Here is a 60,948-nt window from a genome sequence, read left to right on the forward strand (position 1 = left end):
TCAGGGCCAGGCTCGTACTCTTTTCCTGGATTTCCTCTCTAATGCACAGAGGGTGACTGCAGACTTCTTCACTGCAGCCTTTTCTGTTGCCAGCTTCCTGGCTTTATACTAGCCCAGCCCACATCTGCTCAACTGAGCTTCATCCCCTCCAGTCTAATCCCCTCATGTGGGGCAGATCAAACTAACTGGCCCTCTCTGAGCTTCCTTGTCCCTTTCAGGGTTGGGATGGGCTGAACATCTCATCATATGGGGAAATATGAAAGCACAGCACTGCATGGGAGGAATGAATGGAATGGTATGGGGGTAGAGTCAGGCGGTTGTGAACAGAATACTGGATGCATCCAATGAAGTGAACTGTAGCTCACGAAAGCTTATGCTCAAATAAATTTGTTAGTCTCTAAGGTGCCACAAGTACTCCTTTTCCTTTTACTGGAGAAATGTGGAAGTAATGTATGTGGAATTTTGAGTGAGTATTAATACCGGCAAAGTGATAGGAAGTGCTTACTTAGCCCTAAATGCTTTCAAAGGAAGATAAGGATGCCTGTTTCAGCAATTTTAGAGGGACTTGGCTTGAAGTGATTCTGAGTCCAGTTTTCCATTGTGATGAGCATCGTGTTTTCACTTATCTGCAAAGTGAGTGCAAAAGGGCATGAAACTCTACCAAATCAGAATTCCCTGCCCCCTTTCACTGTTGGTAGTGTATTATGTCTATTTCCTATGACTACACAATGTGCATCTCACTGGGGAATCAGGCTCATATAAATTTATATCTAGTAGTCTGGACCTAGAGCCTAGAGCTGCAGATCCTGTAGACTTCATATTAGTGATTCATGTTAGTGACTTCAGTAGGACATAGTGGCGCTTCACACCTCTCAGAATCTGGCCTTTGTTTGGGGATAAATTATGCAGATTTATTTATTTCCTGGGAGCCAATCCCTCAGAGCTTACTGATACAAGTGCTTCTTACTCATGTGAGTGGTCTTGTTGACTTCAATGTGAAGATGCAGGTGATTATGGACTTCTTTTGGGAGTTAGCATTTGTAGGACTGGGCCCTGACTGAATGAATAGTCAGGAGGAAAGAAAACAGAGTCTTTGAAGGTGTAGATGTATGTTGGAGGGTGCAGGACAGGCAGAGCAGAGGATGAAAAGATTCAAGACAGATTCTGATCTCAGGCATATCTAGCTAAAGTTAGAGTAGTTCAAATGAAGTCACTGGGCCAGATCCTCGCTGTAACTGGATTGACTCATTGCAGCTATGTTAATTTACACTCTGAGACAATCTGGCTCAGTAATGTATCTCAGTATCTCCTCTGAATTTACAAAGTAGTTTAATGACCTCCCTTTTCCCAGCATGGAAACAGCAGAGATAAAATCAGTCATTGTCAGAGGGTCATTCACTTTTCACCTCACTTTTACACCCATGCAATTCCATTGACTTAATGGCATAACTTCAGATTTATGCCATTGTAAGTGAGAGGAGAAGCTGGTACCTAATTTCTGGAATACGCATTGATTTGCAGGTAGCACTTTTTCAGAACAATCTGATTTATATTAGAAAATAGGTCTGAGATGCTAAATACAAGTCCAGATTTCAGTCGCTCCAAGCTTTAGGGTTGTTTTGGGTCTGGGCAATTATAGAGAGGCACCTAATGGCTAAATTTGACTCTGCGTCCGCATTTGGATTCCAAATGCTCCTATGTTTCTAGGGGGCTAGAATATGGGATTGCAATTTGGACTCACCTCTGGTTTGTAGCATAATTGGGTATTGTAGCTCAAAATATCTTTTTATTCCACATTTCCTGGGTCTCTTGTTTTGGAAGTAGGGCACTTACCATGTCTTAGTTAAGCAGTTACAAACCACTTTCTGTAGATTAAAACACTGCTGTCACATTAAAATAAAACTAAGTCTTCATTTGCCTGCACTGTGTATGTGTTGACAGGTGTTTGTTGCTGTAGCATATTAGAATTGGTTTAGAGCTGCATAATGATTGTTGACTGACTGATATTATTAGTTGATTACCAGGGAGAGTTTGTCTGTTATCGCCCCAGGACCCTGGGGCAAATCAAGATCCTGATTTAAAGTGCAGCCAATCCAGGGAGAGAGAGGTTTAGATAAACCAGAGTCAACAAAAGAAAAATAAAATTGTGATGGGTTAGAGTTACACTGAGTTCAGTGGTGAAATTGGGAATGGGACCACATGCACTGCATATTCCGTTAAGTGCAGTAAACCCATCCAACATGATAACCTAAACCCTTGCACATCTTTCCAAGTCCTGGTGCATATATTGTGGGATGGGCATCTGTGTTTTCTTACTGAGTAGCGATGATGGCCCTATGAGCTAGATTGGTACAAACTCTACTGAGGTGTACAAGGAAGTGAGAGACCTGAAAAGGCCTCTCCCAATTGCACCCCTGTGCAAGCTCTAGTTCCAATAACAGTCCTAACACTTCCTCTGCTGGACAAAAGATGGCTTTAACTCACCCTTCTGATTCCCCACAATCCCAGATACTGTCTGGAGCCTGTTCAACCCCTATGGCAACTTCGAGATGCCTCAGAGCTGCTCTAAGTGAGCCCAGTTGCAATGGCCCACAAGGGTCCTTTCTGGCAGCTAGGGATCTTCCAGAGTGCAGTGGCACTCTGGCCATTCACCTTTTCCCTGCCCATGCTCATGACATGTTCCCTATGCCAGGAATCACAAAGGTGTTGGCATGCAGCCTGCTAGGCCACCTCTATGCCATTCAGGGATTTGCCTGTACCAATGGGACTTAGGCTCCTAAGTGCCTAACTCACTTTTAAAAATGGGGCCTAATCCTTAGGTGCTTTAGAAAAATTTCACCCTGTGTGAGTAATTCAGGATGTCCAAAATATGCTGAGACTTGCAGTGAACTATGCGGTGTGGGAAACTCTGTTTGCAGTGAGGACACTAAAGAAATGAGATCATGTCTCTGCTCTGTAACTGAAACATAGACCTTACCGTACTGCAGACTATGCCTAGGAAGGGCACGTGAAGTCTTTGATTTTTGCATTCGTTCTAAGTCATAGGCAGATAATAGAGTCCTTCCTCTTTGTAGGGAGCCAGATGGAGTTTCTTCAGAGGCAGAGCCACACTTGGGAGGGGAAGAGCTCTACCAGTGCCTGGAGACAGTCGGTCTTTGTAAGACATAGTCCCTCAAAGGTTCTGGTAGGAGCTGGGGAGAAGAGATTCTTGGTAAGAGCCAGATTTTGTGGATTCTTTACTCCACTGAGCAGTACCTTACTCCACAGGGTGTTTCAATGAAATCGGTGTGAAGTAAGATAAAACTCAATGAGAGTGAGGGTAACAGAATCAAGGGGAATGTGTCTAGCCCCATTGAAATCAATGGCAGAACTCCCATTAACTTCAGTACAGCCAGGATTTCATCCTTAGGCCTTAAACTCCATGAAAAATGTGTAGCCTTCATCCCTACCTGTGCTATCCTGATGAGGCATGAGGGGTTGCAAGGCCATGTCACTCCCCCAACCCACAATCCCAGAGAGAGAGTACTAGGCTCTTCCCAGCTGCTCTCCTCAGCACCTGCAACCAAATTATTTTTTCCCCCTGTGTTGAAGTACTTGGAAGAAATTCTGTGCCCTCTCCCCTTGCATTGCTGACATAATTTGGCCTATAACAAAGGACATCAGTGAACAACGCAGGATCAATTAATGTCTTTGCTTTGTGTTTTTAAGATGTTTTCTAACAACCTCATTGTGTATTATGTGGTGGTTTTGTTTTTTTCTTCTGAGGAATCTAGTACTGGCCAGTGTTGGAGACAGGACCTGGGCCAGGAGGGACCATGGACCTGATCCAATATGACATTTTCTGAGTTCCTATGTCAAGCTAGCTATTTTGCACAAGAGATTATGCTCTCTGGAACTTTTTGGGGGAATGAGGATGTGGAGACAGTGGGAAAAGCTTTCAGCAGGTAGTTACTGGAAAAGATCCTGATCCTGAGCTCAGAATGACTTTACACCAGTGGTAAACATCAGTGGTGTGACTGTGAGTTCATAATCAGACCCCAAATTTTTACAATTTTACTTTTCATCTAATTAACATTACCCTGGTTTTCACAGTATTACTTACTCAGTAATGATCATTATCTGCAAGCAGCTGTTACAAAGATTTCAGTGGCAATCATTGCATGCAACAATGTTTTGGAAGTATCTCCGTTGACTTCAGCAGGAACAGAAGTAAGCCCCAAATTTTGAGAACACTGTTAAAAAAATGATTAACCCTCCCTCCCAGTTTCATACTACTGCTTGTCTCTTTATTTCATTGACATGGAAAAAGTAAAAGGTAGCTCTTATACTACGTATCGTCATTATTGTTTTCAAAATATAACTTGCAGCATTGTAGAACGTGTCTTGAGTTCATATAGAGTCTGATTTCCCTCCAATTTGCACCAGTGTAAATCCAAATAAAATCCACTGAAACCAGTGGAGTTACATGGCTGTCAAACTGATGGGAACAGAGGATCAAACCCTATGTATTCACTCACAGCTGAGATTTTTGGAAAGTAAAATTTTTAAGGGCCATATCCTTCCCTCACCTACACTGGTGTAAAACATTAATAATTCCACTCAAATTACTGAAGTTACTTTGGATTTGTCCCGGTGGAACAGAGATCAAAATCTGGCCCTGAGTGTCACACTCTGAGATCAGGACAAGCAGGGCAGAATGCGGGGCAATTTCCTCTGCTGAAAGTGAAGCAGAATGCCTAGTCAGAATTGTGCTGCCGAACTGTAACATAAGAAGAGCTCTAATGAGTCTGAAACACGTTTGGAGAGTATTAGTTTACGTGACTGGACAGAATCTGTAACTGATATAGAATAAAACTCAATCTCCAGCATCGAGTCTCTTGACTCGCATGGCAATGGTTGGGCTGAATAGACCTGCAAGGACCTTTTATCACCTCTCCTAACATGTGACCCTAATGCTACCGCTATTGTCAACAGCGGGTACATTTTCCATCACCTCCTTTTGGAGAGATCTGTCTGCTCGCCTTTCTTCTGCTTGCCATTCATGTTCTGATTTTCGTAAATGACACTAACAGTTCCCAGCTGGACTGGAAAAAGGAATGGGAAAACATGTAAATATTGTAGGCTGGATCATCCTGCATGTGCAGTAAACCCACACAGGAGATAGGAAATCTCATGAGCTTTGGCTTTTGAAGTTTCCTCTGAATCATTTAATTGGAAGGGACAGGATTTAAACACTCCACCTCCCTCGCCCCCGACACTCCAACCTACACAGAATGGGCAGGGGTTGCGCCTTCTACACCCACAGATCTCTGGAGAACCACAGTGATCTCAAAAAGAAAAGGAGTACTTGTGGGACCTTAGAGACTAACAAATTTATTTGAGCATAAGCTTTCGTGAGCTACAGCTCACTTGCATCCAATGAAGTGAGCTATAGCTCACAAAAGCTTATGCTCAAATAAATTTGTTAGTCTCTAAGGTGCCACAAGTACTCCCTTTCTTTTTGTGAATACAGACTAATACGGCGGCTACTCTGAACAGTGATCTCAGGGAATCCATGCAGGTTAGTCCCTTTGAACCACTGCTCCCTTGGTCCTGCAACAGAACAGCTCTTGGAAGAGTTGTGCTGCCATTGTCTAACTCCTCACACACAATACGTCCAGTGAGGGGTGACGGGGGGCACAGACATTAGTGCTGCTTGAGGTAGCATTAACTCATGACTGAATATCCATGGAATCCCCAGGTGTACCCATGATCAGCCTCCTCCCGCTCACACCCTGTCCTCCCTAAATCCAGAAGAGTCCCAAGCTCATGTAGTCTCTCTGCAGCGGTCTCTGCAGAAGTAAGGGAGAATGTGGTAGAATGTCTTGGATCCAGAACTCCCCTCCTACAGCTCCCTGAAGAACAGAGCTAGATCTATGCATAGGCGCTGACTCCATGGGTGCTTCAGGGCTGGAGCACCCATGGAAAAAAACAGTGGGTGCTCAGCACCCACTGGCAGCCCCATGGATCAGCTCCTCCCCTTCCCTCTGAGCACCTCCCACCTGCTGTGATCAGCTGTTCAGTGGCATGCAGGAAGCACTGCGGGGAGGGGAAGGAGTGGAACAGGAAGAGGTGGGGGAATGGGCAGAATGAGGTGGGGGCAGGAAGAGGCAGGGGTGGGGGCTTAGGGGGCGGGGCTGGAGCAGAGCAGGGGTCAAGCATCCTCCAGGAAGTCAGGAAATTGGCATCTCTGGATCTATGTCCATCCCGCTTGACAAAGCCAAGGGGATGAGCTACATTTGGACAAAAAATACAGCTTTGAAGTGGTAGGAATTGTTCCCCTCTAGATGTAGATTACTGTAAACATCCACTCTCAGCAAACAAGCAAACACATCTCTCAAATTACACAAAGACTGTTTCAATCCCACTTATCGTTGATGCCATCTAGTGAAAATCATAAAAGAAAAGGCACTGAGTGTTTGTTTGTTCTGTACAACTGCCAAGCAAAGGATGTGTAGAATAGAAATTCAAATTACACTGGCCTTGTGACAGACATGGTAATTTCCTGCCATGTCTCTGGGCGGTGTTATTGAATTGAGTTTAGGTATCTTTGCAGTCCACTGTATTACAGGAATGGTTTATATATTGTTGTGGTCCTGGATGATCAGAGTACTATATGGAATGGGGCAGACAAGGATGAACTTTAAGGACTATACATGTGAAGTGGGTTTCCTGGGAAATATCTAGGGAGAGGTGAATGAAGGTTTCCGCCCCCACCTCCGGTTATGCAAAAACCCAGCTCTTCGAAGCTGGGCCCTGAGGCAAGGGCAATGGTCTGCTGACTACCTGTTCCCAGGATCCCAAGATCAAAGATCCAGACTACAGAAAGGAGGGACACAGATTCATGGACTTTCTTGTTCTGACCAAAAGCTGTTATGAGCTGGTGACGACAGAAAAAACCCTTGGTGGGGTTTGAAGGACTGCTCACTGATCAGAGCCCCTATTGGAGTTTGGGGTGGTCTCTGATAAGCTTATTAACATGTGGGTTGGTTCTTTGATTGTTTTAATATGTTTCCTCTGTAAGGCTGACTTCAAAAGAGCTGTAGGGCCGCTTGTAACTGTGGGCAATTGGGCTGCTTAGAGCCTCTGAAGAGAAAGCAAAGCAGGCCTGCTGAAGCACTCTGACTTGCTGGGGAACAAACAGTGTATGCAGGGAACTTTGCAGCCTAGAAAACTCAGATCAGCAGGGAGAGAGCAGCGTGATATCTGAGGATCTAGGATCCTTCAGTGGGTGCCCTTGCTGAACGACGGAGGGAGAAGACAGATGCAGTCAGACAGATGAATCTTTGGCATTGGCACCATTCATGTCGGGCTACTCAGCTCACGTCCTGTCAGCAGCTCCCCTTATTGCTTTTTGTCAGGTGAAAGTCCACCATTTTCCTTCAAGCATTAATGCCTCTCCTGCTTTTAAGGGCTCTTAAGTGCTACAGTTTACTTCTGAAGCATCTTTCTCCCAATATTCCTTTCATAAAAATACTCTGCCAGTTCGTTCCCCTGAAGCATTCACAGTATGAACCAATTTCCCATAAGTAACTTAAGAATGAGCCATTCAGTTAAGTCAGGATGTGATGTAATGTTTTATTTGCAGCTAACATTCTTTCAAAAAGCAGGGTGAAAATGGCAGGTTCTCTTTAGTTGCATTGTCTAATTAAAATTGTCATCACAAGGGCTATTATCTCGTAAGCTATAAACAAGCTCAAGTGATGTGTGAGGGTCAGTGTGGCTCTGACTCTGAAGAATACATGTGTGCATCCATCATTCCTTAACACTATACACAATGCTGGCATCACCACTTACCGCCAATGCTGCAAGATGTAAGTACCAGTAATATCAAATGGCTGCTGGGAGTCTGCAATTTTGGAATGATCATTAACTCCATAGTGTTGGGACCACACTGCTTTATTTCATAGTGAGGCTTTGTACTGAGAAAAATTTTGGACCAACTGCTGATTTCTTGCATATTCTAGTGCTGCATGTTTTCTGATAAAAGATTACAGGCACAGTTCACCCATGCATCAGCCCTCTGCTTGGTGTGGAGGGGCAGGGGCACTTCAGAGAGCTGGTTATCATTCTGATCCTATGCTAGCCTGGCCCTGGCTTCTGTTAGAGCAGCCCTGGGGCAGCTGTAATTTATGCTGCTGACATAGTAACTAGTTTAATTAGCTTTCACCCAATGTTAGGTGTTAGCTAATTAAACGAGGGCTGCACTTACTTGTAATTGGGGACCAGCCCAGAACCTTCTTGGCCCCAGGATTGAGGGAGTTTGGTCATATGCTAACCACAGCTTGACCACACCAGAGAATCTAGCCAGGAGTTTAAAATTTTGCAAATTTCTCAGATTGTGTTTTTGAAGTTCACTGCCTTTTTGGAGGCTCAAAATTAGTTTGATTAACGAGTTCCTATTCTTATAACAAAGCTACTGAAACCCAATTCACTGTTATTGTATCTATTTTTTTCACCTCCACTGAAGCCAAAAACATTGTGGCCACTTATGCCCGTAGTGAATTTGGGCCCCCAAGTTTTATCAAGGTTGAGTCAAACATATGAGACTTCAGGGGTGTTTCAAGGGGATGCCTAACTGATTTGTGGAACTCGCATTGACCTTCAATGGGATTTGGAGTAAGATACCACTCCAAAGCAAGTAAGATTCTGACAAACTTCTGGAGTGCTTGGATGTGGGATTTTCACTTATGCCACAATCATAGGTGGGTCTATTTGCATGGTGTTTGCCCAGAAGATCTTTTTATTCCAGGGAAGAGAGGAAAATTATGTTTGCCCTTATTTGTTTTTAAAAATGTCCCCACATTTCCTGGATCTCTTGGTTTGGAAGTAGGGCACCCACTGTATCTGAATTACAAAGCACTCTTGGAGATTTAAACACTGCTATCACATTAAAATCATCTAAGGACCCAACTGTGTCAATATTGGCCTGCACAATACATTTATTAATAGAGAGAAATGGTTTCCCCTTGAAAGAAACTTTGGGCTGAATTTACCACTGATGTAAGTAGTCACATATGCATTGTCTTCAATGGATTTGCTCCCAGATACACCAGCAGTGAATTGGGCAGTCGTGAGCTTAAATTCTAGGGAAATGTGGCTTGGACCAATTGTTAAGCAGTGTATAATTTTGTGTGCACATTAAGTTGGTACGCTATGATCAGCACTGGCTGCTTGTTGGTTTCTGGGCTGACTTTAAGATGTTGGTTTCAACCTGTAAAGCACTAAGGCCTCAATCCACAAAGGCACTCTGGTGCCTAAAACCTAGACCCAGGCACCTAAATTTTAGGATTAGGCTCCACTGTGATGCACAAAATTCCTTGCTCTCATGAGAGTGTTTTAACCACTGAGCAATGGGATATGCTGGCATTCTTTTTCTCCCACTCTGGCCCAATGAGTGTTCCACTGTGGATAAATAGTCGGGGGGGGGGGGGGCGGGGGGAGAGTGAATGGCTTTGTAGCCTGGGGTTAGGACACTGAGGTGGGAGACCTAGGGTCTGGTTTTCAGAGGGAGCTGCCGGATTGCAGGAGAGGGGTTCCTGTTCATGGATCACTAGCAGAGATTGGCACTTCTCTGCAGCCTAGACTATCTCTGAGAGTGGGGTAGGGCTTCTTAGCATATCCCCTCTTGCTGGCATCTCCCATTAGTTAGCTTAGGTAGTTCCCCGCCTAGTGTGGGCTGGCTTTTGTAGATTGCATTGTAGGGTGCCTGTCACTGCCCGTTTATTGTATAGTGAGCTGAGGGATCTAACACAGGCTTTGTGGATTGCAGTGGTGTTCCTGTGATATTTCTAGACATCTAAAAGTTAGGCGCAGTGATGCCGAGTGTTGCAATGCTGAAGTCCCTTTGTGGATCAGGGTTTTTGCTCATAATTAGATATCAGAAGGTGCTTTCCCAACAAGAGAATATAAAAACAGATAATCCTGCTAACGAGCACTTTTTTAGATGGTCACTTGGCAGCGCATGTCTGAAAAGTCTTATGTGTAATCCTAAATTTGGAGGAATCCAAAGGATCAGGGCTATCTACTCACAGTATATTTAATTCTAGCTCTAGGGATGCAAAACTGACCAGGGTACCCTTATAATCTCACCAGACACCTGTTTGCCAGCTTGTCAGCCCTACATACAATATTAGGGGTAATGTGAATGTGCTCTATAGCTATGGGAGAATAATACGTAATCCTGGATTGGAAAACCTTCAAATAATTTTTCACACATGGGTGAGATTCACTTGTTTTCAGGGGACCAGCAGAGTGTCTATGGACCACTTCTATCCAGCTTTGAGGGCTGAGGGGAGATTTAAGGGATGCATAAACCCTGTACTCTGCATATAGGTGAATTTTATCTACATGTGTATATTGTTGTAATAATTGAATGAGTCCCCTGATCAACAGGTTCCAGAACATGATTTAATTTAAAAGGGACAGATTCTTAGTCGATGTAGATCAGCATAACTCCACTGAAGTCATAGCAGCTATTTTTATTTATGCCAGCTTAGGATCTGGCCCAGCATATTTTAAAAGCTATCTGTTAACAGCAATTTTTACGTTTCAGTTAAAATAGGGTTTGGCCCTGCAACACTTACTAATATGCATGGTCCCATATCAATAACACTATTTGTAAGAGTAAGGCTATGTCTATATTACAAGCACTACAGTGATGGAAGGGTTTTTTCTGTTGCTAGATAAGAAACATAAGAATGGCTATGCTGGGTCAGACCAATGGTCCATCTAGCCCAATATCCTGTCTTCACATGGTTGCCAATCCTGGATGCTTCAAGGGGAATGAACAGACCAGGGCAATTATCGAGTGAGCCATCCCCTGTCATGGGGTACCAGCATCTGGCAATAAGAGGTTTATCCATCTTGGCTAATAGCCGTTGATAGACCTATCCTCTATGAATGTACTTAGTTCTTTTTAAAACCAGTTTCGGCCTTCACAATATCCCCTGGGAACAAGCTCCATGGGTTGACTGCACTGTATGAAGAAGTGCTTCCTTTTGTTTCTTGTAAACCTGCTGCCTATTAATTTCATCAGGTGACCTCTGGTTCTTGTGTTATGTGAGGGAGTAAATAATCCCTCCTTGTTCACTTTCTCCACACCAGTCATGATTTTATAAACCTCTATCATATCCCCCTTTAGTCAGCCCTTTTCCAAACTGAACCGTCCCAGTCTTTGGAATCTCTCAAGCTGTTCCATACCCCTAATCATTTTTGTTGCTCTTCTCTGTACCTTTTCAATTTTAGTATATCCTTTTTGAGATGGGGCGACCAGAACTGCACACGCTGTTCAATGTGTGGGCAAACCATGGATTTATATAGTGGCATTATGATATATGCTGTCTTCTTATCTGTCCCTTTCCTAATGTAGCAAAAACACCCCCTCAAGAGGCAGTAGCTAGGTTGACAGTAGAATTCTTCCGTTGGCCTACCTGCATCTACAGTGGGGATTGGGTCAACCTAACACTCTAGCACAGGGTGCAAAATTTTTCATAGCCCTTGAGTGACAGCTATTTCAACCTAAACTTTTGGTGTAGACCAGGCCTAAGAGATGAAGTACTAAGCCAAATTCATCAGGAGAAAGGCAACATTAAGCTGGAAAAGCATCTATAACAATTTAGCTGATGGGTCTGAAATCTGTTTGGTTTGATGTGGAAATAAAGACTAAGGGCCTGATTCTCCCTTGCCTTGCCCCTGGTGTAGTCTCTTACACCTGTGCAGAGAGAATGCAAAATGTTGCCATTCCGATTTAGTAGTGTTTTACACTCATTTTTCACAGACGTAAATGGCTGCATAAACTGCAGGGCAATGTATAATCCCTCCCTAATGACCTAACTATGTTCTTTGGTAGACTGTTGTAATTTGGAGAAATTCCATTGAAGTCAGTGGAGTTACTCTTGATTGACACTGGTGCAATGGAGACCATACTTTGGCCCTGAATTGTAAGGTGTTATCAACCCCTCTCTCTATTACAGTACACTATTACTGTACTCTGTTACAGTACACTCCTGTGTATCCAAGTGGCCTGGGGGAACAGCCAAAACTTTTGCACAACTGGGCATTCAAATAAATGGAAATGCTATTTTGAGCTGCAGTTTCACTGATCTAGAAATACGGTGAACAAAGGGAGCAGTGCTGATGTTTGCTTAATACTTTTTCTTAGTGACGTTGTTCTGTCAAGCTGCTGTTGCTGCTGAAACAGGATCAGGTCTCACTAATTGTAAGTACCAGCTCAGAACCACTATAGGAATACAAAGCTGTTGGTCAACGGTAACAGATGCTATGAGGCTAATTGAGAAGTTATTAGCAGATGATTAACTGACATAGGGCTACACGGGGGATTTGGATAACTAGGATTTAATGTTTGGATAAAGGGCATTCAGATAAACAGGAGTGTACTGTATTTGAAAATAAGGGGCATGACATTCCTCTTCATTACACCAATTTTACACTGGCATAACTCCATTGAAGTGAATGAGTAAAATCCTGCCCTATGATACTGCTCCCTTTGAGCCATCTGACAATGCAAAGGGGTCATAGTACTGGCTTTGACAGCCATCTGGGGCTTCTCTTGGTGTTGGAGATACACTCAATGACACAGAGCCACTGCAGCTGGCCCTTCACCAGCTGTAGTTCTTGCTGGAGGGAGGCCTGCTGAACTTGTATAAGGGGAAGGAGTAGGCATGAGGAGAGGGTTGTGTTTGGAGTGCAGTGCTTTAGGCCTGCTCTGTATTGTGCTGGGGACTGACAAGGGTGGGGGCAGGGGCAGAGGCAGAATGGTGGTGAAAGCCCCCAGTTGTGATAAACCATGCTCCAGCATTCTGGAGAACTCAGCCCAATGGGTTCATATCAGCACAAAACTGGTGTCAAGGGGAAAAGAATCAGGTCCAAGGTTTTGCCACAAGTGGAAAGGGAAAAAAAACCCAAACCAAAACAAAAAAAAAAGCAAACTGTTTGCAGAGTTTACTGCAGATTAGTGTTCCAGGGATCTATTGTTGGCAAAGGTTTGACAGACTTATGTTGAGAGACACCACTTGGAAGTGTTACTTCTTCTAGCTTAGCCTTAAGGAGCCTCTTCACTAGAGTAATAACTGGCTGCATATTTCATAATTCATTCTTAAAAAGTGGCATTAATGTGTAGTTATGTTAGATAGCAAGGAAAGCAGATGGAACAAGGAACACAGTGAATGGTGTGGAATCTGTTCAAGAATTTTTCGTACGAAGTCTGTTTCAGATATCAGATTATGATCAACCCAAGTTACTGTATAAATGCCTGTTGCAGTGTCCCCTGTTTGACATTTAGGGAAACAGTTTAAGGTACTGGTTCATTATTTATGTGTTTGGTGGGATTTTCAAAGGAGCATAGGGGAATTAAGCACCCAACAATCACTGAATGTTAATGAGATTTGCAGGCCTGGACTCAGATCTTTTCAGTAATTATCAGGAACTCTAGGTGCTTTTCAAATATTAAAACCAATAACACTGTAAGATCATGAACATGCATCCTGAGCTGCTTATTCATCCATAGTGAAACAAAATCACCATATCAGAAAACCAACCACCAAACCCACTATGACTCCAGTCCACCAATCAGCCTCCTTTCCAGATGCCTGAAATAAGAGATGGGCTTTGCAGGGTGTTCATAAGTATAACAAATGTGGCTTGACAAAGGAGGATAATGAAGTGTAAAGTTGAGGGTCCCTCATGGAAAAAGCCAACTTCCTATCTCCTCCTAATGTCCCAGGTGGGAACTGCTAACTAGGTCTAGGTTAGCAGGGTCTGCTTTGAAGTCTTGCAGCTCCCGTGGACTAGGCCTTGGCTGCTCAACTTTGGAGTCATAGACAGGTCCAGGGCTATGTGACCTCCCTTACATTCTTGAGATAGGTTGTGATGGGGGTGTACACCCTTTACAAGGCCTGAGTGGGTTAATGTGGACCAGAATGAGCCAATTAATCTTATATGCGAAACCTGGAGGGGAGCCAAGAAGCAATAAGTCCTAACTGCAGGGGAAGCCCAGCTGGGGCAGCACCTGGCATAGGATTATAAAGCCCGGAAGTGAGGTAGGAGAAATTTGCAAGGAAGAGGCCTGGAGTAACTCTGGAGAGGGAATATGAGGTGATCTGGGAAAAGGAGGCAGTCTAGGGGGAGAATAAGCCGTAGGATCCTGCCTTGTACTAGGGAGTTTGGCAAGATGCTGAGAGCGGTGAAGTAGCCATGGGAGCAGATGAAGCTTTGGTGGCAAGCCTTGGGATAGACCAGGAGATAGAGAGGTGGGATAGGAAGGAGCCCATGGAAACAGTAACAGAAATTGAGGAGGCCTGGATTGCTAGTCATAGGGTCCCTGGGCTGGAATCCAGAGTTGCAGGTGGTCCTGCCAGCCACTAGGAAGTGGCACAGGACTTATAGGTGGAACGGAAGACTGTCTGAGGCAGCATTCACACCACTTGTCTGGTGGGACTTTAATACCCCAGAAGGAAGGAGGGGGCTTTATAATAACCTGACAGAGGGCTGATGGACGAAGAGGGAGCAATTTGAGTCACAAAGAGAGGGAGGAATCACAGGGTGAACAATCCATGGCAGGGGTTAAAGCTAATTCCCACACCTAGCCACAATGAGAAGCAGCTGCAGTGAGTGGAGACCTTTACACAGGGGCTTCTGAACTTCTTTCTGTTGTAAGATGGGGGTCACAGTATGGACAAGTTTGAGAACCACTGGGCTGGAAAGAGGCTAACCTCACTTGCCTTTCTGAAACAGTCTGTGTGTCTTTATGTAGCTATTTGTTCTTCCTAGAGTACTTAGATCAGTATTAGAATCATGGACTCCCTGAAATGATTTATTATTTATATGGTGCTGCAAGTGTGTGGTGTGTTGTATAATTGAAATATGCTAAACAAATAACAAAGTCAAGAGTGAAAATTCCTATTAAGTCCTTCTTCACATCCCTTTGCCAGTGTAGGGTTGATCCCTATGGTATTCTCTAGTGCTTTGTCCAGTTCAATGAGCCAAGCGTGGGTCTTCCACTACTTCCTTTGGTAGGACGGTCCACAGACTCATCCATCAGTGTACTTGGAAATGTTTCCAGATAGCTTAAATATACCTTTGCTCAGCTTCATTCCATTTGTGCTAAAATACCCCTTTTGACCACCTTATGTAATTCCTCACCCTAGTCATAAATACCTCTGAGAATGTGGACCTTAGTGTTAACACCTTTCTGATATTTGTAAGTAGTAATTCTAATTCTCCCTTTCTCCCTCCCTTAGTCCTTATTACACCAGCTATATACATTTAGAAGGCAGTGCAGCTATAACCATTTACTGAGGGATCTGGCCCATTAGTCAGGTTTCTTCTGAGCTGTGGATCTGCTGTGGTAGAAACTTCAGGCAAGATTCTCCTCCCACTTGCACTGGTTTTATACTGGTATTATTCCCTTGACTTTGGAGTTATTCCTGATTTATATCCATCTGTGTAAATGAAAGGAGAATCAAGCTTAGTGTCTGGTATGTGTTCTTCTACAGGTGGGTGTGATGAGGCATGCAGCTTTGTATCCTGTGTCACCGTAGTAACTGAAAGCCATTGTTTCCTGGCAACTGTCAGAGTTGCTAAGAGAATTTCTGTAGGCATTTGTAAATCTTGGGTTCCCTTCCCTTATCTGCTCAAAATTCATTGGTGTGTATTTGACAGGCCCAAAAAGAACTGATGGCCTGGCTGATTTTTACTTTGAACGTGGTTACATGTTTGTTTACATAAATGACAACACCAGTGACTTTGACAGCTCAGGGGAATGGTAATAGGAATTGGATACTTCTGTAAGAGAGTCAGGAGACTTTACTTACTGGGTGACCTCAATTTCTCCATCTGTGAAATGGGAAGAATGATACTTATCCTCCTCTGTAAAGTAATTTTAGTTCTATGGATGAAAAGCTTATATAGGGGCTAAGTATTAGGGTTGATTTATATATTGGTTCTGCAAGCCACTTCATGAGAGAGAGAGAGAGAGAGAGAGAGAGAGAGAGTGTCTCTCACCAACCCATTTCCTTTCCCAACACCCTAATCCTCCTGCTGCTTGGTTCTCAACATATTTCATTCTGTGAGCAAAAGCCTCTCAAATCTCTAGCTGTCCATAGACCATTGTATGAGAACAACAGTACTGCGTTAGGGGCCTGATTCATCAGAGCATTATTCCAGATGTATGCAAACATCATTCCCTAGAAATTAAGGGAGTTACAGCAGCACAAAATTGGAGCGACACAGCGATGAATCAGTGAATCCTATTAGGATAAATCCACCCAAGATCAGTAGGAACCAAAGTCATTATTATCTAATGTCTCTTTCCTAGCATTTATAGGATGAGTTGGTGTTCTCAGCACAATGCATGTAAGTTAATAAAATTTCAGACTGCTGCAAGCTGTAGTGTTTGTGGGCAACATTGTAGTATTAAGTAAGGGAATTGGTTAGCACTGACTGGCCCATTGTTGGGAATCACAACAGAGAGATCAAGGACTGAACTTGCATCAAAACAAAACTACCTTCTCAGCAGTAGAGTGAACTCTGCAGGTCAGGGGGTGAGGCACATTTGACAGGGCAATCTGGGGGTAAATTAGCTCTGTTGCTGCACCTGCTGTAGCTCTTCTGAGGGTAAACAATGGGCCTTGCTCTCCAAAGCTGTGAACCTGGTGCTGTTCACCAGGACTAAATTTGCTTAAAATACAACGGCATCCATTTTGCTCAGGTGAAAGCTTACAGAACTGTTCATTCCATGCCTACTTCAAGGTTTCTTACATCCTCTGAAGCATCTGGCACTGGCCACTGTCAGAGACAAGATACTGCACTAGGTGCACCTTGGGTCTGATCCAGTGTGGTAATTCCTAGGTGTCTGGAATAAGAAACAATTCTCATGATAAATAAACTAGACTGTTGACCAGATTATCCCCTGCATTAGAAGGCATGTAGGGGGAGAAAATAGCAGACATTCCATCCTGGTGCAAAGTTGTTGGCAGGCCTGGGGTTGAGCCAATGCAGCATTATTCTTCCTGTCTTCTCCAAGCCTGCAGAAACTCTTCTGTATGAACACTGCCTGGGGAGAGTTGTTCAGATTTGGGTGGGATGGAACAGAGGGCATCTTTGCTCTGCATGGCATCATCCATCAGTTAACAATGGAATGTCCATAGCTGTAGATCTGGATTGAGTGACAGGAGAATAAAACCAGGTATGTATTTAATAGAAGCCACAGAAACCCCTGGGAGATGTTCAAAACTATTTATTTCCCACCAATCTGATGCAGCCATCGGTAGATTTGTTCTGCCCAGGGTGTCGGTGCCTGTACTATAAATGAAAAGGACATGCATCAGTATAAGGAGAATAAAATGTGCAATGAATGGCTTGTATTTCATTTTCTATTACTGTCATTTTTATCAGTCTCTGTTAATCCTCCATGTCCCCAGAAAACTTGCCGAAGTAACTCGCGTTTCTCACAGCAATATTGATTCCCGCCTGTCACTGCAAAAGTACCTCCCACCGGCATGTCTTTCAAATGCTATCAGGTAATTCACAAGCCCCTTGATGCATTACTCAGCAGCATGGAATCTACAGCACCCTGACTCAGAATGTTTTGCCACCCTCATATCAAAACAAAAGTGTTATGACTTTTGGTCAGGGTTTGAGAGAGCAGAGTCTAATAAATGAAAGCTTTATTACCAGTTGGTGGCAGGTCTGTACATTTGGGAAGGGAGGGAAAAATATGTCTTAGATCACAGCTGTCATTTCAGAGCTTTCCATCCCTACTCTCCCTTTGCACAAACATGAAGTTGTTTATTTTTTTTGACACCCAGAATTGTGGCTTTGCAATATTTCCATGAGAGGTGAGAGCAGGGAGAGCTTGTTTGCACACTTTTGAATGGGGCTTTGTTTTTGTCTGTCCAACTTGGTCATAGGAGAAAAGAAAAAATACAACCCTCTTTTCTGTTTAAAATTAATAGATTTCTAACATCATTAGCAGGGCAATACTTTTCTACCCCTCCCCGCATTCCTTGATTTGAAAGGTCTCTATTGAGTTTTTCTGTATTTTGCAATCTTTGAGTGGATTTTTTAGTGGTTAAAACCCCTGCCTTGACAGCCTTGGAGAATGAGGTCATCTCCCAAGAGGAAGCGATGGTCACTGATGGCAGTGTGGTCTAGTTGTTTGGGAGGAGTGAAAAGAGACAGACCCCTGGTCTGGCTGAGGCAGAGGACCTGAGGGAGGTGAGTTCATGCCACCTTTGCAGCCCCTGGATTCTAGGGCTGGCTCAGTCCACCCCCTGGTGTAAATTAAAGCAGCCCTAATGCTGGGGCTGTTCTGGCAGCTGAGAAGAACTAGAGTACAGAGGTTCTCCAGCCATGGCCCGTTTCCCCCACCACGGGCTGCAAGGGAAGGCTTGTGAAGAGCTGCTCCAGTGGTTCCATGCTGACTGGGGATCCCTATACAGCAGAGGAATTCAGGGGCAGCTAATTTTCCACCTACTTGGACTTACAGAACCTGCCCGTTGCCTCAGGACTGCTCAAAGTTGCCTCAGGGCTGCTCAAAGTTGTCTATGGCCTGAAGGTGTCATTCATGAGGCTGAGGGTTGCTGGGGTGTAAGGGCACCTCTGCCATGGCACTTTTCTCCTGAGAACTTGACCTAAGCTTGAGGGGGGCAAGGGAAGCAAAGCCACTGCACCGGCTCTTTACCACACAGATATTGCTCCTCCCTACAAAGTATTGTAAGGTGGGCAGGTGCTGTGGAGAATCAAGTTGAGAGCCCATAGAGTGTTTACACTCACTTTGTCCAGGTGTAAAAGACTGCATGAGGTGCAGGGCAATGGGAATTCTGGCCCAAAGGCATTAAACCAGTGTAAAACTTTCATGAAATAATCATCGGGCTGCCCCAATTTCCTATGAGCCACTCTCCTTTGCTGTCCTGAAAATGCTAACGCACAGTGGCTGCAGAGCTGGGGAACTGCACTGATTTCAGAAAAGCAGACTGCAGCCAAATCTAGATTACTCTGCAAATGCTGCAGATGCACAAAAATGCCCTGAGTGCAGATCTCAGGACAGGATCTGACTTTTTACCAGGAGAATGGCTTGTAAAGTGTTACACTTATGAACAGCTTTTAATCACAAAGGCTTGTCATGTGTACACTTTCACGGCTGGATGAAGCGATTGTAGGGTTTTTAAAAGAAAGTGGCCATTTTCCTTTAAACAAATCTAGTCTGTCGAATAAAGGAGACTTGGGAACTCAGAAGACAAGAGGAAAATGGTACTGAGTGCTCAGTGGCGGGGAGATATTTTAAAGCACTGGGAATTTCTATAATTCCAAAATGGATCTAAGAACCTTTAGCATAGCAAAATCATTTCCTTGGCAGGATCCATCCAGAGTTTCCACCCCACTTTAGTATACAGATCCAGTTCTGTTCTACCAAATGTCAGGGCTTCATCTGTTTTCTCCCAAGTACAGGAGCCAGCCAGTATCCTGTTCATATGACATCTTAGTGCTCAAATATGTGCTTCTTGCTCCTTCCTCCCATACACCTCCAACCACTCCCAATATATCTTAAGATATCGACACTGAATAAAGTTGTTGCGGGTGTTAAAACATCAGTTTGCAGTGCCATATCCCTGTCTCCTTCCTTGCAGTTGCCCATTTGGGCTTGTTAGCAGTGCTAGGCCCGTACAGTCTGTGTGCTCAAGTGAGTGCAAAACCTGTAATAATGCCTCACCCATGCATGGGGAGAGAAGGGGGCATTCCTGTGCCCCAGTGAAGTGGTCTGGCACTCCTTGTTCCTCAACTCTTACTCAGGCATGACTTCCACTGAAATCCGTTGGAGCTGTGCCTGAGTAAGGGTGAAGAAAATGCTGAGGGATTTGGCCTCAGAAAGCAAAGCTGGGGTATTGGACATTTGCATGTTGGGTGGAAGGAGGAGAAGATAATGGTGTGAAGTGAGGGGGAGGCAGGTAAATCTAACAGCCGGACTCTGTTCATATCTATAATCTTAGGTGTGGTCTAGATGATGGGTGTAGACCCCACACAGGCCCTGAGTGGGTTAATGTGGACCTGAGAGGCCAATCTTGTTATCCAGTTGCACCTGGAGGGAGAGCCAGGCTTAACTAGGGATAAAGCCCAGCTGGGGAGGGACTGGGTGATGATTATAAAGCCAAGAAATTTGTAGCAGAAAAGGTCTGCAGGGAGAGAGTCTGCAGCCTCTCTCTGGGGGATGGAAGAAGAAGGAGGTGGTCCAGGGAGGCAGCAAGGTGTTTGAGGGAGTAGAACTTGGCTGGAACCCAGAGCAGAGGCAGGGCCTGGATTCCCCACTGGACACAAGAAGGGTGGAGTGAAACCCCTGAGGTAAGGGGAGTAAGGATCACAGAGCCCAGAGATGGATGGAAGGCTATAATGTTATTGGACTATAGCTGGGTTGGACTCTCTGTTATCCTAGAAGGGGTGGACTAGAGTGTGACCTTGCTGAATGACCAAGTTGCAGGAAGAGATACCACTGGATTGACCCTCAGCAGGGGGTGCCATATGGGGAGAAAGCCCTTTCATTGCATCTGGCCACAAGAAGATGCTCCTATGGTGAGTGAACTCCATCACAGGCACCATAATGTAGGGGAAAGGAGACGGGTTGGGAGAGGGCAGACAGGAGGAGGGAACAGAACTATTCTAGTTTTTTATATTCCAGAGCACCTCCATAACACTGGCTGCACAAAGGTGCCAATCCTGCAAGGCTCTGAATTCCCACAGCACTTCACGGGGAGTGGGGTTTTCAGGATGGTGTGATTGGCTAGCAGTCCAAAATAGGCACTTGGCGCTTGCCTGGAGAAGAGTCTGAGGAAAAATAGCAGCTTCTGCTGCCAAAGCTGTGCCACAGCTGGTTTCTCAGACGTCAGACAGATCTTAGACATGAAAGGGCCCTCTCTTGGACTAAGTGACCTTTCATCACACACACATTCTTCTGCTAATACCCTGGCAGGTGAAGTTTGCCTTGTTATTGCTGCTGTGCTCCTGATGGATGACAAAAGCCCCCTGCTTTGAACATGCTTTGGGATGGCATAAAGGTCGCATTCACAGTGACTTCTGTTGCCTCCACTGCAGGTGTCTCTTGGCCTGCAGCAGTTGACCTTTTCCTAATTTTCCTGTCGCATACTATGTTGACTCTGGAGAAGCCTGCCAAAGGACTCGCACACTAATCTCCCCTGTTCCCTCCATCTCCCCAGGCATTGCTGGAAATCGTTGTCACTGGCATGGGTGGGTACAAGTACAGCAGCTCTCATAAGAAAGCATGACTGGCCCCGATTGGACTAGATATCAATGTGCTTTGAGATAAAAAGCGTGGGAATTGGCCAATCCTGCCCACGTAAGTGGGGCAACTATTTTTCACACATGGGGCATACTCAGAAAATCCATTTAAGTGTTTCTATTGACTTCAGTGGGCCCTATTTAAGTGGATCAGGGAGAGAGAGGTGATTGAAACTCATTGCCAGTGATTGTAGGGATTACCAGTGTGGACACCGCTTCTGTAAGACTTTGCCTGGAACTTTCACAGACTCCGGTTCCTGCACATGAAACGAGATGTAAAGAAGAAGTAAGGAAAGGAGGAGCCAGTGAAAAAATAATGGAGAGAGAAAGAGGAACGAGGACGAGAATGCCCTTCATGTGACCCATGACTTCTTTTGGCAGCAGTACATGGCTTTGAACTATGGACCAAAGGATGTCCTGCTTCCCCTCCTCTAGAGCCAGTCTATTTAGATCTGTTACACTATTGAACAACCATCTATGTGGTAGAATCACAGTGGCTTGAGGCATTTAACACTACAGCTGAAACATTATGGGGCCTGATTCTCCACTGCCTTGCACTTCCTGTAGTCTTCTATACCTTTGCAAATAGCATGTAAATACTATTCTAATATAGAGGCATTTTACAGCCACAGTTAGACTCTGTGCTATCTTATAAAGAAAGATAACAGTTGTCACCAGCGTGTTCTGCCTGGGAATTGTTAAGAATGGCCCAGAAGTCCCATTGTTGGGGAAGCAGTTGATGACTATGACAATATCTCTTGCTTGTGTAGACTGTCACCGATGCCAGTGTCCTGTCTGGCGGCTTGCTAAGTGGCATTTGGTTTGCATTTTCTCTTCTGCTTCATCAGCTTGCTGCTTCACATATGGCCTGTCACTTCCGTTTGCTATGGAGTCACGCTGTTCGAGAGGGCTAGGGTGCCAGCGGGAACACAGTTCACACCATGTGTGGAGAAGCATCGGAACTGACAGAAAGAGAGAGTGATTTCTGCTGAGCATTTTAAATAGCTGAGGACAATCCTCTTTGATCTCCTATGTCTACACAGCTAACCAACCAAACAAAAAACATGGCAGTGAATCTCAGCACTTTGGTCAACCGACTACAGCTCATGGGGCTAGCACTATGGGATTAAAAATAGCAGTGTAGACTTTTCCACTTCAGTTGGGGTCTGGGCTCTGAAATCCTCCCCCCTCACTGGGTTTCAAAGCTGGGGCTCCAGCCTGAGCAGGAACATCTACACTGCCATTTAGCCCTGTAGTATGAACTCTGCAAGCCTGAGCTGGTTGACCTGGGCTGTAAAATTTGCTACCACAGATGGATTTTTTTCTTCAATGTAGACATACCTTGGCCAATCAGACTCTTTTAGGTGACTTGAAAGAGATCATAAATCCTACCCGAACCTGCCCATTGATTAACAGTGGGACAAACCCTGAGGTCCTTACTTAGGTGTTTGTTTGTTTGTTTTTTAAACTTCCACTATCTATGGTGGGAGTTTGCCTGAACAAACACTAAGTAAGGACTCCAGGATTTGGCCCCAGAATAATGATGATGGTGTCCTTCCTCTAGGAGGATCCCAATGATCTTTAGTTGAGTGAACTCCACTTGAGATCTTATCAGCTCTGAGTGGAGTGGAAGAATTACTTCTTGTATCTTGCTTGCAACATTCATGCTAATACATCCCACTATGATGCTCACTTGTTTCTGCAACAGTGTTACACTGTTGTCTCATATTTAGTTTGTAATCCATTGTAATCCTTTTCTGCAGTACTCCTTCTGAGGCAGTCATTTCCTATTTTGTATTTGAGCAATTGATTGTTCCTTCCTAAGTGTAGTAGTTTGCATTTGTTTCCATTGAACTTCATCCTATTTATTTCAGACCACTTCTCTGAGGTCATTTTGAATTTTAATCCTGTCCTTCAAAGCACTTGGAATCTCTCCTAGTTTGGTATTGTCCACAAACATTTTAAACATACTCTTTATGCCATTATCCAAATCATGTGTGAAGATATGGAATAGAACTTGACCCACAATAGATCCCTGCAGGACCCCACTCGATATGTCCTTGCAGCTTGACTTTGAACCATTGTTGTGCACCAATCTTATAGTAGGTTCATCTATACTGTATTTCTCTAGTTTTCTTATAAGATCACATCAGCCAGTATCAAAAGCCTTACTAACGTTCAGATAGATCACATCATCTGCTTGCCCCCATCCATGTAGGTTTACATCACCATTGGACTTGCCTACTTTGTAAAATATTACCATCTTTGAACACAGCTGTGAGCAATCTAGTTAGATCACACAATGCTAATCATGACTTATCAGTCAGGACCAAACCTATTCAGAATTGCCAGCTAACTCTGATTAATACTCCATTAACCCTCCTATTGGCACACTCTGACTAGTAAGCCATGGCTTTGCTATCATATTGGAATGTAGACATGTCCACAGAGAGAAAGAATGGTAGCTCTACTTCTGATTTAATTCTTTGCGTTACCCAAATTCCACTGAGATAGCAACGCATGTGCATGTAAAGTACGTGACTAAAGCTGCCTGGAAGGAATGAGGCTGTGCTGAGTAACTAATGTACCTTGAGGTGACTCAACTTCACAAGGCATAATTTTCTAAATATAAAACCCACTGAACCATCTTATATTTATTTTAATTTAAAATAAGGCTTAGGGGAGGTCTGTGCCCCTCCTCTTTCTGAGGGAGGGAACATAAAAACACTACAGTACAGTGATGTGCCAGCCTTGAAGACTTTAGGTTCACGTAACCTAGGCTTTACCTTGTTGCACAACGAACTGGGAATAATGAACAAGACCCCAGATCCAGGGCTCTAGTTAATCTGCAAAGAGGGAAGGTTACAGCTGCAAGATTGGCATGTAGCTCACCTTTACATTCCCCTCATCTTGGCCCTTTCCACTGACATGGATCAGCCAAGGGGTCAAAATGCAACCAAACAGTGGCATGGTATAGGGGTATCCTGGCCATGCCTCCTTCCTTGATACTCCTGCAGTAGTGAGGGGCAGTGGCATTAGTTTTTATGGGTATAGCTACACCTGGAGCTGGGGGGTGATTCAAAGCTCATGTAGACACACTCACGCTAGCTCTTGTCAAGCCAGCATGCTAACAATGATGGTCTATCTCAGATAGTATGCCTGTGATACCCTAGCTCTGCTACTCTGTTTAGTGTGCTAGCTCAAGGAGAGCCAGTGTGTGTCCACATGCTCTGGGAATCACATCCTCAGCTCCAAGCGTACATGTACCCTTTGTTGTGTCTACAGTACTGTTCCAGTGTGGTGGCCTTTCTGAGGACAGTTAAGCTGGTTTTAAGGCCAGTATATGGTAGTGACAAAATTAATCTCAGTTCTTCAGATAAAGTTGCACACCCAGTCCTTACCTTTCCTTTTGTCCTGCAGAGTATTTCCAGAGCTGTACGGTGAATGCCACTGAATAACTGAGTTCTTGTAAACAAATATTCTCCGGTGTGAGAGAAGGCATTTTAAAGTTCTGCCTGGGGGACGGTCAGAGTCATTTTGGCGTGAGGCACTTGCAATCCTGCTTCACAGGGCAATCCAGAACCAGGCACTACTGCCAAAACAAAGTGGATTGTTATGACCAGTTTGGGAATGTGGCCAGAGCTGATTTAGCATGTCGCCCTGGCAGCCTCAGCCTGTGTGGTTCCATCAGGCTGCAGTTTTAACTGGCCCTTCTCCAGCAGACCTCAGTCCTGGGGGTGAGGTCATGAAAACCCTGCTTGTCCTCCCCTAGGATGAATCCCCTCTGAGGAACAGCTACCTCTTCTGGTTTACATGGGTGGTGTACGTGTGTATAGAGATCACAACCTTTAACTATCTTTAGGGATGCATCTATACTGCACACTTTTTTTTTGAGGCATGTAGAGTATGTACCCATGTAGACCCCCCTGACCCGCAGCACAGGTATAAATAGCAGTGTAGATGGTGAGCCAGGGCTTAGGTGAGTAAAGTGGAGACATAGCTGAAGGCAGAGACTCCAGCATCAGGGAAAGGCTTTGCCAGCAGGGAGACAGTGGGGAAAGGCTCAGCTCCCCTGCCAGAGGCTTTCCTCACTACAGTGAAAGGGTCTGGTTGCAAGGAGCTGCTGATGCCTTTCCCTGCTGCCTTACCTCGGCCAGAGCCTCGCGTGGACATGTGTAGCTACACACCACAATGTGGACACAGCCTGCTTTTAAATGAGGCACATAGCTATGTGTACGCTCCATGCTGCCAAAAGTGTGTGTAATGTAGACATAACCTTAGACCTCCCTGATCCTGGCTTTATACTGGTGCTGTGCTGGTCCCCAGCATAAATGAGGGCAGTCTGAACGCTGTCCTAGTCTACACTCACTGCCAAGGGCCCCAAGAGGCCATTTTGGCATCTGGGGATCAGTTTGGTACAAGGAAGACTCCTCCATGCTCTCTTTTCCCTGGCCACATCCTGGCAAGGAGTGGTAGCATAAGAGCCACCCAAGTTGTCCCCTACACAGATAGAATCTTCCAGCATGATGTGAAGCTGCCCTGTGTGGCAGCAGGATCAGGGATATTATCTGCACAGTTGTAATGAAGGATGTTCCAGGGATTAGGGCACTAGCCTGGAATTTACAAGGCCTGTGTTCAGTTCCTTGCTCTGCCACAAACTTCCTGGTGCAACTTAGGGCATGCCACATAAACCTAGATCCTCAAAGATACTTAGACTCCTAACTTTTGTTGATTTCAATTGAAGTTAAGAGCCTAAATAGCTTTGAGGATCTGGATCTAAGACTGTGCTTCAGTTCCCATCTGTAAAATGGGGCTAACAGCACTGTCCTGCCTCACAGAGGTATTGAGAGGATACCTGTGCTAAAGATTGTGAGGTGCTCAGATACTGTGGTAACGGAGGCCATATGAGATAGACAATTGGCATACAATCGTGGCTTGTGATTTCCCTGCACTTTTAGTTTCCATGTGGCATTTTCTTACCATGGGAAACAGTGAGAGCCAGAACTGAATGAGCCAGTGATGTATTGTCACGGGAACCTGATTCTGTACACTTGTGACTACACAAAATCTGCTGGGTGTTAACCCTATACATTACAGCATCAGAGAAAGCGCAAGAGAATTCTGTTATAATGTGAGAGGATCGGTGTGTGTTAGAGAAACTGAACTGTGTATACTGTGAAGGGGACCTGTTTTATTACTAAGTCAGCCAAAGTTTCTCAGAATTATATACCCGTGTGAAGGGAACAGGTTGGGTTACAAGGTCAATAGAAGTCAACTGGATGAACATAGCTACAGGAAGGGGACTGATAACATTACCATGTCAGTAGGAGTTCATAAGAATTGTAGTACATTGTGATGGGGATTAAGAATCCCTCCTGCAAAGTTTAACAGGAGAAGTTCTGATAGACCCCTGTATTAGTGGAACAGGAAGAGGATTTGGTGGTGCAGTGTACTGCAGAGTGATACGTTACAAGTATCTACGGGCTAATCCTCAGCCCAGCACATAGCTTGTGGAGCTGGGTTTGGCCCTGAGGAGATATGAGAACAAACAATCCTTCCCCTGGGCTCTAGATCAGCTACAGAACTAATCTGTGGCTGCTACTGCAGCACTAAAACTGCACTGGTCCCCATGGTCCTAATGTGTCCGATCTCCAAAAGAAGACTGGAGGATAGGTATAGTGACTGATTCAGCATCCCTGCCATTCTCTCCCCACCCCCACCCTTGTGTGCAGATATGCAGGATGCCCATGCGGAGGTGAGCTTGGAAGATTTAGTGATGGGAGCTACATAAAACCATACATTCAGCTGGTATAAACTGGCATAGCTCCATTGGAGTTGGTGGAAGTATACCAGCTTTACACCTGCTAAGTATCTGGTGAATAAAATATAATAGGATAACTCTATCTCACACAGGGGATGCACAAACCTTACCACATTCTCCCCCCTTCCCCCAAATGCTGTCCCCTCTTGAGCATCAGAATGGCACCATTTCTTCTGCCAGAGGCATTCTGCACCAGCAGAGACTTGTCCCTTAACCTATTGAGGCTGTTTTGGGAAGAGTAGCATAGGAGAGAATTGCATTAAGATGAAAGTTTTTAGGACTAGAGCTTCAGCTGGTGTAATTCAGCTTAGCTTCATTGAGTTCTGTTTGGGATTCTGACCCTCAAACTATTAAAAACCAATTAGTCTCTTGCACTTTGTGCAGCAGTGATGCATAGTGGATTAAAAAATAAGTTGTCTTAATTTTTTTCTGGATACAATTCAAAAAGATGCTCCAAAGCTGGTAGATCTATTGGTGTGCTCTTGGCAAAGGGTCTTGAACTTCATGCCAATAACATTTAACGTTCCTGACTCTCAGCTGTCTGCACGGTATATTGGAAAGTTTGGTTATTTTCACTTATTGTCATGTTAAAAGGGCTATTTCACATTAGAAGAAAAATCCCCCAGACTAGATTAACACGGTGGTGGCAAAGGGCTCCATGTCGCCACAGAAATCGTATAGCATTTAGCACCATGGCAACACCCAAAGACTCTTTACTTTTACAAAGGAAATCCCGCAGGCTTCTACACAAAGATTATCACAACATATGGCTCCCTGTTGACTTATAAAGGAAATAACTACGATAGATTTATGCAGTTAATGTTACACAGAAGGATTCCTTCTGACCATAACAGAAGCATTTGTCTTCTGCAAGTGTCTGTGAAGTGCTGCAGGGGATTAGCACAGGAGTCTCTTATTTCTGAAGACAGAAGATTTGATTCCACCTAGGTCACAAGTGCAGTGGGTCTCATCCCCATCCCTGTTCATTAAAAATCCACCAAAATTGGTTGTGATTGGCAGTCCCTGACCATGAGAGGCCCAGGACTGGAATAGCTGGGGTCAGGTCAGGACTGAGGTAATAGCAATAACAACAATCTTTTGTTCCTAGGTGCCCATGGCTGTGGACCATTGGGACCCTTAGCAAATTAAGCTAAAAGTATCACTTACAATAACTAGGCAACATGCCTGAGTAAATCTCAGAGCAGGAACCAGGTCTCAAGGGAAAGAAAATCATCCTTCCTCCTCCCCTCACCAAAAGAAAAACTCATACTAAAATGAGAAATGAAAAATGACTGGACCTGATTCTGCCTTCACTTAGACTAATTTTACCCAATTGACTTCAGTGGAGTGACTCCCAGTTTACACGGGTATAAGGGTTGTCTTGATGAACAGTTAGTGCAGAGCAAGCTGGGGTGTAAATCTACAGTGCAGTAACGTGCCGCACACTAACTGCTCATGTGGATGTTGTTACCGCCATTTGACCTACTCCACTTTGAAATGGAAGTAGGTCAATGCCCACTGAGTAGGTTAATATGGGCTAGGGAACTTTTACTGCATGGTAATAGGGTAACATAGCCAGTTAGCGTGTGGCATGATGCTGAGCTGTAGATTTACAGTCCAACTTGCCATATACTAGCCGTTTGTCTAGACCAGGGGTTTTCAACCTGTGTGTCAGGGACCCCTGGGGGGTCTGCAGACTGTCTAAGATTTCCAAAGGGATCTGCATCTCCATTTGAAATTTTTAGGGGTCCTCAAATGAAAAAAGGTTGAAAACCACTGATCTAGACAAGCCCTAAGAGAGCTCAGAATAGAGACCATGGATTCTTGCCCTGAAGGTTGACACCAAGGTACTTTTGCATTTCTTAGGGGTTGAAAATTCCACAGCCATGGTCTCTCCATGGAGAAGGCCCTGCCTTGTGAACTTGGTACCATGAGATCAAGAAACCATTCCAACCCCAGTAATCTCAATTGCTGCACGATGGCACAAGGCAATAACTGCTGCTTACTTGGGTATTCAGGGCCTAGACTGCTTATGGTCTTCAGTACTAATGATTAGTTCTTGAATTTTGCTATAGGAATTTCACTATATAGGAATGAAAATTGCAGCTCATCAGTAGTGTGGTGTAGGAGACCAGGAATGAAATCACATGGGGGCCTGGCTGTCAATACAAGGTGCATTAGCAGAGCTGTGTGGGGAACACTGGACTGGAGTTGGGAGCTGAGCTGCAGATCCAGGCTGAGATGCATTGGCGGCTCTGTGTGTGTGACAAGACATGGAGATACTGCAGGTCAGGATTGAAGTACGCTGGCAGAGCTGCATGGATGCTTACACAGCACCTGCCCATCCTGAACCTGGCTCAGACCAATGATACCAGTCCATGACTTTTTGTAAGGTCTAAATTTATCATCAATTTAAACAGTCTGTAGTAATTCAGTGTCAAATTTCTCCTGCCTCTCAGAACACATCAGTGTCCTATTCCATTTTTATGTTTCAAACCTCTCACCTCAGTGACTTTGCTGAATAGGTTTGGAGTGCTAAGTCTAGACCCAGGAGAGCAGAATGCTGCATCTTTGTTAAATACTTTATTTGTTGAAGCGAATAGGATGAGAAGTCCGCTCAGCAAAAATTTCTTACTGCTGTTTCCAGCTTCCACTTCCTCGACACCTGGTAGGTGGAAAGACGTGTGGGTGACCGACCAGCTGCTCAACAGCTGTTTGCTCAACAGCTGTGGCCCTTCTATGCCTGCAGGCCAAATGCAAACCTGGTGTAAGTGGGTGCACTCCATTAACTTCACGGGAATAGCACCTGCTTCCATAAGACTGAACTATCCTTTTAACTTGCATGATTGAAACGTGAGGGGGCCGCTGGAGTAAAATCTGCAATTATATGCCATAGCCCTGGAAAAAATATCTGTTCTCCAACTCTTTACTATAATGTCGATAATTATAATGATGTGTGATGTGAAGCTGCTTTGTGTGGCAAAAAGATCAGGGTTATTATATGCAAGTAATTCCCACACTTTACAAGGCTGGTGTGCGTGTGTTTTGAGGTGGTGTTTTTAAATGTGCAATGCGGTATCTGCCTGTACACTTAATTCAAGAGCTGTGCAGTCTCTCTTTGCCAGGATGTTTCATGCACAGGATTGTAAGGCTGATCCTTCAAAGAAAAAGATCTCATGATAGGAAACATTTGGTGACGTACTGACTACCAGTAGATAAACAATGGCTGAGTTTACAATCTAGGCCAGGTGTCACTATGGCGCACTCCTTTATCTGCAACATACCACTCTGCCTGTTGACAAGCTTCTTTACCCAGAGTTCTGTTTAGTTTATGCTGGCCCTTCTCCATGAGCTAAGCTCCTAACAAAAGGCCAGCTTACTACCTTTCCCCTCATTTTGTGATCTATAACTACCCAAAGCACAGGCATATGTGTAAACTGGTACAGCTTGTTCAGTGTCACTTATATCTCTGTAAACATCTGAGCAATGTTTCCTTTCTAAGACATTTACAGGCAGGAGCCTTTTTCCCCCTCTGCTGCTGGACATGTGAAGCAGGGTGGGGTAGGAGACAAGCACTGGGTTGAGAACCAGGAGCTCTTGGACAGAGATGTTTAGTATGGTGATTAAATCAGACCAGAAACAGAGAGATCTAAGATCTATTTCTAGCTCTGTGTGACCTTGGACAAGTCATCTAACTCCGTGCCTGAGTTCCCATCTGTACAATGGAGACAGAGGCACTTGTCTACCTCACAGCATTACTGAGGATTAATGTTTTTTACTTTGAAGAGGGCTGATGTTAAAGTGATCTTTTCTTACTGAAGAGATCTGCTCCCAGTGTGTGTTCAGAGCCAGGGCTTGTCAGGGCTAAGCCCCGGCACTCTAGGCTTGGCAGTTCATTGCCCGAGCACCTCCGGGCTTTCTGCATCAGTTATGAAAATTTTAAAAAAAATTGCTCGAGCCCCAGCACCTAATTACTTGAGCCCCAGCACCTCTTTCATTACAAATTAGGCACTGGCTCAGAGTCAGATCTGCTTGCCTGCTGACCAAAATAAGTTTTCACTATGCCTAGTCTCTGCAGGGACAACACAGCTCAGTGAGAGTTGGATTGTGTTTCTTTCTGTGCATCATCAGTAGAATTGTTACCCAAGTTCCATTTGCAGGACCGATTAGTTCCACCTGTGCAAGCTAATGCAGGGGGCAGGGACAATGGTATTGTACAGGTGTCGTCAAGGGCAGAATCTAAACTATAAAACCTTTTGGCTGGTGATGATGTTCAAGAAGAAAGCCCAGTTTGACTCCCAGGCTGAGTTTGCAGGGTTGGCGGTTATATTTTTATTTGTAAACTTGACACATTGATTTTTGGAGTCACACAGAGATCAAAAACATGGAGTCCCATGATACCACTCTTTTTTAGTTTCTAAATATTTGTGAAGTACCTTGTGATGCTCAGATGAAAGATCATATAGAATTATGAAGTATAGTAACTGCAGCTCCACCACAAAGTGCTGCATTGCCTTGGGGAAAAACACTCCACCATCTGTGCCTTAGTTTCCCCATCCATAATATTTGACATTGTAATGATCTCAAACAGGTGTTTGAGGATGAATGGTTAAAGAGCTCTGTAAGTGGGAAATTATGCTGAAGACAACAAACAAGGAAATCATATGTTTCCCAAAGCATGAGTGCAGTAACCTTGGGCATGTTTGCCTTGCGGTGCTGAGTATAAACCCACATTAAACAAATAAGAATCAGATTTGGCCAAAAGATATTGTTGTCATGTGAGATTTTTGGGATAAAATGCTCAAAACTACCTAAAATGAGGTAAGATCTTAAGAAGCATTTTCAAAAATTGCCTAAGCACTTGAGAGTTGAACTGGGCAAGAGATGGGTTTTTCCATCCCAGAAACATTTTTGAGATGTCAAAACATTTGCCCATCCTGAATCTGGATGAAAAGTTGAAATCTCAAATTTTTGGAACCAAAACTCAAGAAAAAGTGTTGATTCACGTAAATCAAAATGTTTCCTTTTCATTATGCCCATTTTAATTTTTTTAAACCATAACTAGCTTTAAAATGTGAAATCAAGTGGTTTCAAACCAGATTTTTTTCATGTTGAAAAGGTTGACACATTTGGTTTTGACAATTTTTAACCTTTTTCAAAACTTTGTGTCAAAACATTCATTGAAACCAATCCTTTGCCATGTAAAATTTGTTTTGATGAAAAGCATTTTTCGATTAAATCGTTTTGTCAAAAATATTCTGACCAGCTATACTTAGGAATCTAAATTTAACCGAATGCAATAGGACTTAGGATCATGGGAGCCACATTATAAAGGTATTTGGGTGCTTAAAAATGCAGATGGGCACTTATTGAATGAGGGAGGCAATCTAGTGACAGAGGATGTGGAAAAAGCTAATGTACTCAATGTTTTTTTTGCCTCTGTCTTCACGAACAAGGTCAGCTCCCAGACTACTGCACTGGGCAGCACAGCATGGGGAGGAGGTGACCAGCCCTCTGTGAAGAAAGAAGTGGTTCAGAACTATTTAGAAAAGCTGGATGAGCACAAGTCCATGGGGCCGGATGCGCTGCATCTGAGAGTGCTAAAGGAGTTGGTGGTAGTGATTGCAGAGCCATTGGCCATTATCTTTGAAAACTCATGGTGATCATGGGAGGTCCCGGTTGACTGGAAAAAGGCTAATGTAGTGCCCATCTTTAAAAAAGGGAAGAAGGAGGATTCAGGGAACTACAGGCCAGTCAGCCTCACCTCAGATCCTGGAAAAATCATGGAGCAGGTCCTCAAGGAATCCATTCTGAAGCACTTAGAGGAGAGGAAAGTGATCAGGAACAGTCAGCATGGATTCACCAAGGGCAATTCATGCCTGACTAATGTAATTGCTTTCTATGATGAGATAACTGGCTCTGTGGATGAGGGGAAAACAGTGGACGTGTTGTTCCTTAGCAAAGCTTTTGACACGGTCTCCCACAGTATTCTTGCCAGCAAGTTAAAGAATTATGGGCTGGATGAATGGACTATAAGGTGGATAGAAAGCTGGCTAGATTGTCGGACTCAACGGGTAGTGATCAATGGCTCCATGTCTAGTTGGCAGCCAGTATCAAGTGGAGTGCCCCAAGGGTCGGTCCTTGGGTTGGTTTTGTTTAATATCTTCATTAATGATCTGGAGGATGGCGTGGATTACACCCTCCGCAAGTTTGCAGATGACACTAAATTGGGAGGAGAGGTAGATATGCTGGAGGGTAGGGATAGGATGCAGAGGGACCTAGACAAATTAGAGGATTGGGCCAAAAGAAATCTGATGACGTTCAACAAGGACAAGTGCAGAGTCCTGCCCTTAGGATGGAAGAATCCTATGCACCGTTACGGACTAGGGACTGAATGGCTAGGCAGCAGTTCTGCAGAAAAGGACCTAGGGGTTACAGTGGACGAGAAGATGGATATGAGTCAACAGTGTACCGTTGTTGCCAAGAAGGCCAATGGCATTTTTGGACATATAAGTAGGGGCATTGCCAACAGATCGAGGGACGTGATCGTTCCCCTCTATTCAACATTGGTGAGGCCTCATCTGGAGTACTGTGTCCAGTTTTGGGCCCCACGCTACAAGAAGGATGTGGAAAAATTGGAAAACGTCCAGCGGAGGGCAACAAAAATGATTAGGGGACTGGAATAATGACTTATGAGGAGAGGCTGAGGGAACTGGGATTGATTGTTTAGTCTGTGGAAGAGAAGAATGAGGGGGGATTTGATAGCTGCTTTCAACTACTTGAAAGGGTGTTCCAAAGAGGATGGATCTACACTGTTCTCAGTGGTAGCAGATGACAGAACGAGGAGTAATGGTCTCAAGTTGCAGTGGGGGAGGTTTAGGTTGGATATTAGGAAAAACTTTTTCACTAGGAGGATGGTGAAGCACTGGAATGCATTATCTAGGGAGGTGGTGAAATCTCCTTCCTTAGAAGATTTTACGGTCAGGCTTGACCAAGCCCTGGCTGGGATGATTTAGTTGGGGATTGGTCCTGCTTTGAGCAGGGGGTTGGACTAGATGACCTCCTGAGGTCCCTTCCAACCCTGATATTCTATGAAACATCAAAGCATGACACACGACTGTTATAAAACACACGCACACTGGTGGCAATCCGAAATAACTCAGCGGAAAGTCAGTGAAGCTGCACAAGTTCACAACCAGCCTGAGTGAGATCAAAATCTTTAGAATGGCCCTGGTGATTAAATTAGACATCTCAAATGAATACTTTGGGCCAAACTCTCAGCGGGAGCTATGCCAACTTATACTTGCTGAGGACGTGACGCTTAACCTGACTGAATAGGTTAACTGCTGTATGCTATTGTGAGACAAATGTTTAAGAAAGTTTTGTTCTGTATTTGTACAGCACTTAGTACAAAGGAGTCCTAGTCCCTAACTACAGCTCCTAAGTGCTGCTACAATACAGATAATTAATTATAAGTGTGCTTTCATATCCTAGTGACAAAATTCTGCTCTCAGGTCTCTACTGTGGTTTTTTTTTACTCCCTTCCTGTATATAAAGGTGTATGGGACTTCTACACAGGTAGGAAGAGCAGAATAGGGAAGCTGATCTCTGTTGCATAGATCTCAGAGCAGCATTTTTTCCACTACATGCCATATCATGTGTGACCATTGCCCAGTGGTTAGAGCTCTGGACTGGGTTTCTGGACTCATGTGGTCTAACTTTCCACTACCTTGTGTAGTCATTTACACCTGAAGCTAACAAGATAGAAACTAATGTTTCAATCCTACAAACACATACACATCCGAGTAATTTTAAATGATCAGATCCATTGATTTAAATGGAACGATTCAGGTGCCTAAAGTTACTCATGCGTGAAAGTTTTTGGTGGCTAAAAATTCTCCCTTATGAACTTGTTAAGCACCAGTATTTGACTTGGTATTTCTGTCTTTCTAAGTTTAAATTAAATGCTCATAAAATCGTATGACTGAAAGTGACCTAGAGAGGTAATCTAGTCCAGTCCCCTGCACTCAAGTCAAGACTAAGTATTATCTAGACCATCCCTGACAGGTGTTTGTCTAACCTGCTCTTAAAAATCTTCAATTATGGACAGGTTTCAGAGTAGCAGCCGTGTTAGTCTGTATTCGCAAAAAGAAAAGGAGTACTTGTGGCACCTTAGAGACTAATAAATTTATTTGAGCATAAGCTTTCGTGAGCTGTAGCTCACAAAACTTATGCTCAAATAAATTTGTTAGTCTCTAAGGTGCCACAAGTACTCTTTTTCTTTTTTCAATTATGGAGATTCCACAACATCCCTAGGCAATTTATTCCAGTGCTTAACTACCCTGACTGTCAGGAAGTTTTTCCTCATGTCCAACCTAAACTGCCCTTGCTGCAATTTAAGTCCATTGCTTCTTGTCCTATCCTCAGAGGTTAAGGAGAATAACCCTTCTCCTTGTCACAACCTTTTATGTACATGAAAACAGTTATCATGTCTCCTCTCATCTTCTTAGCTTCTCTTCTCCAAACTAAACAAACCCAGTTTTTTCAATCTTCCATTATAGGTCATGTTTTCTAGACCTTTAATAATTTTTGTTCCTCTTCTCTGGACTTTCTCCAATTTGTCCACATATTTTCTGATATGTCCAGAATGGACACAATACTTCAGTTGAGGCCTAATCAGCATGGAGTAGGGTGGAAGAATTACCATACTTCTTGTGTCGTGCTTACAACACTCCTGCTAATGCATGCTAGAATGATGTTTGCTTTTTTTGCAGCAGTATTACTCTGTTGACTCATATTTAGCTTGTGATCCAAAGAGACTTCTTAGGAAATGCCACTTACATTTCTGCTAAGGTGCTATTGTGTCACTGACAGGATGAGTTGGGTTTTGCTAAATACACAGAACATCACAGTCCTCTAGTGGTAGAAAATAAAAATGTATAAACCAGCTATTAATGTAACTGTTCCTGGTGGTTATTATTCCACTCAAATATTGTACACTGTTTTAGTGGTTGGGACTGATATTTTAATTACTTAGGTAAATAGAAACTGAAACTAAATAGAAAACTAGATGTTTGGCAAAGTTTTCTGATAAACTGGAAACTTTATTCTTCATTTAAAAATAATGTGATTTTAAATAATACTGTGGATTATTTTGATTCTCCTGAATTTCAGTGGCTATTATCACTATCCAGAGAAACAAGGGAAATTCACTGAGAACTGTATAAGAAGTACAGTCTACATATCATCAGATTGGCCTGCAGAATCTTAACACCCTATCTAACATGCGGCATCCTCTGGTATTCCAGTTTTGGACTATTCTCAGCACCACCAATGTCCAAATTCTGGACCCAGATCCATAGTCATTCTGTGACCCTATAGGGCTTTGCCACTACATCTTAGTGCTAAACTGCAAATATGTTTGTTTTGCACAGGAAGAAATGACTGTACAAGGTACAAGATAGGGAATAATCAGCCCCTCAATGATTTTGTGAGGTAGACAAATAGCCCCTAAATGTTAAGGATGAAGCAAACAGATCTTCACATCTAACCTAAATCAGATATGAATTCAGTGCTCCCTGGACGGACTTCTGTATTATCTCTGCTGCCTAATCTCTCTCTCCAAATCTGTATATAATAGAAGAGTAGAAATACAGCTGAAGTACTCAAATGAGGGAGTGAAAATAGCACCAATACAGTTCAAGAAGTTTCAGATTGCATTAAATGTGAATGTGCTAATCAAATCTCTCTCTAAAGAAAACAGGGACGGACCATGTATATTTTGGAATTTTAGACGGGACTAAAATATATGCAATCTTGACCAATTAAATAGCAGCAGCAACATGACCACTTAGCGAACATCTACTGCCTTTAATTCAAGGATCTCAAAGTGCTGTACAAACATCAGTCAATTAAAGTCTCACAGCACCCGTGGGTAGTAAGCATTCCCCCCATTTTACAGATCAATAAAAAAAGAGGTTCCATAAAGGCAACTGCAAAGCGGTTCACATACACAGGAATCATCATATGCAAGGTGTAGTAAGAGGGTATAACAGGGCAGATTGAACCACTGCAGAATAGGAAATGGGTGGTGGGTGGATGGATGGGGTTGATAGTGGATTCGTGAATCAACAGCACCACAGTATTGCAACAACAATAACAAAACAACTCCATGAATGCCATATTGCCAGTATTAACAGGACTATCGTAAAATAAAGGAGGTTGTTATTCTGATCTACTTGCCACTCTAGGCCGCTGTTGGAGAATTGAGTTCAGTTTTTGTCACCCCATTTCAAAGAAGATGTAGAGCGTTCAGAGGAGAGCAATTAAATTGATAAATATTTTGGAAATTAAGACCCAGAGGGAGGGATAAGTGAATGGGGCATGACCATTCTGGATGACGGACAGTTGAGGGGAAACACAATAAAAGTCTGTACATAAGGGGTTGTTACAAAGAGGGCAGGGATCAATTATTCTCATTAGTCAGTGATACCAGAACAAAGAGATGGGCATAATCTGCAGCACGGAAAATTTGGCTGCATATGGTAAGAAGCTATGTCTGCTAAATTCACCATCAGCGAAGTAGGTGCTACTGCCTTGATTTCGGCTATATGACCTCCTTTGGCTTCACTTCTGCCACTGATGTTGACCACGTATACCATGGTGAATTTGACTTTAGAACTCAACGAACTTTCCAGGCAATGGAACAAGTTGCTAAGGGAGATGGTAAAGGCCCCATGGGAAGAGAGATTAAAGACAGAATTTCAAATTCAGAAGGGATATATAGGGTGGTCTAAGTTAGACTCTGATATTCAGATTCCCTTTGGCATACTTACATCCACTTACCACTGAGTAAAGGAGTCACTCTAAGCTGGGGTCATTTACATGTAAAGTAGCTATAAAGGGGTAACCTACTTAGACATTCTGACACCCTCCTATTGTTTGTTTTCCTAGTTACTCTCCTCTCTTCTGGCCATTTGTAGACTCCCTCTATGCTTAGCCTCACTTCTGAGTTCAGACACCACCTGTAGTGGGATGGATGAGGGTTAATTAAATGAATCTTACTGCAATATGAATGGATGGAATACCTGGCTTATTGGAGGTCCCTTCCAGCCCAATGGATTCCATGTGAGAGTGTGGGAAATCTGCCTTACCATTAGAAAACATCCTGATGGGTTAAGATACTTTCTCTGCTTAGTGTAATCCCTTGTGCTGCAGCCACCTTACTATCTTTGTTATGCCAACTCACAAGCACTTTTTCAACATATGGCTGTATATCTGTAGAATCTTCACTCACTCAAATATCTGAGTGGGGGAAAAGGGCAAAGCTATAGGAAACGTGCTTAAATACTCATGTCTGCCATGTAAACAAATACTGTACGAATAAAGCTGCCCTCATGCTCCAGCCCTCTATTTCACCCTGCTTTTGTGGCTGACTTCTGACTGGCACATAGGGAATGCATTTAGCACAAGATCTATGTGGCAAACCTTAGCTCCAATATTCTGCTTGCCCCGCATGTAGGGAACTCCTTGGAAGTAGTTCTTTGGTATTGAAGCGGGAGTGGGGAAGACAGTAATTCTATTAAGAAAAGGTCAAAGGGAAATGCACAGTGGCCTCCTTGTGAAAAGACTTCCATAATTCTGTATTGGTGCTGATTGAATTCCATTGCTGAATTGCCAGCTTCCCAGAACATTATGGCAGACACTAGAATGTGAGCATATGCTCTAAGCTCACCTTCTTTTTTTATACAGTGGCAGCAGTTGTTTGGCTGAGCTGCAGGCTCTAAGAGCTGCGAGTGAAAAAGACCAAGAGCTAGTAACATGAAATACTAACATGTTACCATGTATTTGAGGAGGGGCAGATTAAATGGCTGTTAGGAGCCTGGCAGGGAAAAGCCACCCAAGAGCTCATTGTGTCAATGTACCCAAACAATGGGCCAGCCTGGAAATGCTCTTCTTTCATTTATATGGCTTCTGCCTTTGCAGGGAGCGAAAGGGAGAAAACATTTACGTCTGTGCTTTCCCCTCACCCACTATTGTAGTTTAGGGCTTGTTGTTAGAGTTGGTCAGGAATTTTTTGACCAAGTCTTTTTTTCATTGGAAAATGCCAGTTGATCAAAACCAAACTTTTTGTGGGACTGTGTGAGTTTTCAGAAAATTTTAATTAGAAAGGTTTCTTAGGTCAAGGGTGGAATTTCTGGTCAAATTGGAAGGGAGAGAGAGAGAGAGAGAGAGTGTGTGTGTATGGGGGTGGGGGGGAGGATATCTCTCTCAATTTCCCCTGTTGGCGCTGTTCCACTTTGCATAGCTAGAGAGAGAAGCTGGGTGAGGTAATAGCTGTTGTTGGACCAGCTTCTGTTGGTGAAAGAGACATGTTCCATTAAAGGATGTACAGAGACTTTTCTTCAATTCTGTGAAGCTCAAAAGCATCCTGGGACCAACACAGTCACAATAGCACTATAAATATTCATTGGGTCAGACAGAGAGAGACTGGCTCTATTGACCACCAGTTATGGGTAGGACACTTATCTGGGATGTGTTGAATCAGGCAGAGGAGAGATTTGAACTTGGGTCTCCACCATCCCAGTAGTGGGTCCTAACCACCAGTTTACTGAGTGGGGTGTCTCTGGGTGGGGTGTCTGCCTCACCTATTCTGGTCTTGGTTTCATCCCCCTGCAGAATGAAAACAAATTCTAAAACCTCAAAGTTTTTCCTAAAACAGAAGTCCAGTTTTCTAGCCAGCCCTACTTGTTTTGGCCACCAGGTCCTGAGACAGAGCTTCAGCATATTATATTAATCTGAATTCAGATGCAACAGGAACTTACTGAAGGTGTATGGTCTCTTGGATAGGGCACTGGACTGGAAATCAAGAAACCTATAGTTCTAATTCTGGCACTGGCTGACTTTGGACGAGTCACTTTGCCTTTCTGTGCCTCTCTTTCCCTTATGTCTTGTCAATTTAAATTATAAGCTCTTCAGGGACTATTTGTTGTTATATGTTTGTGCAGTACTTAGCACAAAAGGGCCCTAACGTTAGAGCATCTAGGCTCTTCTGTAATAAACATAAATAATATTTCAATACAGAGGACATGAACATTACTGAGATGACACTGCCAGGGGCCTATTTACAAATCTTAGTGGCTCCTGCAGGAAAAAATGAGGCCCAGAACCTAGCATGGACACTTAAAAAAACATGCTGAAAACCATTCTTTGCTTAGCTCCAGCAGGAGTTGTCATTTCCAGATACAGTCTGATAATGAATCTCCTGAGCTAAAGGGGAACCAATTTAACAGGGAGAAAAAAATTAGGGCAGCCAGCAGTACTGACTAATAAACAGTTTAGCACTGGCTATGATGCCAGGGACCCCGGAGGAGTTGTGAACATGATGGGGATTGAACCCTGGGAGTAAAGAGACAGCGGAGAACTGGTTACTGAGAGAACTGGAGGCCCAGAGGTAAAATATATCCCAGTAGCCAGTTATCAGCTGTCTCTTTACTCCCAAGGTTCAGTCACCATCATGTTCACAACTCCCAGAGTCTGGTCCCCATAATGATCTCCGCTCCAGGTCTGCCTTATGTCCTTATTGCTTTTGGGCTCCCTGGATTTAGTCCCCCTACAATGCTCTTAGCTCTGTGGACTAGTAGAAATCTGACATTTTCTGGCAGCTCAGCAACTCAATTTTTAATTTCTCCTCCTTGCCAATGTAATGGGATTGAGACTGTTGTTTGCCAGATCTCCAATCTGTAAGAAGTCTCAGACAACACAAGTAGCATGTAGCTCTACTGAGGTATCCCTGCTACTTGAGTATTTCCTAGTGGCACTGAAAAGAAGAATAAAACAGTGCAAAACATGGGCACTCTCTGTAGACAAAGAAATTCCCTTCCACTGTAGATCCCTCTGCTTTTTTTTCCTTTTCCACTAGTTGCTGCAGTCATTTTCATACGCTTGACTTGTACAATCTTCTCCTGACAGAAAGTCATTTGAAAGGCCTCCTTGCTCTCTGTTAGACATGAAGGGGGCAGTAGTATGCAACCATTTCTCCAACAGACAAATGAGATAGAGGTATGCATGTTAAATAATTAGCCATTCTTCCCAGTGTCAGTTACTGCTTTGTGTTGCACTGTGTCCTGTTACATGGGACAGATGAGTGCTTTCCTCTCTAAAATGTACCAGGTTGCTTTCAGATTAGATACATAGCTGGAGTATTAGGAATGCCTTTGATTTACTAATACAGACTGACACGGATGCTACTCTGAAACTAGTACATAATGACTTTTATCACAATGAGTCATAGAATCATGGGTCCAGTCTGACAAGGTTAAGAGCATATGCAAACCCAGCAGAACCAATGGGCCTCATACTTCAAGGTCCTGGGCACCTACTTCAGTAGGAGTCAGAAATAGAAGGAACTCAGCACCTTGGATGGTCATGGTGAGTTGAGTTGAGTAAGAGTTACTGGTGCATAATGTCATTCAGGATTTGGCCCATAGACCATAGAGATGAAGAAGGTTATGGTGCATCTAGTCCATATCTGAGTCACAGCAGAATTGTTTTCTACAGTATGCTATTTTATTCCAGAGGAAAGCACTGTCCAGTAGACACCTCAGCAGTCAGCCTTTTCCTGTGTGTACTCTATAATTTGTAGCCACTTTTGTGTGCATCAGACTAGCCTACAGCAGCAGTAAAAATCATTCTTTCCACTTGCCTTTTATATGAGGATCTTGAAGCATCTGTAAATGTTGATTACTTAAGGCGCTCACCCACCCTCAGATACACTTCTGGAACGCACCATGGCAGCTGTTTAACAGCACACAGCCTCGCTAGACCATAGTGGTTGAATTTGCCATTAGTATAAGGGGATGCAAATGCATAGAAGACAATGGAGTTGCAGTCAATGACACCAGTAGCGAACTAAGCCCTGTCTGTGTGAGAGAGTAAGTATGCACGGTGGTGTTGCTCTTCAGTGCTGGTTTCAGTACTGCTGCTGAAGTGTCATAAAGAAAATCCAGTTAAAATTCTCCCCATGAATGTGATCAAAGTTGAAGAGAGGTACAATATCCCACTAGTGAACTCCAGAGAACCCTGCATTCTGGTTCAGAAACTGCCCCAAACGTCTCATCTCTGCTTTTTCAGCCAGTTACACAGCACAGGACACAGTCTGACCCAGGCAAAAATCCTGGTACAACTGTTCGCTTCTCAAAAGCAAATCTGGCTCTTTGATGTGAGTTTTATTAACATGGTGTAAAACTTTCACACTTACCTATCATGCAGTGCACAAATAAATACCAGAAGTGGGACATCAAAAAGCAGAATCCCTTTTCCAATTGAAACAGCCAAGGGAATTTTTGGGGAATGGCAAGCCCTCTCTAAGTGGAATTTCACCAACTGGCTAGAGAATGGAGCACAGAAGCCTGACTTCTAATCACAAGACCACACTGCTCATCCCTGGTTTGTGAGGATGGGGAAGATGAGTTGAATAATTCATTTTCTTCCTCCTATAAATATCAGCCATATTCAGCTCTAGATAACTGGGAGTGTATGCACCAGAATTTCACTAGAGTTTCCTAGTCTTATCATTTGTTGTTACGATAAGTGCTTAGGAATCTGGGTCTCTAAGTTCAGTTTGTGGTGGTCACTGTACAAACTAGTAACAAGCAGGAGAGTCCTTGCCCAGATGGCTCACAATCTGTATGTCACACAGGGTGCAACAGCTGGATGGAACAGACAAACAGGGTTGTGGTGGGGTGGGGGGATGTGATACTAAAGTGACCAGAGTTTAAAAACAAGTCAAGGCTTGCCACTTGCCCAACCAATGCCAGATGGCAATGATTGGTAAGCATCATGGATAAGGTAGATTTTAAGGATTTAAAAGGGCTTAAGATGCTGGCTTTTATGAATTTTGATGGGGAGATTTGCACATGGGAAGGTGGAGGAAGCATGGCAGAAAGTACAATGGAGATTTACTTTAAAGGGAGATTTACTTTATAGTACTTTATAGGGAAATGCAGGCAGGCCTGCAATTGAGGTTGACATCACTGGAAGAGTGAAGATGGGGGGGTCAACATCTGCCATATGATCAGATAGGGGAGTTTTGTCTTTAAATTGTCAGGAGTATTCTACTGCAATATCTGTGGTGATGTTGGATTTATATGTAATAATACTTTGTACTTCTGTAGAACCTATTTTCAAAGGGACTCAGAGCACTCTTCATATATTAATTGATTAACCCTTACAACATCCCTATGAAGCAGGTGTTCTCTCCATCTTATAGACAGAGAAACTAAGCTATAAGGAGGTTTAATGAGTTTTCGAAGATCACACAGTGTATTAGCAGCAGAACCAGGAATAGAATCCAGGTGACTTGCCTCTACTCTTCTGCCTTAAGCACAATATTGTCCTCTCCACTGGGTGGAACTCACCCTATGCACAGAGCTTGGACAAGGTCTATGTGCCACATAAGTCTCATCTAAGCCTTCAAAGTAGGGCCTAAGTGGGACTCAAGTGTTACATAGGCTTGGTGCATGTCATCTGCCCAGGGGTGAATTTCACTCTTACTGATAGATGAGGTAATATCAATTGTGAATGCATGGGGATTAAAAAACAATCTCCCTTTTCCTGGTTTCAAAGGATAAGCTGTAGATAATACAGTTTGCTGTGTGCAATAGGAATAGTCAGTCAAAATTGATTTCTCAAATTATTTTCAGTGCTGATAGTGATTAAACTCAATCAGCTGTCCTGGAGGGAAATAAAAGGTGAAGATTCTCAGAATCATCGACAAGGTCAGATCTTCAGAGCTGTTCTTAGAGGCCTTGTGGCAAATAAATCTATGGTTCATTGTACTCCTTCTCTGATGCTGGGCAGCAGAACTATAGAGAGAAAGGTCATAGTTTTGATATTGTTACCTATCAGCTCTGTGTTCTTGAGGAACCAGAGCGCAGTATTCAGCCTGTCTGACTCATGAAAGACCTTTCTCCCCCCCCCCCCCCCGACCCCCTGGCCCAGCCTCTGTTTGAACCAAAACTGATCAGAAGAAAGACTTACAGAAAGCACTGGCTTTTCATTGTAAGACACACCTGAACCCCTCCGGACAAGGGTGACAGGATAAAGGAAACTCCCCTAGCCTCATTTGCATCAAGGATGGGACAGGAAGGCATCCCCAATAGCATATTGAATGGGGAACAGAGATTCCAAGGCAAGAACTGCATGGAACTCTGGGATCAGGAAAGCAGGGAAGTACTGCATGATGGGGCATCTCTGCTCCAGATGTTAATGAACCCACGCCTGCACACACCCAGCTCAGTAGTTATCAGACCAGTGCTAGTAATAAATCCTTTATTGGTATCCAAAATACTGAAGCTGCCTAATTGCATTATGAGCTCCCTCAAAGGAACACAGCCCATAGCCAGGAATGAGCAGTTCCTATTGTCAAGGCTGAACAAAGCAACTTGGGTATACTCCCTTGAGCCACCAGTTTACCCATAAACGCTCCGCATACCTAAGCTAAAGATCCCTGCAATGCCCCAAAATCCTGTGGGGTTTGCTCATCAAGAGGGTTACTACCAGAACAATTGTAACATGAAAGTGGGGATAGGGACATGCTGAACCTGGGACATATGAGGGTGCCAGCTTGGAGGTGCTGCTTGACCCAGCCTGCGGAGTCCAGGGGCATATAAGGGGTCAGCTTGGGAGTGCTGATTAACCCAGTCCTCTCAGACGAGCTCTGTTAATGTATGTGTGTGTGTGTTCATCTGATTCTGGGGCTGGAGGAACCCAGCCCTGGGGAACCTAGGTCCTGCAGACTAACTCCACTGGGAGGGAACTTGAAGAAGGGAGAAAGTAGAGCTCCGTATGAGAACAGCAGTGATACAAGCAGTACATTGATAGAAATTACAGAACCTGCCCTGCAGAAGAGTAACCCTAATAAATGAGCGTACCCCAAAGTAACAAACAAATCTGGTAACTATACTATGTCCTTATGTAGGTGCTACACAAACTGCAATGACTAGACACGCATCCTGCTGCTGGCAGCTAAGCGTGAGGTGTACCTGAGATGTTCCACTATCCAAAATGCTCCTTCTACCAGAGGCCTCCATCAATTATAGTTTAGTATGGTTAATATTCTCTGCTCTACAGAGCACTACGACAGGGACAAGCTTCTGGACACTTTCTCTCCTTCGGCTTCCCACATCTCTGGCAAAGCCATTGTAAATCATAAAACAGCCTTTGCTGCAGCTGTCCTTAGGGAGCCGAGCTTTGAATATGTGAGGAATTTAAAATGTCACAGGATGATCACCCCAGTTGATCGTGTTAGATTTGCAACTCTTGGGACATGGGTGCTGAAAGGTCCAGGGGGTTAGAACTAGGTAGCAGGGCCTTTCTCTTCTAAAGTTACCAGTTAAAATCCAGCCTGGGAGCAAAAGTGATCAGAAATCATGCTGAACTGTCAGCTATTCAGCAGCCTTTTCAAATGAATTGGTGATTTTGAGCTAGGTCCTACTGGAGTGGCATTCATCATCTTCATTATTATTATTTTATTTTATTATTTCTATGACAGTAGTCTGTAAAGGTCCTGACTAAAACTGAGGCCCCCATTGTGTAAACACATAATGAGAGGTACAGTTCCTGGCCTTGCATGGGAATTGCCCAAGGATATCATTAGGTGGCACTATGGAAAGTACAAACCATTAATAAGAATTGTCCCCCACTTGAGCTCACTTTTTTTCCCTGGACACATGGCAAAATCTCACTTTTCCCTACCAAGATCTTGAGCTTCTTTAGAGCCCTGAGCTATAGCCTAGGGAAGCACCAGCTTGTGGGGTGAGGGTAGGGATTTAAGCATCTTCGTTCTTGCAAAGGAAAACTCTTTAACCCTCATCCACATTTGTGGGGTAATGTTGTGCCCCATGAGCATACACGTTCTGATAATTCATGAAGTAGTGGTCCTCCAATTATACTGTTTTAGACATTGTCACCTAAGCACACGTACACAATTCAATGAAAATTTTAATTTAGCATAAAAACACTTTTTCTGTATCAAAAAGTGTGTGGGGTACAAGTGTACCCCAAACATGCTGCACCGTTATACTGTATTTTTAGTAATTCTATGTATACATGTTTGCTTCCAATGACAATATCTGTCTAGTATTGTAATACTGGCAACTGTTTCCATACTTAACAGGCTAGGTTTTTTTGCCTAAATGTAACTTGCATGTTTGAATTGATGATGTATATGTGGGGTAATGTTATACCCCACGAGGATGTATGTTGTGACACCTCATGAACTAGTGGCTATCCAGCTATGCTGTTCTAGGCATTGCATATGCTAACTGAAAATGCATTGTAGCAACAATGGTTACTGCATACAGTCGCCCTAAGTAGAAGCAAAAAAGAAAAGGAGTACTTGTGGCACCTTAGAGACTAACAAATTTATTTGAGCATAAGCTTTCGTGAGCTACAGCTCACTTCATCGGTAGAAGGTAGAAGTAGAAGGTATTCCAGGGATGAGTGACTATTGCATATTGGTTCACAGTGACTGCAACTCCTTTCTTTCAATTTGCTGTTTAGATAAAGTCTTTTCATCTAAAAATTTAAAGAATTGTTTTTGGTTTCTGAATGCATTTGGGGTACAAACTACAGTTAATGTAACTTTTTTCTTGACATCGGATTAAGGTTAAAGAAGGCAGCCCTTTATGGGTTCAGCGTGTGGCTCTGAAAGTCTGTCCAGCAAGAAGTGCACCTTGCTGCTTGTAAACTCTGAAATACCATGGAAAGTGACATATTAAAATGTGCATTGGTATGTCATGGCCAGGCTTGATAGACCAGGTGGTTAGAGTTCAGGTTTTGACTGCTGAAGACCCAGGTACAATCCTATCTTGGGTAACAAGTGAAATGTTGAGACAAACCAATGAACAATGGTTGCAGAGTTATCAGGGTGTACTTAGGAGAGACCCAGGACTGGAATAACAGGAGGTGCTGCAGACTAGCATGGCATGTCAGAAGTGGAATATGCTGCAGATCAGAATGAAGGTGTATTGGCAGCTCTGTGTGCTGGCCCAGGATTGGGATAATAAGAGAAGGTTGAAATCTGGCTTCAGGAGCATTTAGTGGCAGAGAGGGGGCTCAGGACTAAAAAAGAGGGAATTCTACAGGCAAGTTGAGAGGCATATTGCCAGAGCTGTGTGGGTCCCAGGACTGGAATAGCAGAAGGGCTTCTGAGTGGAGATTTAGGAGCTCTGGCAGACTGTGGAACCCAGAAGTAGAATATTAGAAGAGTTCTGGCATCAGAGTCCATGACAGGAGTAACAGGGGTCTCTTCAAGTGGATATCTGTGTAGACACAAGATCTGAAGGACAGGAAGCTGAGAAGATCAGTACTACGGAGCATTGCCAGCTCTGTGTAAGGAATGGGGGAATGGAAAAGAAAGGAGGTGATGAAACAAACTGGCTGAGTTGTGTGGATCTTCAGCACTGGGATAATGGGTGAGGGCTGACATTCATTGGCAGAGCTATATGTGTGGGGAGCTCAGGTCTAAAATAACAGGGGGGCTGCAGGGAAGGACTGAGGGGCATTGGCAGAGCTGTAGGGGGAGCCCAAGGCTGCAAAATCACGGGGCAGCAGGCCAGGATTGGGGGCCATTGGTAGAGGTTGCATGTGGAACTCAAGGATGGGAAAGATAAAGGGATGCTGAGGCACATTGGCAAAGCTACGTGGATGGCCAGGTCTGGAAGAATAGGAGAATCAGTGAATGAGGACTGAGATGTCTTTGTGGACCTGGGTGTGGGTTCTATGGCTGGTGTATCATAGAGTGCTACATGTTAGATTTAAGGCAGTACTTTTGGGGGATGGCAGTGCTGTAATCCTGCTGAGCTACCTCCTCATGGCAGCATTAACAGAGAAGTGTTCAACCTTCTTCCGCCAAAACACTGTGCTATGAGATGGGGTGTAAGAGGAACAAAAATAGTGTGGAGGTTATCTAGGAGACAGAAAAAATGTGGCACACCCCAGGGATGGAGGGGATAAATTAAAATCAAAGACAGGAGCAGTTTATTTAGATATAAAGTCTATTTTCCTCTCAAGGCCCATCAGCCACACTGTTCTTTGCTTTTGTGCAATGTGTTTTGCCTTGTAGACCTAAGGACAGACCCCTGGCTCCTGGTTTACTCTCCTCTTCCAGTCACACTGCTCTTCACCTTCTACCTTGTATTTGTGGCATTGGGACCACGCCTCTTGCAGAAATGGGAGCCAATGAGGCTAAAGGGTCTGCTGACTGCCTATAATCTGACCTTGGTGGCTCTGTCAATCTATATGTTCTATGAGGTAAGGATAATGGATCAGCTCCATTTGGATAAACATTTTGGGGGGGATTTCAAGCAGGAGCCCTTTAAACTCCTTCTCTGATGAACAGCTGACTAGGATATGTTTTCATTCTGCCACTAGAGGGCACATTCTACTCTGTTAAATATGTATTGTGGTGAATTCTCTATGGCAGAGGCTCTCAAACTGAGGGGGCACGGAATGTATTCTGGAGGGCCGGGGGGGCGTGAGAAGCTTTAGGGAAAAAAACTTACTGCACACATTGAGAGCTGAGTGGCTGGAGAGCAGCAGCTGCTGGCTGGGTGCCCAGTTCTGAAGGTAGCACTGCTGCCAGCAGCAGCGCAGAGATAAGGGTGGTAAGGTATTGACACCCTTACTTCTGTGCTGCCGCTGGTGACAGCACTGCCTTCAGAGCTGGGCGCCTGGCCAGCAGCTGCTGCTCTCCATTCTGCCTTCAGAGCTGGGTGGCTGAAGAGTGGCAGCTGCTGGACAGGTGCCCGGAGGGGGATGGGGATGGGGCATAAAATACTACAGACACAAAAAAGGGGGCGCGATCAAATATCTTTGAGAACCACTGCTCTATGGGTATTTCTACACTGCAATTAGACACCCGCGTTAGGAAAGGTTGCAACATGGGGCATGTCTATACTGCAACTAAAACCCCATGGCTAGCCTGTGCCCACTGACTCGGGCTAAGGGGCTGTTTAATTGCAGTGTATATGTTCCGGTTCGGGCTGCCACCTGAGGTCTGGGACTCTCCCATCTCTCAGGGTCCTAGATCCCAGGCTGCAGCCTAATCCTGAATGTCTACACCACAGTTAAACAGCTCCTTAGCCTGAGCCCCACACTCCTGGGCCAGCCATGGGTTTTTAGTTGTAGTATAGACATACGCTGTATGGCAAACACAATTTCTCCCATGTTTCAACCTTCCTTAATACACCATCCCTTTGAGTTTCAGAGAATTAATGCTGGTGAAAGGTCTCTTAATGACAAACCTGGAATATAATATCCGTTATGTAGCAGCTACAGAACACATGATGTACATTTGTCCCATACATTATGCCTCAGCCTGACCAGGTCTATCTCTGAGGGTGTGAGAGGAATTTTATTTTCCAAACTCTTGCAATTATGTTTGCTGAGACCTCCAACAAGGGTGCAAATTAGTGCCACTGGTAGTGGAAGGGATGTTTATTCTTATTGTTGTTGGGGTTTGTGGATGGGCAACTTTCCATTAGAAACCGAACTGATATCTACCAACTCTTTTAATGTGTGCCACTGAATACCCATCAAATGACTAGAGCTGAGTACATTTGAAATGAATGATCTAACTAATGAATATGGCTTTTTATTTACTGTTTTCAGAAGGATCATGAAATTCTCACACTTATTCAGAAATAATTGCAAATTTATTTAGCAAACAGTTTGAGTCCTAAAGATTGCTCACAACCGGTAAAAGTGAATATTCACTTCTCATCCTTGACCAGTCAGTTATAGGGGCCACGTGGTATGGTTTCAGCTCCCTGATTAGATGACGAATGCAACTTACCAACACAAAAGGAACGATGAGGTTTACAATCCAATATGCAATTCAAAATTTGCTTTCAGAGAATTCTCAAGCTTATAATTCACCCTTCATTCTAGAAAAGCTCAAGCACTCAAATATCTGAGGCAAAAGGTAATAAACATGATCATATAGAAATTCACTTTCAGAGTCTGACAGATAGAAAAAAAATCTGCAAATATTTGTAACTGTAGTGATGAATTTGAATCACTAGCAGCCTGTGCTGGATTGGGACTGGTTACCTAGCATTACAGTGTAAATCTCCTTGAGACCAAGGGAATATGAAAGATGGGATAGATGCAGGACAGAGAATGGGTTTCTCTTATTAGTTTTTTTTTTCTTTTCTTTCAGTTCCTTATAACTTCAGTCTTGGCCAACTACAGTTACCTGTGTCAGCCAGTGGATTACACCCAAAGCAAGTTGGGAATGAGGGTACAGTTTCATACAGAACTAGTCTTCAGTCCCTCTCATTCTTCAGAGATAGATGGGTTGCTTTGCTGGAAGAATGGTGCCAAACTGCACTCTGGCTACCTTTGCATGTCCTAAGAAAGCTTTTGCTCCTATTCCTCTATTTTCAAATCCATTTCACTAAAAGATTTGCTTCACCACTCAAGGAATCTCTCTAACTCATGGCACATGGATAAGTCTGTGTTTTCTGCCCGAGTTTCATAAAAGCTTATGGATTCAGTAATTTTCATTACAAAATCCATGATTTTTTTGATAATTCTGTAGTTTTGCCATGTTCCTATTTGTCTGCAAATACAGCCAGGCTTCGAATGAGTATAGGTGTGGATCTGGATTTGTGGCTTGGGCCCGCCTCCCATGCTGATGAGTCCACTGCTTTGCCACGAGGCTGAAAATACTTGGCAATCAATGAAATGATACTCTGCCCTTGCCCCACCAAAAATAAACAAACACATCAACCAACCAACCAACCAACCAAAATAAATAATGCAGGCTGAATTTTTACCTGTGAAAAGGGAGATCCATAAAGTCCACTAGGAACTTCACTATGCCTATAGATTTTATGTAGAAGGCAGTCAGATACAAGGAAGAAGGGCAGCTGTATAAGATCCTCAGGGGACAATGTACTGAAAACATACATCAGCATAGCTATGTCTCTCAGGGGTGTGAAAAATCCACACACACCCCAGAGACATAGCTATGCTGGCCTAACCCCCAGTGTAGACAGTGCTTGGAAGAATTATTCCAAACGCCTTGATCCATCACTTGGGGAGGCGGATTAACTACAGCAATGGGAGAGCCCCTGCCATCATTGTAGTGAGTGTTTACACTGAAGCACTACAACGGCGCAGCTGCGATGCTGTAGCTGTGCTGCTATAGCATTTTAAGTGCAGACGTTCCCTAAGACAAACAGATATGTGTTGAACAAGGATTTTTGTCTCGGTATCAGATGGCATTTCCTTGTCTTTTCCAGCAGATGGCGAGAGTGTGTTGGTGGTTCTTCTTCTCCAAAGTCATCGAGCTGCTTGACACGGGGCCTAGCCAAAATAACGGGGCTGAGGCTCTGTAATAAACCGTTGGCTCTGAGCCCCCTCATGGGACAAAGACATAGTGCCAAGGCCAATGCACTGTATTGAGACTGCTGAATTGGAATTAATTTGCAAACTGGATACAATTAACTTAGGCTTGAATAGAGACTGGGAATGGATGAGTCATTACACAAAGTAAAACTATTTCCCCATGGTATTTCTCCCTCCCACCCCACCCCCCACTGTTCCTCTGATATTCTTGTTAACTGCTGGAATTAGCCTACCTGCTTGTCACCATGAAAGGTTTTCCTCCTTCCCCCCCCTGCTGTTGGTGATGGCTTATCTTAAGTGATCACTCTCCTTACAGTGTGTATGATAAACCCATTGTTTCATGTTCTCTGTGTGTGTGTATATAAATCTCTCCTCTGTTTTTTCCACCAAATGCATCCGATGAAGTGAGCTGTAGCTCACGAAAGCTTATGCTCTAATAAATTTGTTAGTCTCTAAGGTGCCACAAGTACTCCTTTTCTTTTTGCGAATACAGACTAACACGGCTGCTACTCTGAAACCTGTGATTATGCAAGGCACTGAATTTAGCCGTATAGAGTGGAAATCTGTCAACTTCATGAAAAAACTCGCACAGATACAGACAGACATCATCTTCCTCTCCAAATGCAAACAGATGGACATCATACCGAAAGGACTGAAGGTAAAAAATCCATTACAATCTACATACCACACAGACTGTGCTGACAGCTTGTGCCACACACTCTCAAGGAAACTGCGGAACCACCTGATCAACATCCTCTACAGCAAACAGGGAAAGATTAAGAATGAACTCTCAAAACTGGATACTCTCATAAAGAACCAACCTTCCACACAAACTTCCTCGTGGCTGGACTTTACAAAAACTAGACAAGCCATTTACAAAACACACTTTGATTCTCTACAAAAGAAAAAGGACACTAAGCTATCTAAACTACTATATGCCACAAGGGGCCACAACAATGGTTCCCGTAACCCACCCAGCAATATTGTTAATCTATCCAACTATACTCTTAGCCCAGCGGAAGAATCTGTCCTATCTCGGGGCCTCTCCTTTTGCCCCTCCACCCCCACGAACATGATACAGTTCTGTGGTGACCTAGAATCCTATTTTCGACGTCTCAGACTCAAGGAATATTTCCAACACACCTCTGACCAACATATTAACCCACAGAGACCTTCCTGCCAACACTACAAAAAGAAGGATTCTGGGTGGACTCCTCCTGAAGGTCGAAACAGCAGCCTGGATTTCTACATAGACTGCTTCCGCCGACGTGCACGAGCTGAAATTGTGGAAAAGCAGCATCGCTTACCCCATAACCTCAGCCATGCAGAACACAGTGCCATCCACAGCCTCAGAAACAACTCTGACATCATAATCAAAAAGGCTGACAAAGGAGGTGCTGTCGTCATCATGAATAGGTCAGAGTATGAACAAGAGGCTACTAGGCAGCTCTCCAACACCACTTTCTACAAGCCATTACCCTCTGATCCCACTGAGAGTTACCAAAAGAAACTACAGCATTTGCTCAAGAAACTCCCTGAAAAAGCACAAGAACAAATCCGCACAGACACATCCCTGGAGCCAGGACCTGGGGTATTCTATCTGCTACCCAAGATCCATAAACCTGGAAATCCTGGACGCCCCATCATCTCAGGCATTGGCACCCTGACAGCAGGATTGTCTGGCTATGTAGACTCCCTCCTCAGGCCCTTCGTTACCAGCACTCCCAGCTATCTTCGAGATACCACCGATTTCCTGAGGAAACTACAGTCCATTGGTGATCTTCCTAAAACACCATCCTAGCCACTATGGATGTAGAAGCCCTCTACACCAACATTCCACACAAAGATGGACTACAAGCCGTCAGGAACAGTATCCCCGATACTGTCACGGCTAACCTGGTGGCAGAACTTTGTGACTTTGTCCTGACCCATAACTATTTCACATTTGGTGACAATGTATACCTTCAAATCAGCGGCACTGCGATGGGTACCCGCATGGCCCCACAGTATGCCAACATTTTTATGGCTGACTTAGAACAACGCTTCCTCAGCTCTCGTTCCCTAATGCCCCTACTCTACTTGCGCTACATTGATGACATCTTCATCATCTGGACCCATGGAAAAGAAGTTCTTGAGGAATTCCACCATGATTTCAACAATTTCCATCCCACCATCAACCTCAGCCTGGACCAGTCCACACAAGAGATCCACTTCCTGGACACTACGGTGCTAATAAGCGATGGTCACATAAACACCACCCTATATCGGAAACCTACTGACCGCTATTCCTACCTACATGCCTCTAGCTTTCATCCAGATTATACCACTCGATCCATTGTCTACAGCCAAGCGCTACGATATAACCGCATTTGCTCCAACCCCTCAGACAGAGACAAACACCTACAAGATCTCTATCATGCATTCCTACAACTACAGTACCCACCTGCTGAAGTGAAGAAACAGATTGACAGAGCCAGAAGAGTACCCAGAAGTCACCTACTACAGGACAGGCCCAACAAAGAAAACAACAGAACGCCACTAGCCATCACCTTCAGCCCCCAACTAAAACCCCTCCAACGCATCATCAAGGATCTACAACCTATCCTGAAGGACGAGCCATCGCTCTCTCAGATCTTGGGAGACAGACCAGTCCTTGCTTACAGACAGCCCCCCAATCTGAAGCAAATACTCACCAGCAACCACACACCACACAACAGAACCACTAACCCAGGAACCTATCCTTGCAACAAAGCCCGTTGCCAACTCTGTCCACACATCTATTCAGGGGATACTATCATAGGGCCTAATCACATCAGCCACACTATCAGAGGCTCGTTCACCTGCGCATCTACCAATGTGATATATGCCATCATGTGCCAGCAATGCCCCTCTGCCATGTACATTGGCCAAACTGGACAGTCTCTACGTAAAAGAATGAATGGACACAAATCAGACGTCAAGAATTATAACATTCAAAAACCAGTTGGAGAACACTTCAATCTCTCTGGTCACTCGATCACAGACCTAAGAGTGGCTATACTTCAACAAAAAAGCTTCAAAAACAGACTCCAACGAGAGACTGCTGAATTGGAATTAATTTGCAAACTGGATACAATTAACTTAGGCTTGAATAGAGACTGGGAATGTATGAGTCATTACACAAAGTAAAACTATTTCCCCATGGTATTTCTCCCTCCCACCCCACCCCCCACTGTTCCTCTGATATTCTTGTTAACTGCTGGAATTAGCCTACCTGCTTGTCACCATGAAAGGTTTTCCTCCTTCCCCCCCCTGCTGTTGGTGATGGCTTATCTTAAGTGATCACTCTCCTTACAGTGTGTATGATAAACCCATTGTTTCATGTTCTCTGTGTGTGTGTATATAAATCTCTCCTCTGTTTTTTCCACCAAATGCATCCGATGAAGTGAGCTGTAGCTCACGAAAGCTTATGCTCTAATAAATTTGTTAGTCTCTAAGGTGCCACAAGTACTCCTTTTCTTTTATTCTGTATGTGGCTGATGCCTTTCAGTACACACTCACTTTCTCTCTCACACACACACGCTGTCTGCACGCTTCAGGGAATAATCCTGACACTGTCATGGGATGAGGACACAGCTTCAGGGTAATGTCATATGGAAACCACTTGCCTTCAAGCCTTTAGCCTTGCCACTGGCATCAGCCCAGTAAGTTTCCTTACAAGCATTGGCTGTGCCTTCTCTGTGCCAATGACTGCATACCTGACATCGTATTCTCTGAGTGGACGTTCCCTTTAAATCTAGGATCAGCCCCCTTTACACAAACATACTTTCTGATGTTTAGGTAACTCAGAGTGTCAGGGGTTCATGCAGGGCTGAAAGGAGAAATCTGAACCTGAGCAATGGGTGGGTGGGAGAGGGACTGGTGAGGTTACACACCCACACGCTGGGAGAGTCCAGTCCCCAAATGTGGGTGCAGGGTTAATTTCACCAATTGGTCAAATCTATTGTAGCGTCTGCCCGTTTTGCAGTAGACTGAGCCTAGTCATTGTCCTCTGACTAAAGTATGATATTAAGCTGAAGAGTAAACAGCCTAGGACTATGTAGGGTGCCCCAGACTCTCCACTGCTGCATGTGCATTGACAAGATGAGATTATTCCAGGCCACTGATCCTGGGATAAGGGTTTGTGCCCCAAGTGAGTTTTACCTTGAATTTCCATCATGGAGGCCAACTGTTCCATAGTAATATACCAGACCTTCCCTTGTACCTCAAATGGCAGACTGGACCCTATGGGGGAACTGGTCAGCAAGGGCAGGGTGTTTGCTGGATTGCCTAGAACCCCTAGAACCGATCCTGGCTGGGGAATACTTTGACACCTTCTATGCCCAGATTTTATTAGTGTAGGGACTGCCTATGAACTGGATCAACTGGAGTGAAAGTTGCATGGCTAATGGGCTGGCCTACCCCTCTGCATTCTGAGTAGCAGATATAGGCTGTTCCCCCAGTCATAGAATCATAGAAGATTAGGGTTGGAAGAGACCTCAGGAGGTCATCTAGTCCAACGCCCTGCTCAGAGCAGGACAAACACCAAACAAATCATCCCAGTCACCACTGCCCAGAAAGCAGTTCTTCTGGGTAGTGACAAAGCAGCATATGATTGGTTGATATCACCCTCTTTCCTAATGGGAACACTATCAGAGCCTGGCTGCTCGATGTGATGCCTCCCCTGGAGATCTGTCTCTGGTGCTAGTAGACTATATGTAATTTGTGCTTCTGCATCATGGACCTCAAACAAAACCCCAGATCCAGACACCTCCAAACCACATGGACGTTCAAGTCTGGATCCAGATGTTGTGTCTTGGGCCCATCTGTATGGGTAACCACTGAGAGAGTCTGCAGTGGAATCCCAAGATACAGATGGCTAAGGCTTTGTGGAAGGCCTCTCCTCTTCCAAATAGCATAAGGTCTGTGTGTGTGTTGGATATGCCAGTCCTCAGCTTGGCTTCTAAAGAGAAGGATGATATGTCACCAAGATGCAAGCGAAATGGAGTTGGGGTGCTTCAAGTCAAGTGCTGGCTACCCGTAGCCCCTTGTACTCCTAGGCCCTGTCTAAACATACAGAAAAACTCAAGACTTTCTCTCTTCTGACTTCTTTCAGGTCTTCTTCATTCTGCGCAAGAAGCCTGAGCAGGTGACTTTCCTGCATGTGTATCATCATGGCACCATGCTCTTCAACTGGTGGGCTGGTGTCAAATACGTGCCTGGAGGACAGCGTAAGCTTCACTTCACTGGGCATACTTTGTCTCCCTCTCTCTTGTTCTGGAGATAATTTGAACCCTGCATCTTGACTGGCTAGTGGACAGAAACCTCACTGTACATTATCCATTTTGGTAGTGAAAGATGAGGGTATCACCACTGACACCTGTTGGATGCTTTTTTGGACTGTCCTGTCCACCTTTAGACTGTTCTAATCACTGCCTCATCCAGGACAAGACTGCCCCATTCACTGCCCAGACAGAAATGAGAACACCAAGTTCAAGGCCTAAGTTTGCACCTACTTGTTTTCCTTCCCAGAGCAGGACTGCCCTCATTCTCTGTTCAGCTAGGGCCTGTCCCATTCACTGCTGTGCCCAGATACAGACTGTCCCATTCACACTCCAGCTCATATCCTGCCTATTCCACACTCCCTGTCTAGCCTGACTGCCCCCTCTCATTAACCCACCCTAATGCACAATGCTAGAACTATAGAGCCAAGCTTGGCATAGGAATTCATGGTGCTTTTGCATGGGAAGCAGTTTTGTAAAAGGCCTTGGTATCTGAGTGATCTGCAATATCCAATCCAGCATTCCCTCCTCTGTCTTGGGCCTCCTGTCTGTTCCTTCTAGAAACCAGTTATGGCTCGGGCCCACACAGAGGGAGCAGGGTGATGTAGGGTGCTCCTTGGAGGGTGTGAGATGGTATAGGATGATGGGTCATGTTTCTAGGACATTCTTGGTGATGTTTAGTAAATGAAGGATGTCACACGTATATGGGTCACAAGGGAACAATATTTTGGACATGTTACCTAGGGGACTGTGTCTGTCAGTACAGGAGGACGAGTCTGATAGACTCTGTGTGCCTTGTTCTTCCTGCTTTCCTGTATTCTCTATCCCACAGCCTTCTTCATTGGGATGTTGAACTCCTTCGTGCACATCTTCATGTACCTGTATTACGGGCTGGCCAGCCTGGGACCACAAATGCAGCGCTACCTGTGGTGGAAACGCTACCTCACCATCCTGCAGCTGGTAATTAATTCCATACATCCACCTCCTCCCGCCTCAGCCCTGGGATAGGGTGGCACCAGTTTTCTGTCTGTCCCCTCCCTGGCTCTCTCATCCCTGGTCTAACCTACTGGAATGGCCATCTCCCTAGGTGTCCTACTGCACTTGATCAGGGAGAAGTCTGGGTTGAGTGGTACTCAGGAATAAACCAAGAGACATTTCATAACTTACAGTGACTTTTTCCAGACCAGCTTTATCCCCATGAGGGGAAGAAAAAAAAACAGAAGACTTTTACATGTCCGTTACCCTCCTCACCCCAACTTATAAAAGAGTTTTCTGCATCACAGCATAGCACATTTCAGCTAAGGACTCTGGGGGAAGATCATTCCAACCACTGATCCTCATCAGGAAGACTTGACTTCTTGTGTATGGTGGCTGTCTCCATACCCCATCTCTCCGCTCCCAAAGTCCTTAACAAGTAGCTTGATTTTTGTGTGTGGAAGTGTTGAGTGATTACTGGAGTTTGTGGGAGCTGTGGTTATCCAGTAACTGTGGAAATCCGACCTCCTTTTATTTTGATTCTTTTGTATGGATTTAGGTTGTATGCACCCAGGTTTAAAAAACAAAACAAAAAAATGGTAGGCCTTATCTCTTAAATTGTTTTTTCTTGGCTTTCTCCTTTCCTCATCTCTGAGGATGTGGCAAATCCTGACATTTCAACCATGTGTTTCTCTGGTTGCTTAAGGCTCTGACATAAATAGAAAAAGTCCAGAGAAGGGCAATGATTACAGCCATGTGCCTGGGGAAGCAGGGAGTTAATTCCACATACAAAGAGAGATTAGGAAGACTTGGATTATTTAGTTACTAAAGAAGAGTAAGAGGAGATACTGTAAAATTAAAATAATAAAGGGTGTAAAGAAGCCTGTTACAGAGCTCTTATTTACCATGTGCTGTAATACAGGGACAAGAAGGCACTGCATGAATGAAAGATTTAAACAATATAGAACAGAGCAAAGGAAATACGTGTTTATACAACATACGTTCAATGTATAGGACTCCATGCTGCGAGATATTAAGGCAAATGGCTTAGTAAGATAAAAAATGGATTGATGCTTATATGAATAAGAGTAATAGCTGAAGTTACACTGGCTAAGCTAAAATGTAAAGGGCTCTCAATCCAAATGCTTAAAGGTATAATCTGAACACCATCTGGTGAAAGGAAGGATTCTCCTTACCTTCAGACACCTATCCAAAAGCATCAGTTACTGGACAGTAGCAGAGAAGGGACACAAAAGAAGACTGTCTAGTGATCTGCTCTTGAAGGGCATGGGGCAGGATACTAAACTTTATGAACTAATTTCCTGCTCCCCCATGGCAGTGAGCAGGATCCAGTACTTCATGGACCCATGATATCCTTCAATATGGTGGAAGCTGAATATCGGACTTGATGAATAAATGGTTTCTTCCACTATGGTGGGAGATAGGATATCTGACCTGCTCCAGTCTAAAAGAAGGCTTGTTCTGGACTGAGTGGACCAATGGTCTGTTGTGATGTGGCTAGTGGGGAATGCTGGACTGGAAGGACCAATAGTCAGTTGTAGCTTGACTATTTTGCTATGTAGCATCTCTAATCCTGCTTCTGTTTTTTTCCCCCCTGGCAGTGCCAATTTGTGGCAATTGCTGTTCACTCTTCCTATAACCTCTTCACAGAGTGCCCATTCCCCGATGGCTTCAATATCGCAGTCTTCCTCTACATCCTCAGCCTCATTGTTCTCTTCCTGAACTTCTACTACTGGACCTACACCAGGGGGAAGTGGGAGAAACTAACATGAGGAGAGGGGCATGGTCTGAGGACATTGCCGGAATTCACATATACTCCACTACCTCTTCCGTGATTCCACTTAGAAGATGTATTTGAAGAGAGTGAGGGAGAATCATACAAGAAGATTCTTGGCTGCCTTATCATTATCAGTTGGGAAGGGAAAAGGAACTAGAGGGCTCAGAAGACAAGTAATGGGGTACTGATGTTTGCTTATTGAACATTGGTACAAATATAAGCCAAGCTGGTAGATAATAGTCACCAACATTTGGTGGCCTGTGTGAAACAGGTTGTTTGTCTCAGGTCCAGAACTAGTGGGTAAGTGTCCAAAGCACAGTTGACATATTTGTTACAAGTAACAGCAGAGGCCAGGAACTCACTGGGATTCGAGAATGTATTAGCTTGTCATCCCTCCATATCAGGGAGCACATATTCTCTCTCCATATTCTATCCCTCTATATCCGGAGCACAAGAGCAGAGAGTGGACTTCATCCTGCTCTCTCTTTCACAAGTGTGTAACCCCACTGACTTCAGTTTACACCAGTGTAAGTGAAAGGAGAATCAGGCACTAACCACAGGAAACTCGCTCTGCTGCTGAACCTGCTCTCTGGCTCAACAAAAGTCATCAGTCTCCAGAGCTGTCAAGCCACCACTGACTTTCACCCTAAGTAAGAAATTAATGTGATGAAGGAAAATGTATTAACATACCATTTTCTGCCTTGCATGTATTTATCTTTTGATTATTGTTGTTGCAATAACTTTTTAGTAGGGATGTCAAGCGATTAAAAAAATAAATCATGATTAATCATGCAATTAATCACACTGTTAAACAATAATGGAATTCTTATTGAATACCATTTATTTAAATGGAAGAGAATATTATTTATTTAAATATTTTTGGATGTTTTCTACGTTTTCAAATATATTGATTTCAATTACAACACACAATGCAAAGTGTACAGTGCTCACTTTATATTTATTTTTAATTACAAATATTTGCATGGTAAAATAACAAAAGATATAGTATTTTTCAATTCACCTAATACAAGTACTGTAGTAAAATCTCTTTATCATGAAAGTTGAACTTACAAATGTAGAATTATGTACAAAATAACTATATTCAAATATAAAACAAAGTACAATTTTAGAGCCTGCAAGTTCACTCAGTCCTACTTCTTGTTCAGCCAGTCACTCAGACAAACAAGTTTGTTTACATTTGCAGGAGACAATGTCACCTGAAAGTGAGAACAGGCATTTTCATGACACTGTTGTAGCCGACGGTGCAAGATATTTACATGCCAGATGTG

General features: G+C 44.0%; 1 protein-coding gene and 1 long non-coding RNA gene across 2 annotated transcripts; both read left to right on the forward strand.

Annotated features, from left to right (window-relative positions):
• Positions 1-20,231: 20,231 nt before the first annotated feature.
• Positions 20,232-21,848, forward strand: LOC122457794. The gene is made up of 3 exons (XR_006277468.1): positions 20,232-20,397; positions 20,492-20,625; positions 21,267-21,848. It is a non-coding gene; the product is annotated as an uncharacterized LOC122457794 (long non-coding RNA).
• A 15,931-nt stretch (positions 21,849-37,779) lies between these two features.
• On the forward strand, positions 37,780-60,466 carry LOC119855398 (elongation of very long chain fatty acids protein 4-like). The gene is made up of 7 exons (XM_043506229.1): positions 37,780-37,894; positions 48,297-48,484; positions 50,394-50,474; positions 51,484-51,539; positions 56,720-56,835; positions 57,719-57,846; positions 59,484-60,466. Exons 1-7 carry the CDS (start codon positions 37,780-37,782, stop codon positions 59,652-59,654), a joined length of 855 nt encoding a protein of 284 aa, XP_043362164.1. The 3' UTR covers positions 59,655-60,466.
• The last annotated feature ends 482 nt before the right edge of the window (positions 60,467-60,948 follow it).

Source organism: Dermochelys coriacea, chromosome 1 (genome assembly GCF_009764565.3).
Source record: "Dermochelys coriacea isolate rDerCor1 chromosome 1, rDerCor1.pri.v4, whole genome shotgun sequence".
NCBI classification, from domain to species: domain Eukaryota; kingdom Metazoa; phylum Chordata; order Testudines; family Dermochelyidae; genus Dermochelys; species Dermochelys coriacea.

What these genes read in the sequence shown, in the direction of transcription:
- LOC119855398 (XM_043506229.1), top strand. Translation starts at nt 37,780, where the DNA reads ATGACCTCCTTTGGCTTCACTTCTGCCACTGATGTTGACCACGTATAC. An exon ending in GTCATCGAGCTGCTTGACAC is followed by an intron (nt 51,540 to 56,719) that starts GGGGCCTAGCCA and finishes TGACTTCTTTCA; the next exon opens with GGTCTTCTTCATTCTGCGCA. An exon ending in ATACGTGCCTGGAGGACAGC is followed by an intron (nt 56,836 to 57,718) that starts GTAAGCTTCACT and finishes TCTATCCCACAG; the next exon opens with CCTTCTTCATTGGGATGTTG.